At 46.1% G+C, this 71,912-nt stretch overlaps 2 protein-coding genes across 8 annotated transcripts; one reads left to right on the top strand and one right to left on the bottom strand.

Moving 5' to 3' along the window:
• Positions 1-13,046: 13,046 nt before the first annotated feature.
• On the bottom strand, positions 13,047-41,045 carry LOC119465228 (uncharacterized). 4 transcript variants are annotated; one of them, XM_037726030.2, is made up of 6 exons: positions 40,413-41,045; positions 28,554-28,749; positions 27,676-27,804; positions 24,694-24,726; positions 24,351-24,489; positions 13,047-13,272 (listed from the first exon to the last, which is right to left on the bottom strand). In XM_037726030.2, exons 1-5 carry the CDS (start codon positions 40,937-40,939, stop codon positions 24,472-24,474), a joined length of 903 nt encoding a protein of 300 aa, XP_037581958.1. In that variant the 5' UTR covers positions 40,940-41,045; the 3' UTR covers positions 13,047-13,272; positions 24,351-24,471. The 4 variants fall into 4 exon arrangements, with proteins under 4 accessions (XP_037581958.1, XP_037581961.1, XP_037581966.1 ...); XM_037726033.2 differs by having other exon boundaries at positions 27,676-27,795; XM_037726038.2 differs by lacking the exon at positions 24,694-24,726.
• On the top strand, positions 22,456-70,317 carry LOC119465249 (cytochrome b5). 4 transcript variants are annotated; one of them, XM_037726056.2, is made up of 4 exons: positions 22,456-22,724; positions 61,696-61,951; positions 67,459-67,587; positions 70,083-70,317. In XM_037726056.2, the coding sequence occupies exons 1-4, from the start codon at positions 22,678-22,680 to the stop codon at positions 70,143-70,145; spliced, it is 495 nt and encodes a 164-aa protein (XP_037581984.1). In that variant the 5' UTR covers positions 22,456-22,677; the 3' UTR covers positions 70,146-70,317. The 4 variants fall into 4 exon arrangements, with proteins under 4 accessions (XP_037581984.1, XP_049525181.1, XP_049525179.1 ...); XM_049669224.1 differs by lacking the exon at positions 22,456-22,724 and adding an exon at positions 24,455-24,579; XM_049669222.1 differs by lacking the exon at positions 22,456-22,724 and adding an exon at positions 27,752-27,866.
• The last annotated feature ends 1,595 nt before the right edge of the window (positions 70,318-71,912 follow it).

The following is a 71,912-nucleotide window of genomic DNA, read 5'->3' as shown; positions in this document are numbered from 1 at the left end:
CATCGAAAACGTTTAGGGGGCAATGGCATATCCCGCGATGTGTACTCCAGGCTTGTGGTGATAAAACGGTCGAAGAAACGGGCAGCTCTTTTTCTCATCCTTTTTTAGAACTGCCTATTCGAAGACTTCTCGGGAAGACGATCGATGGATGCGATTTCTCTTTGGACTTTTCTTGGAGTAAACATATAGGTTATGTATCTGGTAAAGCCAATGGTGCGTTAAATTTTATTAAACATAATTTCAAATCTGCCCCAAAAAGCCTTAAAGAAGCTCTGTATATCACCAATGGGCGCCGAATATGCCTGTGCAGTATGGGATCCTCATTGCCAAACGTTTATCTATTAGCTTGAATGCAATCAAAACCGTGCTGCATGCTTTGTCAGTTGTAATCTTAACACTAATTATAGTACCACTAACACGATGAGTGAACTACAGGTTGGAAAGCTCTTCAGCAACTAAGAAACTTTTTGCAATTAAAATTTTTCTGTTCCATTTTTAGTGATGAAACTGGTGTTAATAAAAGTTTCTACATGATGAGCCATACAGAAATGATACATGATACAGTAAGTTTCTACATAAGTATAGATCGCATACAGAAATGATAATTCTAAAACGGTTCGAATAATAAGGTGTCGTACGGATGTATATGCGCATTCGTTGTTTTCCTTTTACGATTTGCGAGTGCATAATCAATTGGATGTGAATGTTGTGGATATTCCTGCAAATATGTTTTGCTCATCCTTGCAAGATGCATGCTTCAGTTCAATGTGCAAGTGAGAAATGTGCTTGTTGTTCCCATGTTTTAGTTCTTTTTATTGTTTCGACCTCCCTACAATAGGGATGTGTTAGGTTTCCGCAAGAATAAAAGTAATCGCTTGGCGGCTTCAGCCGTAAAACGCTGGTGGCTTTCTCATATGCATACGCATATACACTGCAGTTAAATTGTGCATGCTTAGATTCGCATTAATGAGGGCACACGAGTAGCTGAGGTGCTAACTGCCACCAGGAAGCCAAGTTGTTCTTTATGTCAAAAGAACATATATAATGAAATTAAATAATAAAGGAGTGCAGATGACATCGCTATCTTGAAAATGCCGGGCTGCTAATACGATTGTTTGATCACAGTTGCGCGTGGTGCCCCTAAGCTTGTACAGCGCCAGTGGTGCCTTTGAGGTGTACTTCAGTTGCAACAATGATAAAGTTACCGCGCTTGCGGGCTTCCATTTTCGTCAACTTTGTGCGCCCGGTGCTTTCATTTCTGTAGTGCTCCCGTGATCAGGGCTCTACTGACAAGATGACAACCCAAGCTGCACTTCATTAAAAAAAAAAAAAAAAAAAAACGCACTCAAGAACAACAGCAATAACAACAGCACCAACAACAAGTAAGTTTTTTCTCTCTCTCTCTCTCTTTTTTCTTTTTCTTTTTTTTTTTTTTTTTTTTACGGACGTCCCGAGGCGCCGAAACAAGCGCTCCGCGTTCATCCTTGTATGTACACGAGCAGCAGTATCTAGTCATTTTCCCTGACCGTCTTGACAAACAGCCATTGTTTGCGGATATAGGGTCATTGGCCAAGCCCTAGACGTGGCAGGCGGAAAATCGGGACCGGGTTTCAGCTTTTATGCTTCGGTGTTCCATTTTCGCGGCGGAAGACTTATCCCTGTCTGAGCTCTGTAAAAGGTGAGTTGAGTACATTATTGAGGTTCCACTTGGCTTGTTCTGTAAATTTCTGTGAATTTACAAACTCAGTTGACTGGGCCACCAGTTATGAACGGCATTATGCATGCATCAACTAATGTAAATAAGCCTTTTTTTTGCCCAATGGACTCCAAGAACTTTCAGTTTTCACGTCATATTTCACCTTTATTTTTTATAAATGAGGAAATATTCGGTATTAGTAATATTTTCTGGAAAGGGATGTAATGTGGTTTGTAACGCAGGCCCAATCCTGAAGGCAATGCAACGTCACAGCGCTCATACGCCTTATAGCAATGACCAGTAGAGCTAACTAATAAGTGTCCCCAGCAGCATATCTCGGCATGTCTACCGGGAAGCCTATATCGCTTTTCTTTGACAGTCGTCGTTCGATGGTTATGCCCATTTATTTATTTATTTATTATTGATTGTATAAACACTTCAGGTGCATTTTGCCGTCGCCGTGATGTTTCGTATAAAGTCCAAGGGCGATAACACCATCGCCGCGCTCCGTATGCTGTATCTGCGAGTGAAAGCGTGCGAGGGGACCGACCCGACGATCGCGGCTCAATCTCGCGCGCGCATGGGATGAAAGCGGGAAGGAATGGCGCCTTGTTCCATCGCGAGCTAGAGGGAGGGGGCGGTGGCGTTGTAATCCCTAAACAACTGCGTATTCCGCGACCACGCGCGCCACATCTTGAGAGTGAGCTGCTTTGAGGGCAGAGTCTGGGCGCTTCGACGTCTCATACCTTTGTGCGTGCTGCGTTCTCGACGCTCAGTTTGCGTTGAAGCAATACACAGCACCAAGGCCACTTAGCTCGCTGCTGCCACCGCGCTTCCTCACGCCAGCGTTTTGACAGCGAGTGTCCGCGCTCGTCGAGTGTGATGTGTTCATGTTTGCCTGTGCGCGCTGACACCATGCTTGTTATTTTCTAGTAAGCGAATGTCTGGAAGTTTATACGGCCGATGAAACTACTATCATTAGCTTGTATATAGCTGTCCAATAATTTGGTATTGCAATTGATGCTTCGCCTTTGTTGCGGAACTGCGACTTTCTTTTTTTTTTGTCTGCTATAGTTTCGTGGATCAAAAGCAGTCGCTGAGCCTTTTCGCCATTTATAACGCTTTTATTTGCGCGTAAAATTTTATCAGTTGGATATCGCATAGGTTATCATAGCTCCAAGCCACCGCCGACCCGCACGACTTGTTTTTGCGGGATTGTCTCGTCCCGAGGTGATGTTAACTTGAAGTTGGAGGGTACTCGGGGAGCTGTTATATTCTTATCGACTTCAATAAGGTCATTGCGCATTACAGGCAATAACTTCTACTTGACATGGAACTACCAAGGCACTCACGCCGATAAAACGCTTCTGTGGAGGCGAAAGGTTCAGTTTGTTGCGAAGCCCTCATATGTACTTTCCATAAAGCGTTAAGCGCTTTGATAGCTCGTGGTATTGGGTAAGTATAAGCAAATAACACCCTCAGAATTGTACTCGTAGTCTTAAGTATTAGCTGAAAAGAAGTAAAGTTATTGTTCTTTATTGACATTTGCGTATAGAGATCGCTTGGGGAAAGAAGGTTCTAGCACAATAAGCACCAATAGATACATTAAACTATTAATATTTAAAGTGATCCAATATTTTTTTGTAAGAGTCCTTGATCTTATTGTTTTGATTGTATTGAATAATTTATTTAAAATACCGTTTAAAATATGCCGGGAATCAAATGCAACTGTCAAGTCGATAGCATTGTGTATATGGCATACCAAGAATAAGATATCGAGTATGTCACAAAATAATTCCGTTTTAGTTCGTTGGAAGCTAAGTTTAAAGCTGAAGGGTTCTAGTGTAGCCAGCAGAAATTTTATAGGTACACATATCTTAGACGCCCACCATAATAGTTTATCCTGAAACTTAAGATTAAGTATCAGTCAAAGGATCACTCACCTTAAGTAGGCGTATGATTAACACCGGGTGTTTGCGCTGACACTTAAATAAGTAGAGATTGTGGGGCGCCTCTCGACGGACACTCAAACTTCGTGACTCTTTGTCTACGTGTTATAATATACCACTTGATATTTGGCAGATGACATCGCTATATATCTTGAAAACACCAGGCTGCTGACATGAATATCCTTTCCGTTGTGCGTGGTGGTGCTTAGCTTGCCCAACTCCAACCGTGCAATTGAGGTGTGCTTCAGTCACCTAACAGTGGTAATCACCACGCTCGGTGGATTAAATTTTCCCAACACTGTGTGCTTACTGCTTTCCTGTCAACATAGCGCCCATAAGACCATGATGTTCCGGACAGAAATACAACACGGAGCTGCGGAAAGCTACGCAACTCGGCGCCAAGCTCATGACTATCTGAAACATCGTTAGGCGTCACTGCAATCACGTAGAGACAGAGGCGTACGAGTGACAGCTGCTGAGCCGGACTGGTGCGGACGTGCTCCTCGCCCCGGTCGACATCGTTATGAATCTCCGGCAAGTGGGTGCATACGGTTCAAGGTCAAGGGTAAAGCGCGTGATAACCACTGAGTATTTACACCGTCCAATGAAGAAATGCTGGAAGAAATACAGCCAGAAGCTGCCATCGCGTTTATCGGCACTGCAGTAAGCCCGAGGATACCAAGGAGGCGCTGCGAGCGCTCTGCAATCGGCTGCCGAATGTGCACTCTCGGGCGGCTTCAATTATTCGTAATCAAGGCGAGGTCAATTTTGTCTCAGAAGACAGCGGCAGCTGCACCCACCTACGCAATGCTGTGCTTGAGGCGAACCGACAGCGAGTGCGCTGCCTCTCTATGAGGATTTCCTGCAATCGGTACCTGGTTGAGACCGGTAAAATGGTTGACGAACTCTGTACGTTCAGGCATCTAGCCTGGTTTGGGCCATGCGGTAACCCGGAAGACCTTGTGCTGTCTTGGATGCAGCACATAGTCGCATCAGCAAGCAGGGTGTTGCGTGAGCCGAGGTACGCGTGGCCGGAAGGAGGTCTGGACCCAACTTCATGCAGAGTCGGAGACGAGAACTTTGTCGCGAAGAATTCTTTATAAAATAGTTGACATGTCGTGGTAGTTACTAGGAGAGCGCGACTTAGCAGCTGCAAGATGCTTAAATAACATCTTTCCATCCTCAGATTCCCCAGATGTCCCTATAGGACGAAACAAGGTTGAGGGAGAGAGGGTCCAGGCAGCCTCCCTAGCCCTAACGCCACTTGCGGTCGGCGCTTCCTGGAACCGCGCTGCGGCGTCGGCGCTGATCTGGCGATCGGTCAGAGTGGTGTGCTAGGCGAGGTTTATGTCAAAATGCAGCATTCCTTTCCCGCAGCGGGAGTCGTCCGTGGTGCGGGCGCCGCCAGACGCAGGGGGGGGGGGGGGGGGGAACTACTAAGTATGTTAGTAGTTCCCTTTTTGCCTGAGACTCGGGCACAAGATATGAACATACCTTTTACCACGGAAGAACTCGAAGCTGCCCTAGTTGCCTCTAAGTGCCCATATCCTCCAGGCCCTCATATAAGAAGGTTGGAAGGTCAAAGACTACCATGTATACCTTCCACGCGCCTTCACTGTCACCGGTGTGCGGTAATGTTGGACGACGGCGAAGTGAGTGGAAGCTGAAGTTTTTTGGTGGTCTGAGTTCCCTGTACAGTATGCGGGCGCTGTTGAGAGTGAATAACTTTATTTGTATGAGAATGCGTACCCAACATAACTACGGGAACTCGTTAACTCAAGGATTAAAGGGGCCCTGCAAACAACGGCTTCTGCGTAATAGAAAGTCTGCGCTCTTAGTTGCCATGACGTCAACCGGGAAGGTGGATGGGAGCATGAAAACATGCCTTGGAAAAAAAATATCGCGCGGAGTATACCCCATTGAAATGCACGGGCTTTCGCTTTTCGGCATGACATCGCAACAACTACGCAGACCATCTGTTATCCGTGAGTATTTGCTAAGACACTTTTTTTCTAAGGAGACATCCTTCGTCAAAGGTACCACTTTAGGCAAACCACTTAATGGTACAGTCATCGTCTTCAGTAATATATTAGCGTGCACCCTGATGGCAATAGCGCATACGGAACACCACGAAGATTACAAAAACAGTAAGGGACGCGTGTATTTAAGCGGTCCCTTTAGGATACGATGACTGGGCAAGCGGGTGAACAGCGGCTGCGAACCGTGCACAGACAGTCTAGCGGTCGGCTGTGTCCAATGCAGCGGGAAGGATGCTGCTGACATGTCGCACAGTCGGCGCGCGTCGAAGTGCATGGGCACGTGACAAGGAGACGCCACAAGGGTGACCTCAAAACAAGCATGGGGGTGATAACATGAACTGGTTGTGTGCCGAGTACACATACAAGCGTGCACGCCAGAAAGCAGAGCGTCAGTTAAGACACCCTTGAAAGGGCTGGTAAATACACGCGTATTCACTCTGTGTGGTTATCGTAATCCTCTTTCCTTTTCTCATTTCCTGTCATTTCCGACTTCTTTTCCGAGTTCAAGCCGGCAGTATCAGCTGACGTAATGCAGTGGGGCCAATCTTCCAAATTTCTTCTCGTAAATAATCCTTCCATTCCATTCTTGACGCAGGCAGAACGAAAAAAGAAAATAAACTTATTACGAGGAGAAAGAAGCCGACAGCGTTGCGTCCGTCTTCCTTTCCCTCGTAAAAGTTCATTTGCGCTGCCTCTCTTGGCACGGAATTTGTGCTTCAAGTGCCGAATACAAATTACACTCACCCGAAGTGTCTTGCTTCTTGCGTATCCGTTTGATCAGCTAAGTTTCACCTTTCACCTCTTTTACTTTTTGTGTGTGCTACATTTCATGCCCTTTCATTAATATGAGCTTCTTGCGTGCCATCTCCCAATCACGATAGTCTCCTGAGTGCCGTTTGTTTTCAATTCTAAATATTGATCGAAAATGAGGCTGTGAACTTATTGCATTACTTCATCGCATCATAAAACATTTGCAAGGGCGTTCTGCACTTGCGTGTGCTACTCCCGCTGCAGTTGTTACTCATGCATAGGATATTTTACGGGCATTATGTTCTGGCCAAAATTTACTTCTCACAAGTTTTGATGGCGCATCTTCGTTAAGTATAATTACCTTCTTAATGTACTATAAAGGGGTTACGAGATTAAGAAATTTAGCATTCTTCTTTTCTCATTTTTATTTTATTTGCACGCCTTTTTCACTTCATCTTATTTACTCACAATTCGAACGCCCACAGGGGATTAGGAGTACATGAAGTGAAGTGAAAAAGGAGCTTTAAAGAAAGACGCCAGGTTGCCATCAGAGGCAATCAATTGACAAAAAGAAGGAAGAGAAGCAGTTGCAGAATACATCATCATCGTCTTGGCCAATCCCCGAGAGTGGGATCTACATCATCGCCTCTGATGTGCAGTACATTCGACATCAGGGCCAGTCCCATGGTCGGGCACCTATACTGTGAAATGGTCCCGTTCTCGCGACAGTCAGGAAGAAATGCAAAGAACGTGGCATTATTTCGCTGGACGCAGAGACTGCGTCACCCCCTCCCAGACCGATGGTCTGCTATAACCATAAACTTTCCATTAGAGTTCAGGCGCGGGGCCAGTTTGACGGGCAGAGTATGTGGGTGTTAATTCATCAATTAATTAATTTCACGATCATCACGACTGCGCTGCCTATGTCGATGAGCCATCATCGCTGTTAAAGTTAATTGTTATTGTAATCTCGATCCTAATGACACTATGAAGGGGAGCAGAACATGCACTTGGATAAATTATACGCCTATTGAGCAGTTTCAGCGCAGAAATGACGCATTGATGTTTATTACAAGTTTGAGTACGAAATGAGTCTAAAACTAGAAACCCCTGAGAAAGTGTCGAAAACGAACCGGAGGAATTGATGGCAGCTGTGTCTGGCAGAAAGGTACCGCGCAGTTGATTTCTGCGGGTGAACCAACAATAGCGTTAGTAATGCGCGTGGGGACGTTCACTTGAAGATATGACTAACTTCAACATTTTGTTTCGCATGAAGAGGGGCGCCATGAGCGATGCAGGGAAATCAGGGCCATGTCGTTTCAGCATTCGAGAGATCGGCTTATCTTTTTTTTTTTCGTTTTTTTTTTTTTTTTGCAAGTAAGTGGCCAAGCATCCGTCGCATGTCCCGTATATATGCTGTGCGAGCATCGGGCAGCAACCGCGGAGAACCACGACTGCTGCACGGTGCTCGCACAGCACTTGCTGTTTTAACCTATAAATTGGCTGTTTGGTTTCAGAATAACATATGCGACGCAGCAGTGAAGGGCTGTGGAATAGATTTGACCACCAGGGGTCCCTAATGCTAATCTTCTCGAAAGTGCAAAGAGAGGCCGGCACGGTGCGGGGTAGGTGACCCAGTCCCGAAAAAAGTTGCTTTGCTACTCTACAATGTCGTTCGAGAACCACTCGCCTACCAGGCGAGGAGTGACGACTATAGAGGCGCCACTGATGGCCACCTAGAGGACGCTTTCGAAAATATGATCGGGAGCAGTAGCAGACGACAACTCTTTGCAGCAACGATGGTTGAAGCTAGCGGCTGCAATTTCTCCTTTGTTCGGATGTCATACTGTTTCTTTCGTGGTGACAGCTGCAGGAAAAGCGGTGGCCTCTTTGGTGACAGCAGACATGTCGAGTATGGGAAAGTCTGGACGTGAATGTCACCGGAGTTTGGGACAACGTAGTCCATATGCGTACCATGTGCGTTCCGCAGACTGGGGCAATGAAAGTAAGTTATACGAAGTGGAGCTCATGTAAAAAGCCGCCTGGTTTTGTTGACTAAAGTGATGTCTCGATCCTATTTTCTTAATGCTACCCTTGCCGTAGTCCTGTTTCTGTACCTTAATAATAGGCACACGTCGCTGGTGCAGAATTATATCTCAGACGACTCCGCACGGCGCGATGCCTGCACACATTGTCGTGATATGTTTGCCGATGAATACATGTGTCGTCGCTTAATAAGGGCCATCAAAATCGTCTGAAGAAGAGTAATTGCGATTTTATTAATGGGTATGGCGTAAGGTGTTGATGGCCTACACTAGTCAACGAAGTCACCACTTGCAAGGGTGTTGTTAGAACGTTTATTAAAATAATCATAAAAAGTTTCCGCCCCCAGGAAGTGAATCAGGGCGGGGGGAGGGGTAAAGGAGGAGGTTCAAATATTGAACATTTTTTACTCTTGTAAAAATTGAAGTAACGACTGGAATATGAGGCGCCGTCTCTCGGGGAACCAGTGGGAAGGCGCCAGGCGTCCAAATCCTGAGGCCTCAGAGTAGGGGGCAGGGTGGCTATCGCTCTTCTCCGGTGCTCGGCGAGATCCGAGCAGCCCCAGAGTATATGATTCTGATCCAGCAGCTGGTTCCCTGGACAGGAGCGGCAAGTGGCTGATTGCCAGGTCTGGAGGCGCATCATGTTGCGGTGGGCTGGTATCACTGCTGTCTCCGTGACGATGCGTCGCAGGCGTGTGGCTTCAGCACGGGTAAACTTCCCCGGCAGGGGCGTAGTATTTTCCGGGAGGATGTTCCGGAGCGCGGCCCTTCGAGCAGCCTTCGCCTCTGCCAGGACTGTGTCCGGGTCGATGGGGTATGGGTCGTCAGGCACTTGTGGACGCGTCTCTGAGAGGCAGGAAAGAAGCTCCCTTGCCAGAGAGTCGGCCATTCGGTTACCAGCGACCCCAGCGTGACCTGGTACCCATGCGAGGCGGAAAGTGTGGCCAGCCTCGTCGGCGGTTCGGATCGCCCGGTGTATTGAGTGAACAGCAACATTGCGCGAGTCCAGCCGGGCGCAGGCCTTTATGGAGGCCTGCGAGTCTGTGTAATGAGTGAAGCTGCGAAAGAGGCTTGAGGACGGCATCGCATGCAGTGGATATCGCAGCCAGTTCCGCCGTTAATGGGTCGTTGCAGGCAGGACGACAGGAGGAGTAGGCCGTTTCAGTGCGTGGGCAATAGTAGGCTATGGCTGAAGCTTCGTCACTGAGGGCGGCGTCGATGTAGACAGCGTGGTGATGGGGAGGAGCGTAGCGAACTTGCCTCATGCCGCCTTGCGTAAGACAACTGCCTCTCTGCGTGATCGGCATTCACGTTTTAGGGAATCGGTGCAAAGTCCCCGGTCAGGGACAGTCCCACGGAGCAGGGAAGGAGGGCAGAGGGGACTGGCAGATGAAGAAGCGAAAGGATGCTGCGACCGGATATCGTGGCTCTTAGTCGGAACTGTTGTGAAAGCTTCGCAGCCTCGGCTATTGCCTCGATCGGATTCATCTGGGCCATTTGGGCAAGGCGGTGCAAGGGTGTGAAACGCGGCAGGCCGGTGACAACCCTCATGGCTTCGTGGTTGAGCGATTCCAGTTTTTTTCGTTGCTTTTGGGTAAGACTGTAGAAGTTATAGCCATATACAGCACTTGAGATTAGTATAGAGCAGTCACTAGAAGACGGAGAGTTCGCTTCTCACTGCCCCAGTTCTTGGACGCGATGCGGCGGATTAGGTGGAGTATCTGATTAGGTGGGTCCGAGTGATGTTGCGAAGCCATGTTGCTGCACCACCATCTGCATCAACGTAGATGCCTAGAACTCAAACACTGTCTTGCTGAGTTATTTGCTCGCCATCAAAGGTGAACGAAAATTGCGAGGCAGAACGGGCTGCCTTCGTGCCTAGTACTACGAAGTTAGTTTTGTCAGAAGAAGGTGTGAGTCCGACCTCCTTCAGAAATGTGGCGATGGTGTCGAGTCCGGCTTGAATGGCATCGGACTGATCGCTGTCGGAACCTCCGTTAGTCCATATTGTGACATCGTCCGCATACACACTGAAGCATGATGGGCGCCGGCGGCAAGGCCGGGTTTAGTCCTTTGCGGCGTAGCCATTGCGCGTCTTCGCCACATAATGTAATAAGAAAGAATTCGATTGAGCACAAAATGAAAACTTAAAAAGGGACTACACCGTGAAACAAACAACGCACTGCCCGTGGTAAGTCTGCTCAGACAGCATTAAGGCGTAAATACTTCCCAAACGTGACGCTACCTTTTCAGCGAAAGCCAAACAGTAATCCTCGCCCTGAGCTACCTCTTTTCTAATACATTTACAAATTAACCACAATATCGAAGATGTCCTCGGGCGAAAAGAATAAAGCTGGCGAAGAAGCACTTGCCTGTAGTTATTCCGCAAAACACACACACACACACACACACACACACACACACACACACACACACACACACACACACACACACACACACACACACACACACACACACACACACACACACACACACGCGCACACACACACACACACACACACACACACACACACACACACACACACACACACACACACACGCACGCACGCACGCACGCACGCACGCACACACACACACACACACACACACACACACACACACACACACACACAAATCAGCGTGATTGAAGGAAGCCCCTATATATAAATGATGTGAAGCGAGAACCTCGCACATAAAAAAAAATATCAACAGTTCCGCAAGGAGCAAACTAGCTACACTTGAACACACGCGACACTATACGAATATAATAGATCCAGAACAAGAACTGCGTGACAGCCGTTGTCACGATTTCGCGCGCCATATAAAACCGATCAAATCAGTCCTTGCAAGCCTCAGTAGTTTTAACACACCACACGATGATACACTCGTGCAGTCGATCGTGCACCTTAGCTAGAGCAACACGGTAAAGAAGCGGCAAACAATAGAAGCGACGAGCGGCATTCAGAACCGAAGCGAAATGCATTTAACGCGCATGCGGACAAACCAAACCTGCGGACAAACCAAACAACGCATTGGTAGGCCGCTATTAACCTTGTCACTTGGACGTACAAACATGTTCGAGGTCCAATAATACCGAGATGGCAAAAGAAAGCACGAGAACAAGAAATTTCCTGCCGAACGGCTTGCTACCGCTCATGCGGCATGGCGGAAATAATTAGAACCGTGTCACCGGCGAGTTTTTTAAGGTATTTGAGCACCCCACCGCGCAACATTCATTCTTCGACATGCCTTGAAGCTTTGGCCACCACACACATACGAAGGACGTTACTTATTTTGCTCCTCGAACGTGAACAGAGAAGCACAAGCAGCGACGTAGAAAACAACGACGGATGGCTGCCTTCTCTCCAAGAGCACTCCGCCTCCGGTGGCGCGTCCGCCAGCGCGCACTACGCGTGCCCCGATTGGCCGAACATGACACAACTTGCACGGACCCTACGAGTGGAGGAAAATGTCCACACCTGAACGGACTCGACGATTGGCAGAAAATGACGTGACCCCGACAGACTGAAGGGGTTAAAAGCGAGAGACAGATCGAGAAGAAGGACGCTCTTCTCGCCACGGGCCGCAGTGTCAGATTTGCTGCCGGCCGTAACGATGACTGTTTGTTTGCTTTGTTCAACTCCTGTACATAATGTAAATAAACCTTCAGTTCATTAAGTCCTTCTCAACGTCGTCCAACTTCCGCACTCAACGACAACATCTAATAATGCGCATTCAAAGCACGTACGATACGCGAACGTTCTTGCGTCCCGCCTCGATCGGAATGCGGCTGCCATGGCCGGGAGAACCCACGACGTCGTGCGCAATACGTGCTGAGCCGCCGCGGTGGGCCACACATAAATTGTGCCCCTCATTTGCTTGGCGGCTGTTCAAATTGAGCCTTTGAAGACGCAATCAGTTTTCTCCCTGACTTTTTGCGTTTCAGCCACATGAGAAATCGCCGCAACGTTCTTTTTCAGGCATTTTAAGAGAAACACGCTTCAGATGAAGACGAAAAGAAAAAAAAAAAAGTTCTGCTGCCATGCCTCCAATTAAAAAAAAAAGAAAAAAAAAACGGCATGGTAGCTTTTGAAACGCCTTGAAACGTCCTGTTTTGTGCTTTACTGATTTGAATAGCACTGGTCGTGTCTATTTGTTGCTTCAATGTTGTATATTTTACTTAAGTCATTTCAGTGCTCTTGCTTTTCTCATCCCCAACTGGTCGGAATGTGGATTGATCGGGCTGTATTAGTTCTCAAAATTTAGATCTACAGAAATAAAAGCGGTGAATTGCTAACAAAAATGTAGTCTATAGCTGCCCATTAAATCTTTCAGGGCAGGGAACTGCACCATGTATTATTTTTATTTCTGTCTATTTCTGCTTATTGAAATCTCAACAAGCACTGATACGTGCCGTGAAAAAAAAAATAAAAAAAGACGAAACGCCCAATTATACCCTTCCATCAAAAAAAAAAGAAAAAAAAAAAGAAAAGAAACCGAAAACAAAATTTCACTGCTGCTCAGAGCCATGTTTTGGGGCCACAAAAACAACAAGCCAGTACACTCGTTGGGTATATGGAAGCTTGAACAGGCACTTTATTGCTACATATGAAGGCAGGCCATTGTGCAATGGTCACCGAATCGTGTGCTTCAAGGCCTTCAGTGATTACACACCCTAGGGTTGTTACAGAAGACGTTAGTGGAAGAAAGTAGAGTTTCAGCTGATGCAACGTTGCGTGAAACGGTTCTTGTGGCATGTCGAAGACTAAGGGGCATTCGATGGGCGGGACAACCTGCACAGAAAAAAGAAGAAAGAGAAAAACCAAACAAAGAATTAAGCACTGTTTTAATTAATTCCGGGCACTTGAATGGGTTTGTGATTGGGGATTGTACGCAGCGTACCTAAATAAACACGAGTGCACAAAAGATCTGCGCAGCCGTGGCAACGATATTGCCCATAAAACCCTGTTTACAGATAGTTCCATTGAAACGAGCAAGAACGTGCATCTTGCGTTGTCACCGGCACTCAATATAAAAGCGAAAACCTTTGTTTCTTGATTGAGAATGCATGCATTCGCCTGTAGACATTTCTCGCACGTTATACTAAATACGAAAATTGAGCGTCACAAAAGAAGCAGCTCTGGTCGGAACGCAACACATACGAATCGAGGCGTGTCTCGAGATCAGCTAAATGCGTTTGAATGACGTGATTATGGTGGTACCGTGGTAGATATACAACATGACGAATTAGGAAGAATTCAATGCCCTCGACTTGGCCCACACGGAGAAAGTGACAGGCCAATACAAATCGTTTCGTGTCTTCAAGCGGTTTCATCCCTGCTTATGAAATTACATGTGTGTAAGAAACTCCTCTAAGGTCTTTTTTTTTTTTTCTGGTCGAGAATGCCCCGAAAGTAGGGAACAAGCTAGGGTGAAATGTACTATACGGCTCGTTTTGAGCATGAGAAATTTATATATAGATAGAATAGGAAAAGCGGTAAATGTACGCGGCTTTCGCCAATTTTTAACGCGACGTCGCAAAAAATCTGGTGTCGGCGCCAGCGAAAATTTCCGTATATATTCTATACGGCACTAAAGTTCTTCTGTCACTAAAGTTGCTCATACCTTGTCTTACATCCTTTACAAAGTCATTCCTCGGAATTTGGAGAATGACAGCCCACAAACAGATGTCATGAAAAAAGAAAAAAAGAACACCGACAGCGCATGCCTTGTAAAATCTTCTCAAATTGAAGCATTAGAAGTGTGAAACAATAACAGAAGATCGGCCCACGCAAGAGACCGCGTTTCTACAAGAAAGCTCGCCTTCGTGCGTAGCTGCTACGTTCGCCGCCAGCGTTTCCCGGTGAACATTACGGTTACATAAGCTGCAGTTGCCGGGAAGCGTGAGAAACAGTCAGGGATCTTTGAATGCTATCGCGTTCCACTCTTAAAGGTGAAGCTTAAGCGTCCTCCAGATTTTCAATTGATTTGTTATCTGCCACGACGAGTACGTCCTCTGGCCGTTCGTGGCTTATTACGGGGCGCTGAATTTCTTTTCGTCTTTCGTCTAAGCTTGCAACAGTTCGATTCAGGATTTAATCGCTCACGCAACTGCCTGCCCGTTAGTACACACCCCGGCAACTCGGCGAGTTGCTGAACTAAATCGACGCGACGGGCGGTTGGGACTGAACGCGGACCGAGCAGGAACTTCTTGCCGCTGATGACGCAAACCGCTTCAAAACATTGCCACCGCTTGCTGACACGGCCCGCTTCAGCGAAGGAGATCAACGGAGCTTTCGCCGCCCGGGCGAGCTCCCTGCCCAGCCGCGCGTAAATAAGGAAAGGCGAGGAGCCACGCACGGGACCGCCTGGCCAGGCTGCTGCTTGGACGGAAGAGCCAGACACTGGGGCGAGGGTTTGTTTCCTCGGTTCCGCTCTCCTGCAGCGCGTGTATATACGTATATATACCAATGGTCACACGTGCCACGGGAGCGCGACCCCAGAACCGGTACGGACCAGAGCCGCGCATGGCGAGGGCTGGGCGCGTGCGTATTGCTCCAGCGCGTGTCCTGCAGACGTGGTCGCGTGGGGGAACGCTGTCAGCGGACCAGACGTCCTTGAGGGGTGTGATTCGAAACGTCGTGGGGGCCGCGATGGAGAGAGGAGGCCCGACCCTCGCTGACTCCGCGCTCTCAGGCACCGCGCCCCCTCCTATAAAACCCGGGTGCGCGCGTGGCGCGCGCGAGAAACGTCGCGTTAGGATTCTCGGCCTACTGGCACGCTGTCCACAGGTACGGGCTTTCTCTTCAGACACCGCCGCTTCTTTCAGAGCGGGTCGTTGTTGACAAGTGCATGCATGGCGTGACGGCTCGTACAATGCAAGAACAAGAATGTAATAGTATAGCATATAGCGAAACAGGATAAAAGAAAAAGACATCTGCCGAATTTACAGTACGCAAAATGAATTTAAAAAATATACTCGAGAGCCTGCCTGCGCTCAATCGTCTCGAGGTCGCGCAGTTGTGCCACAACGTTTATTAAGGCGGCTTCTGTTTTGAATCTTTTTGCCGAGCTTTTAACAACGTCCGGATATGGCAAAAAAAAAAAAAAAAAAAGAAGCTGAATATCGCCCACATACCCGGAAATTGCGAGAGGTGACTTTTGCACTAGAGAAAAAAATCTTGTCCTGTGTGGGTTTTTACATTGTGTGGTATGTGGCTTCTGTACGGTATGCACATCTACACAACTGGCGTTACTTGAACAGAAAGAGTATATTCGCAGTTTATAAAATTATAGAAATTGGGTTATTTGTATATTTTTAAGTGTTTGATGTAGTAAATTATAACATTTGAGATTGAGATTTACTTTATTTCACCATTATGGCACATCAGTACATACCAAAAATATACCTAAATGGTGAGGAAAAATAGAATTTTGTTAGAAAAAGGAGATCTTTCTGGTATTCATGATTAGCTACAGCATGACAGATACATGCAACGTAATGTGAGAAAAATGGCCAACTGCTTGAGCATAAATGAACGTAAAGCAAAATCTATGTTCAGACAGAAAAAAAGATCAAATATCCTAACCTGCAAAGAATGTATTAAACGCACGCGTTGTCAAAACTGTAGATAATTTAAAGAGAGTAGTTGTGGTGTTCGGCACCTATGTGTCCTGGGGCAATCGCGTAAGTTAAATCGAAGTCGAGTGTTTGAAATATCCCCTTTAACCGCAGGAGATGATCGTGATTGACAATTCACTGCTTTACTTACATCTTAAATTCTGGTTGATAGCCTGGACAATTGCGGCGTATTCTAACCACCAAAATTTGACATAAAGCAAAAGCGATACCTTCTGCATGCGTACAACGCAGATTATGAAGCACAAACTGCAAATTCCTTTTATACTACTCGTCTCGTTAGCATCCACCACATAGTTATATAAAAATGTTTCGAAACTGTCTCTGTTCTGACGGAAGTAATTTATATTTATGTGTATTCAAGCACCGTCACCTTCAAAATATTAAGCCTGCAGAGCAAGTACAGCACTTCCAGTGTTACTGCCACCTTCCTAATACTTACTGGAACTGTTCTTTCATGTACGAATCAGGCACCGTCTGCGATTCACGCTTGATTTCAGCAATCGTGTCAAAACGGCGGGCTTCGAGCTGGATTTTCGGTTTTGGGAAGAGAAGGAAATAAGGCGAGACGAAAGCCGGACGAATGACCCGTCTTTCACGCGGAGGATCATCACAAGTGTGGAAACTTAGGTGTACGGGTACGACCTCCAGACGAAGCAACAGTTGTCGCAGTGGAAAAGCCCAACGTCTCCACGACCGAAATAAAGAAAAAAAAAAGGCTAGACATGTCCGCCTCGACAAAGTGCTTTTCGGCATTCGTGGTATTGTGCATGAGGAATTCGTCCCGAATGGCGTGACTATGAACAGCGAGATTTACTGCCAAATTTGGAGACCATTTGGAGAAAGCGGCCCGATCTTGGGCGCACGAAGAGCAGGATTCTGCACGACGAAAATGCACCCATGTCACAGAACACACCGCACACGCGAGTTTCACGCCGGAAACAATGCATGGTTTCTCTTCCGCACTCACCCCACTCGTCAATTTTGGCTCCTGCTTATTTCGCTGTCTTGCCGCAATTAAAAACCCAGCTCGAGGATCGCCGTTTTGACACTGCTAAAATCAAGCGCAAATCGCAGAAGGTGCCTGACTCGCACAGGAAAGAACACTTTTAGCAAATATTTTGAAAGGGGCAGAAATACTGGAAGTCGCTGTATTGTGTATTGCGGCGCAAGGAGATTATTTGGAAGGTGGCAGTGTTTGAATGCACACAAATGAATTTTTTTTTCAGAACAAACCCAGTCTCGAAACTTTCAGATACCACCTCGTTTATACGGTTTCATCTAATTGCTAAACATAAATACGAAATGAAACGAAATATAAATTATCTGTATACAATATCCTGCTGAGAAAAAAAAAAGGAACACTATCACGCGACAAGGAAAAAACGAACTATGGAAATTTCTGCGGACAGCCTGATATATGGAATTCGACGAGTCTTAGATATTACCTTCAATGGAATCATTATGAACGTGTTAACCTTGACGTGTTTCCTTGTAGCTCAAGTGAACTGCGCACGTTGTATGAGAACGGCTCTGATGTATGTAAATTATGTGTTATGCATTACAAGTGTATCATGTGCTTACGGAGTTTCATTTTGATATGACCTTGCTGGTGGTGTTTCCTGTTGTCTTGTGGTGTTGCCTAGTGCTGTTCTCATTTGAGGGCTGTAGGCGCTCTAAAGAGAACAGGCTGTAGGCCCTCCCCCCAAATACTGAACAGCAGATATTTTATGCCACGTCTTCTATCGATGATATCTCACACGCAAGGTAGAAATAACTAAATAATTAAATGTGTCTGAGCATAAGACAAAAGCTGTTGGCTCTTGATCAGTGCGAAGTTCCAAAATCAATGACATTGGACATTGCGGATATATAGGGTATTTTCAATTAAAAAAATGCCTGTGGCAGATAGCACATTTCTAGTCCATGAGCTGCTCTACTCGAAGAGGCGCACATTACTTGCACAAAAGATTAAAACGCGTAATCGACTAAATAACAAAAAAATCACTAATTAAGTTTCCAACTGATTACTTATGGCACATATTGCAATTTACAAATTCTAGCGGGTGAGACTGCAAGGCACATCCACTTGAAAAGAATTGCGTGGATGTCACCATTTACGAGATATGCGCCGTCAAACTTGCGGAAAAAATGCACTGTCGTTCCACTTACTTTCATAACAAAACATCGATTCATGCATTGAAGCAGAAACGTAACTGGAACGCCAATGCATTTCTCCGCAAAGTTCGGAAATTGATATATCGAAACTGGCGTCATCCTGAAAATTCGTTCCAAGCCTTGCGAAGTCCCCGGCTAGAACTTGTAAATTGCGATATGTGCCATGTAATTAGTTAAAACATAATTAGTAAATTTTTGTTAATTAGTCGATTAGGCATTTTAATTTTTTGTGCAAGTAATGTGCACCTCTTCGAATAGACTAGCTCATGGACTAGAATTGTGCTATCTGCGATAGGCAATTAAAAAAAAAATTGGAAAGTGTTCACTGAAACACCCGGTATACTTTGAAACATATGCGCGAATTGCGAAAGACTGATGCATGTTTCCCGAGCCCTACCTAACGCTTACAAACAATCGCTCTTTCAAGATGACAGCTGCGGCGTCTCAGCAACATGCATGCCGGAATACACGCGGTGACGCATATTGAGTGCGTGCGTCAGAGGCACTATTTTCGCATATGATATATGCGTGATAGCGAATGGCAGCGGGAAAAAGGACGACGACGAGCTAGTGGCTTGTGGTGTTGGCACTTGCTGTATTGGTATTGATTTTGCGTCCGTATAGGTGCTGCGCTAAATTTTTGTAAAAATATGCAGAAGCGACTACTCCAACCATTTTCTTTAAGCTTTCACGTAACGTGATACGAGCGCTGCCACATTTGTGACGTAGAGATACATCTTCAAGTAGTTGACAAGTAGCGCACAAGGCCATGTCTTGATATTGTTGTAGCCCTGGCTTCGCGTTATGTACACCGCGTGTTTGGCATATTGGAGAACGTGAAGATACGGCTGCCTTCTTCCTTGGGCAATGTCCGCGCTCATTCTAATTCACGCTCCAGAACGCGCTCATCTTCATGTTGCTTTCGGCAGTAGCAGGTATTCGCAACTAGTCCATATCTGAGGCTTTATGTCGCCGAAAAGACTGCCGTCGGGAAGTTGGTAAACGGAGTTAATTTGGTCATATTCAGCGCACTAGACGAATTGGCATAGATCGTGCTGTATGTGATGTGGGAGTCTGCGGCCGCTCCGGATTGGTGGGAGGGCGTAGTAGCTCTGAGAAATTTTTGAAGCCGAGAATGATACCAATATGACAAATTTATTTGCTGCATTTGACACCCGAGTTAAAGAGCGCAGCTATAAGAATGCAGGATCTCATGACCGCCTAGGCACCTGTTTGTACTTCCTCGCAACGCATCGGAAGCCTGCAGTGAACGTGACCGCGAAAAAAGATATAGATTTACATGCTGTTTTTTAAAGCGAAGTCTTCTTTGCCTCTTCCACCCACGTTGCGGTCGCTGCTGTCTTACCGAGTAAACACAAGCCCATTAATTACTGCCGACTACCAGAGGGAAGAAGTAAAATCGGCAACCTTGAGGTGAAGACGTCGGCAACAAAAATATGTATGAAGCCCCCATAACCAGTTTGGAAGCAGTATTCATTTCCCCCGTCTATGTTATTTTTGGAGGGTAAGTGGCCTCGGTTTCATACTTCGCATGTGGTCTTCGCACGGACTTTGTTTATTCCTTAAATGTTTGCGTCAGGGAAGTACACCTATTTGCGGTGTGCGAGAACAGCTGCAAATCATGGACGATGACATCCTACGAAACAACGCGAAAGATCTCTCCCATCATACAGGGCGTGCTTAGTTTTAGCTGCACCAAACTTTTAAAAATTGCCTGTGGCAGATAGCACAATTCTAACCCTTGATCTAAACTGCTCGATGAGGTGGCCATTAGATTTACGTGAAATCAAAATGATTTATTGAATAATGAACACAATTACACGAATTACCTTTTTAATGAAATATTTTACGGCACATATGTTAATCAACGAATTTTAGCCAGTGAGTTCGCAATGCGATGTATCCACTTGGAACGAATTCTCTGGACTGCACCAGTTTCGAGGTATTAATTTTCAAAGCGTCCGAAGAAATGCATTGGGGTCCAATTATTATTGTGTTTTAATGTATAAAACAGTGTTTCCTTAAAAAAAGTAACTGGAACGCCATTGCTGTGGTGGCCACTGCTCGTATGTCTAGACGCACGCGTTGGTTCTTATCGATTAGAGAAGAGGCGAGGCACGAGTTAGTTCGATGCATCCCTTACAGTCATGACACGACGTCCGTGCTACCGTGTGAAATTGTGCTGTTTGAGCTCGCTTCGGCGATTACGAACACAAGCATTTCTGACGATGCTCAACGTAATGAAAATGTGCGCATTTAATGTGCAGCTGTGTGGCGTTGAAAGGAGGCAGTAGCTGCATGGAAACATTTGCTTCATTATATTACATTTGACTCATCGTTATACATTTGGATAAACATTGCATTGCATTTACTTGATTAGCGTTACATTTGCGAAAAAATATTTAATTTCCATCATTTTATAAAAAAAACATTTGCGTCAACAGCGTTACGTTTCCGTAACATTTGATTTGCAAAACATCGAGGAAAATTAAGCTTCGCTTAACCCTGATTTTCACATCAGCGTGGATCCGCCGGTGTTTTCAGCAGTCAATCTTTCTAGTAGATAAGTGCGAATAGATGTTCATGTTGCAAAACGTTTTTTGTAAATCACGCTAAATAAAGTAGGTTCTTAAGACTGCCAACTATTGTTCATCCACAATGCTCGCTTACGCATTACCTAATGAGCGTACGCGGTCATCTCAGGAACCTTAGTGACTGAGTGACGTTGCTAACGCAGAGTATTTCATTAGATATGAGGTGCACCGTATCATGTATTCGGGCTGTGTCAACAACGTATGTAACCACGACACTAAATTATGAAACACGAGTAATTGATATTGATTGGCATGGAATGCTAAAATGCCAGTGTACTGTGGTTTGTGTACGTATGGAGGAACCACAGGTAGTCAAAGTTAATCGAGAGCCTTACACTGCAGCGCCCTTAGAACCCAGGTGTAGCCTCGCGACGTTAAAAGCAATCATAAGTCATTATGCATTGCGGATGACAGGGATACATTCGATGTGGGTAAAAAACAAAACAAATAAAACAGTACACAGGGTTCCGTCGTGACTATGCGTCATTCGCGAAATTCAGTGGGCCGACAGTTCTTTCATCCTACAGTGCATTGTGCAAAACGCAGCATTGGACGAAGGGCTGCACACCTTCCATGTGTTAGACGCGCTGGAACATGTGACAACGTACACACTTATTGCGCTCATAAACACAAATTGTTTTTGTTGGTGCCTTAATTGCACCTCCATTTGACAAAGCCGCCTATGGTCATTGCTGACAACATCGAGCACGACAACAGTGTGGCGACCCCTTGCGACACACTCGATGAACACCTTCACGCCGAGCACAGCTGAGCTGCCGACGGGGGGACATGAGGTGGGTCTGCCTCTGGTTAGTTTCGATGGCCTCATACCAAGATAACTGCGTGGAACTTTTGGCCTATCGCTTCTCGTGTTCTTGGAAACATTAAAAAAAAAACTTAATTTGAACATTGCTGTTTTGACGGCATGCGCACGGACGCATGCACAGTAATGAATCGTTACAAGCACGTTGTCCTCGTCATGAGTTCATTCGTTTTGTTTCCGTAAATAATGTTGTTAGGATATACAATGCATTTTGCCTTTGCTCTCCATGTTACTTAAACTTTCGCTCTAAATGTGGTTGATTATTTTAATTATTCTTACCTCTTTTATGTTTTCATTATGAGGTGCAATGGTCATGCGAGTAATTTTTTTTGCTTATAATTTTATATGTATAAAAAGAACCCGATAACAATCGTGTTCAAAAACTATGGGGCGATACCTGTTAGTCTTACGTAGCAATATCTGCACCTTTTAGAACTGAGAACCTTTGTATCAGATAGCACCGAGATTTTCGGGTCTCCCTTAGAATGGCATAGCAGATAAGCAGCGTCGGACGACATCTGCGTGAGGCAGTACTTAACGCACTGTAAAATGATTGTACACCGTTCCAGCGTGTCATTACGTTCCCTCCACGCCGACGACAGGATATCCAACTTAAACTTGTTATCACTGAGTTATACTTTCTCTCCCTTTCCGCTGATGTCAGCGAGCCGCGGATACGCACAGCGAAGATAACGCAAAAGGTCGCGTCAAATGTATAGGTGAGGGGCAAGTAGACAGCGTTTTTCGTCTCTAGACGGCGTCTCGTCAGATGACTGCGGCTCTTATCAGAGCTGGATGACGCTAGGCATGCCACATCGGCGCTCAGCTAAGTCCATTCCAGAAGCTAACTCGCGTCTGAAAGGTCTGTAGCTCCTGCGTGGGGAAGAGCTGTCTTCAGACACAAGTGCCGCTTCTCTGACTTCAAGCTAACAGGCAGCGAGCAATGTCTTCTAAGGGCCACAACGTTTCCCCGGAGATAACGTCGCAGAGGTGAGGGCCCATGCACCGAGTGTGATACTCCTCATTTTCTCTGCGTCGTGAAAAAAAAGGGCGATTGGACTCGATTCGAGCAAATGAAAGCGAGACAGCTAGGAGCCCAGCCGGAACGACAAATTCAATGCAAATATTGTGCAACCGGGTTGACAAGCCTAGTACCTCTTTTATCTTCGCATTAAATAACTAAACCGTTATTTTATGCCACCTTCTAAGAAATTCTCTACTTTCTGATTATCAGTTGTGTCTTCTTCCCCTTCTTATGCGTCCCTTATCGAATTAATCTGTCATCCTTTCGCGTGTTCAGTTCATTTTTCGTTCGTGGCCTCTGCCAGACAGCTGCAGATTGTTTAGAGCGGCTCGCAAAAATTTTGATGGACGTCGCTTCTGACTTCGGTGTCAACCGATTTGACTCGCATCGACGTCATAAGCGTGGTTCTAAGGCACTCCGAGCACTCTTCAGGTTCTGAACACTGCAGCAATTCTCTGTCATAGTGCTTACGGAGCTCAAAACTGTCCTTCAACAGATTGTTGTTTCCAATTCATGGTGCTACGGAAGGAGCGGCTCATGTATAGTTAAGTGCGCATATTTTTTAGCTTGCCTTCCTTTAATCGCGTGAACGCGCGCGTTGTCGTTCACACAGTGACACATGCACTGAGAAGGCTGTTGCGAGCCCATACTTATCCGCAATTGTTTTCGCATTGTCACCGCACGCTACACATGTTGTCCAGACGGCTATGGCAGGGCTGTTAGTGGAAGAAATGAAACGCGGATGCTTTGCTCTCTCTCTCTCTCTCTTTTTCGTTTGCCTGATTTTGGGTTATAGATCCAAAACTAAGCTCTCATAGCGGTAGACGCGGCTATAAAAGATGGGAAGAGGCTAAAGCAAGGGAAAGAGCGGGATCTAGATGATATTTTGGTTGCTGCAAGATACGGAAATTAAGAACAAAGTAACAAATGTGTGAACACACGCGAGTATAGGTGCAAGAACCTTCGCAATGTATAGCAAAGTTCAGAGCCCGTACTCCAAAAAAAAAAAAAAAAAAAAGGTCTTACGCTAGAATTGTTCGCAAATGCCATTCAATCCCGATGCTGGACATAATAGTAGCGAAGGTAGCCGGCCAATGGCAATGAACGAACAAGAAACTTTGTGAAGTCGGCCCTTAATGTCCTGGAGAAGCGCAAAAAGCGTTTTAATGATATATGTAATGATACTAGTAAGGATTCGTGGCTGATAAAGAAGAACATGTCCGGAAAAAAGTTGATTAGGTTTATTCGTCTTTACGACTCAGTAAGCTCACCTGTCAACCGTTACAGCGTACCGAGAGCCAGCGAGCGTCTTGCATGGATGTCGTATATTTACCCGTGAAGGTCGGTAGCTTGTGGTTTCAGTTAAACCATGCACGTGTCGATGAAGTGCGATAATCTGGCAGTCTTAACGCACAATAAAAGAAATATTTTAATGCTTCAGTCTACAGAACTATAAGAGGCCTCCATCAGGATGTGCTCTTGATAGTCAGGCGGTAAACTTTAGTCAGTCAGACGGTAGTCAGTCAATAGTTAACCAGACGGTAAAAGTTTTTTTTTTTTTGCGTAAACGCTGACAAGTGGTGGCCACTTACTTTTTCTGAGCTAGCGTCGCTACTTGCTCCGTGTGCCCTAAGGGTCATGTTTGCTGTGTTGTCGCTGCTGGCTTGTCGTTCTTCTGAGGACCCTTCGCCGCAGGCAGCCCGGCCCGTGCGGCTAGATGTGGCGCATTCCCTGCACACATAGCATACTCTGGAGGGAAGGGAAGAATGCCGGAAGCGACGCCAGGAGCTATGACGAGCGCTAAGCATCAAGCAATGCCCAGTCAGAAATAAATAAAGGGTGGTGCGCCAAAAGCAGAAAGCTGCGGAGCGAAGCGCGGTGCAACGGCAGAGCATGATGCCGCACCGTAGCATGCCAATCGCTGTCTCGACTTACGTACAAACTGGCGTATCGGCTCATGCCCAGCCCCTGCGATAAGAACAGTACGCACATGGTTTTACAAGCTTCGGGTACTCTGCTGTCTCTAAGATGCGAGCAAATGGAAGCTCGCTCGCTTTTCGATCAGCATTGACAACGCCATCAAACCCATGCGCAGTGTCGCGGCCGCTCAACACAAATTACCTATTAGGATCAATCAGCAATGCTACTTTTCTAACTCTCGGGTTAACAATGACGTTCCAAAATATGAGCGTAACTAACCAGCAAAAGGAACGTAAGAGTGCGAACGCATCTACGACTGAAGTATAGAGACCAAATTCAGTGTGAACATGGGGAACTAGGCGAGCGCGGTCACACAATGCAGCTGCTGGGACTCAATTCCGATGACCGTGCACATTCTGTGTCAGCAGCTCGTGGTAACCGGGTGGTCCGTGCATTGTAGACGACACGCCGGTGCGTCGGTGGCAGGGCCTTACACATATAATCTCCGTAGGGCCGGTTTAGAATTAGGATATAGCCCCCAGAGTTAAGACATTTCTGTTTAAAGTGAGTGGACTTCTGTGTTTTAACTGTGTACACGCAAAACTTCGTCATGTCGTTGGACGATGTTTCTGTGGCCCTAACAAAGTAACTGGGCCCGAATTCACAAAAACTTCATACGTTAGAATTTTTCGGAGAAAGAATTTAAGCCAATCCGGATGCCAGGCATCTCATTAGCAAAGGCGGCCAGCCAATGGCAGAGCGAACTTACGAGAGATAAAACTTTGTGATTCTGGCTCCTGCTTCGCATTTTCCTGGTAGCAGTAATCGAAAGCTTAACGCAACAGTGATTCGTAAATGCGAGATGAAACCGTCAAGACTAAACTTTTGCGTAACATACACTGTCCTGTGTGAACTTCCTGGTAGTGGACGTACATGCACCGTTTTGGATAGAGTAAAGTAAAAAGGGAGAAAGACTTGTTCTGCCACTATAGGAGTATTGTTGAAAAGAAAGTGGAAAAACGGCATAATCCAATCGCTATGATGAGTTTGCATTTGGGGAGTTTACTTATGTACCGACACTTGATACACTGTCTGCCATAACTGGCCCACTGAGAACTGTTGTATATGACATGACAAAGAAGTAGAATAGAATACAGCCTGAAACGAGCAACAGAAATTTACTCTGTAGAGGACAGGAAGTGTCTTTCATCAAATGCAAATAGAAAATTATTTTATTGCTTGCATTGCAATATCAAAAATATTTCTGTTGAAGCTTATAATTTTGATACACCATCGGGCAAAGAGAACACCTCTGCTGGCCTTTCATTCCTGGCAGAGAAAGACAATGAAGTAAAAAAAAATGCACTAGAACAATTTCGGTAAAAAAAGTTTAGAAAAGAGCATTCGCTGAGAGAGGCGTCATGGGGTAAAGTTTAGCAACGATGCACTATAGCTGGCACTGCTTGAACGCCTGACACCCGCCGTGGTTGCTCAGTGGCTATGGTGTTGGGCTGCTGAGCACGAGGTCGCGGGATCGAATCCCGGCCACGGCGGCCGCATTTCGATGGGGGCGAAATGCGAAAACACCCGTGTACTTAGATTTAGGTGCACGTTAAAGAACCCCAGGTGGTCCAAATTTCCGGAGTCCCCCACTACGGCGTGCCTCATAATCAGAACTGGTTTTGGCACGTAAAACCCCATAATTTAATTTTTTGAACGCCTGACGTCACGAAGCTTTGAAATTAGAATAGTTTACTGTGCAGGTGGACTTCGCATAATGAAAACGCGAGTGCGCGAACTATAGAGCAACGAGACGCAAGTACGTTTGTTCCTCGTGCCCATCTTGCACCTTCCTATAGGTTCACGCGGTCCATTATTCATCCGAGGTGTCAGGCACACAGCGCATTATATACGATATCATCCATAGAAAACTAGTTAAATTGATGTTAGAAACCTTGTGCATGCTTATGCGTGTGCTAACGGTCTTTTCCTGTTGCTGTGCTGTTGCTTAGCATTAGTCTTACACCATCAGCCTGAGCTGTCCTTCTGGGCGCCGCTTTAAAACCGGGGTGTAAAAACTGCGGGTATATATGATCCACTTGCTCACATTAAAAGTTAGCGAGGGCTGAACGGCTTCTACGACAACTACGGCAAAAAAAAAAAAAAATAAAAAGAAAGGCTTTGGGTGGCTCGCTGTTTTCTATCTTATCTTGCTGTGACTGCAGACGGGTTGCGCAAGCATCAGCGTTGATGGTTATTGTTCGCACACAGAGATAAATGATCATCTCGGCTGTTCGGAAGCGCACTTTATGTCTGTCTGTTGTGGCGCGTCGAGGTAAGATACTTGCGAAATAAAATTTGCGTCCGTCACAGGACACACGGGGTTTCTGTCTCGCCTACGCAGATACAGGGCTCCACAAAACTAAGGGTAGGCTGCTTCGCCCAACAACATGACTCAATATTCACCGTATAGCAGCCAGTGAAATTTAACAGGAATTGGTATTTGCCCATCTTAATTCTTTTTAACCAAATAACGGCCAAGGATTATTAGTGCGTCGTCTTCCAAGCAGAAAAAAAAGCACCGCTGCTTTGCAAGCGACCTCTGCACAGACTTGCATGGCTAGCCTACCGAAAGACACAGCTTGCGTGGCTCACTGACCACGCTAAGTCTACCCCTTCGTTTGATATTGAAGAAGAACACTGTTTTCTATGTGTCCTGTCATGCTGTAAAACAGTATGTTCAGGCTGTCTTCTAAATAAAGCAGCTTCATTCCAGACTACGTCCTGAAGTGCAGAAAAAAAAAAAAAAACATGCGAAAAGTTGCTAGTTTTTGTAGGAACATACAAACTTTGAGACGGAGAAAATGTTAAAAAATACGCACGATAGAGATTTTTTTTTTTACAGCTGCATAAATGCTTTTCGAGTAACGTTTCATTTGTCATTTGCTTGAGGTGATGTGCGTTTCGATTCATTGCCATTCGTTAGAGCACACTTACAGACTCGAGGTTGGACCGCAAGCTGTCCACCTCGTTCTGGAGGTCCAGGCAACGCTTGTTGGCCGTTGACAGGTCATCCACAGCGCCCTGCAGGTGGCGCTGCATCTCGTCGCAGTACGCCTGCAGGTCCTTCGCCAACGCGCGGCGGCCGGAGGGGCAAAAGCAGCGAGAAAGACAGAACCGACGTCGACGTGAGCTCATGAAAAACTCCTGATTCTCGCATTAATTCGTGTACGCCATACGAAATAAACATTGTGTGGTAGTCGCCTGGGAACAGGACTGAGGTTTGTGTGACAGAATTATTCTAAACAAGGCAGGGGTTAACAAAATATTCAGACTTGAAGTGATGAACAGGGATCGAGCAGAAAATGTCGCTGAAGCCAACGTTACGACAAGGGGAGTTGTCTTCGTCAGGTTTAAGAGAAGTCGTCTTGCAGAAACGCTGTCTCTAGAGACTTCCCTAGGAATGATTCATGTGTCACGGCAGTCTTTTTAACACGAAGCCGACTAGTTCGAAAGAAGCTATATCTATTAGTGTGTACTTAGCACTGAAATGCCGCTGTATGTTGGCCTGAAACCAACTACGAATGACCAACCATGAGTAAATATGGGAAATAAAACCACTGCAAAACTTCCTAGCGGTGTCAACAATATTCGTTCTTTGAGCTTACCTGTTAAGAGTATGTGAAAAATCAAGTGCAAATATAGAGCACCCAGCTGTGCAAAAGAATAACTGCGGCAGAGAACTTGCGATAGGCGTATAAATCACTCTCGGTAACACTTCCAACTTACGAGGGCAATTTTCCAATCAAGAGGCGGCAAGAAATTTGGCTCTTACTGAAGAGTGAGAGAGAGATAGAGAGAGATCTGCCGCCCACCATGAGCTGCTTGGCCTGCCGCTTGACGGCCTTCTGGAGCTCGTTGTTCTGCGACGTGGTGTCCTCGAGCTGGACGCTGAGATCGGCGATCTCGGTCTGCACCTTGTTGCGCAGCGTGCCAGCCTCGCTGCGGGCGCGTGCTTCTGCGTCCAGCACTCGGCCGTGTAGCGCTTCCAGCTCGTTCTTCAGTTCCCGGCTGCGCAGAGGCACAAAACAGCTGAGACCGAGTATCTGCGCTCTAGGCACCAGAGCAGGATCCCGTATTCACAAAACTTTTCTTTCGCAAGTGATCTTTGCCGGCCGCCTTTTCTGATATTGTGTCCAGCATCAGGAGTGGCTGGAATTTGCTTTTATCGAACAATTATAGCGTAAGAGCTTTTCGTCAATACGGGTCGTATTCACGATTGAAAAGCTTCGTGAATTTGGCCCCAGATGATTTAGCTTGTAGTGCAGGCTGCTAGAGCCACTAGACACTTAAGTTACTGCGGCTCGGTTTTCCTACATATTTTGTCAATGTTGATGTGCGCCTCACGTTTGCTGTTGACAACAACAAAAAAAGCAACTTCAGCCGGCAGTGGTGCTCCTGGCAGAAGGAATGTGAGGCCCGCTCTCACACATATATACAATTGCGGGGGCAGCGCGCGCGAGTGCTAATTGCAGAGGGTGGCAGCCATGAACGTCGCGTTTGCAATGTGGCGATAGATAGCAAAATAAATACTTCTTACAGGGACGTCGAAAATAGGACAAGCTCGACCAGACGATCCATGTGAAAGTAAAACGCTTGCAGTCAATCTGTTTTATCTTTTAGGAGACTTCCATTAACCAGGCACTAAGGCAAATAGAACGAGATCGGGCACAAGCCGCTTGCTGTTTGGAATTTCCGCACTTTTGACAGAAGCAAGAATTGACAGGAGTATTTAAATAAACATATAAGAAAGTGTTAGTGCTTATTGCCAACGTACCGCGCGTACTCTTTCGAGCTGTGTTTTTAGACGAACGCAGTCATCGACTGGGGGCGCCGCTACACACTAAAGTGAAATGTACTATATGTAAGATGTATAGTATGGCGCTCAATATAAGTTGCAACAGCGTACCCATGGTGCAAGGGTCTCCAAGACTGCATGGAGGCTCCGGTATACGAAAAGTTAACTAAATACGAAGAATTAGAACGGTGCTTAGTTCGCCAATATTTCGTATCGCGGCGCCGCGGTGCTGTCCTCCAAGCCCTTCGGACCACGGGCAACCTTTTGCCACTCATATTGAGAGCTATAGTACAGTATGCGCGCCGTATACAAAAACATCGGAATTCCTCAAGTAAGAAAAAAAAAGTGTGTGTGTGGGGGGGTTAGACTCAATTGAGTTAGACTCAATTGTTTAGCATAATTGCGACGACTCGAGTGTCCAGCACAGAATTGTTTGCGGCGATACAAGCATCGACCATTCTTTCCAGCCCCGCAGTACAGTATACAAGCCAACAATTTCGACACAAATTTCAAGATTGCAGGTTCAAAGCGGGATTGGCGCTTTGTTGTCGAACTGAGCTCCTCACCGGCGATAAGAATGCGAATCTAAGCATCTATCTTCAATACATGTTTTGCATTGATCACGCTGCTTTATTTTTGTCACGCTGGCTGACTCTCCTTTGTTATTGAATACAAAACCGGATGTTTGGTACGAACAAGCCAGCCTGCCTTCACTTTTTCTTTAATGTGTCTCTACTATCTACGCAGAAAGGGTTGAGAATTCGACCGGGCGCCATGGCGCTGAGCTATGCATACCTTCGAGGTCACCTTGAACTCAAACTATACAAACGTTTTGCAAGCGAATGACGAAAACATTGTACGTAGAGGAGCGGAAACAGACATCCTTGATTTCAAAAGCACACTTGTGTCACCATGGAAAAACCAAGTCGAAAACACTTTTATCATATGTGGCAGCTTTCATAATGCCGAGAGCGAACGGGACTACGATCCGACTAGCTCTTAACAGAAAACATGTTTTCATTTTAAAGAAAATGACTTTTTTGACGAGTTACCCTACTTTTGCGTGGTGCCGGTAGTATCGGTACTGGTGGTATTCGGTACCGGTGGTAGAAGTTCTAAGGAGAAAGTTCTCGCATTCTTTCTTCGTGACAGCTAGCGTTTTGAGACACTGTCGTTGAGGCGCTGCAAACCTCTCAGAATTAGGGAGCCTACATGCAACGCCGTTTAAACGGCGTTGCATGTAGGCTCCCTACTCAGAATGAATCATGGGCTTCATACACCTCATTTGAATCCTCAATTAGCTGATGAGGACGTTGTCTTTCATGAACCTCAACTAGAAGTTGGAGAGAATAGAGTAGCCGGCACCATTTCTAACAGGCACCAACAACTCCTTGCATACAGTTAAAAAAAATAAAAAAAATAAAAAAAAAAAAAAAATTGCCCTCCAAATTGCTTTCTTTTTTTGCGCATTCGTTAGCTGCGGCACCACATGGTTTATAAAACAGGCTTAGATATGGCGCTCTTATTCATCTTTCCGGCCAAATACATAGCGCTAGATTAAATGGCGCAAAGATGACTGACGACAACACGACCGGCTTTCCTTTTTAGTAAGCCTGTGGGGAATTATTTCAGTATGAACCTCTCATAGTTCATGCGACACAGACGGCGAAGACTTCGTGGTAATTATATCTTCATGTTCTGCTTGCGTTCCGAAAGCATTTAAGAGCCACTTGCTTTATGCAGGCTTCACGTTCGGCCGATTGGTCCATAATAAACTGCGCAATGACACTTGAAATACCGTTTTTTTTCACATCGGCGACAAACGAAGACCATGTAAATGGTTGTACAGGAATATGCTTCGTGGCCTCCTCTTCGCTGTTTGGCGACGTTTCTTTAATGGGCGGAGTACTTTCACAATAGTAAGCGAACATCGCGGTAAACGAAACAATAAAAGAGGAGGCACAGCACAAGGCGCTCTTTTTTTTTGCGCTGTTTGGTCTAAATTATTAGGCACCAACCAGCTCATGTAGCAGCGTTACTACAATTATCAAGTTTTTTTATTTGTCTTTCAAATACTGTGCTGTTGGTTGTCGAATGGCTGTGTCGTATTATTTCAGGAGTGTATCGACCGTCAGTACTGGTCATATGGCATCCCCCCCAGAATTACGTAGTAGTATTACGCTTGGTACCTCAGGCAGCAGCAGTATTGTCTTAAATAGTGATATGAGTAAGTTGTTAGTGCCGAAGTGGGACTAGCCATGCAGGGGGGATGCCGACATTGTTTGACTCGCATTGGTGATGTAATTTGTATATATAAGATATCATTGAAAAGGACCACAGTTACATTGATTTCCTAGACAGAAAGTTAAGTAACAAACGTGTAACCTTTTTCCTGTACGCTCTGGTGTGTGCGAACAAAAAATATGATCTGCACATTGTCGCATCGAAGCCATCGCTGCCGTCATATTCAGCAATATTCCGGCGCTTCAATTCGTCAGTGAAAACTGCCTGCCTCTGATAGCCAATCTATAGAAAACATATTTTGCAGAAAGCATCTGTACATGTAACCGCTAGCAAAAAGAAAAAAAAAACATCGTTTTGTGAGCAATAATGCTACTGAAGATTAAATTTCTATGACTGTACGCGTGTCATGTACCAGTCAGACGGGCAAATTTAGTGACACGTGCAGCGAGTGCACTTTGCTTCGCTGAGTGTCACTTTGGCGACGTGGTGCTAGATCCTTGCGTTTGCTGTTTTCCGCTATACTAAAACTCCCTAAAGGCTGGCTAGAGGGCATTGCGAATGCGCAGCGTATCCTACAAGATGCGATTCCCCCGCTAGCTAGGCTGTGTGATCTGCGCTGCTGTCGCTAAAAAAAGCTTGAGCGTCCGGCGCCTACACAGGCTGCGCTAAGCTCGTTCTAGGCTGCGCCCTTGACCCCTCTGCAAAACTTAAAGTACTGAGCAGCACTGTGCGGTTTCATTTAGCCCGGCAATGACCCATACTCCATCGCACGCTTTAAAAGCATTCATGAGCTGCAATCCGAGCGTATTTAGAGCGGCGATTGTGCGCGGGCTGCACTATTGTATTTATTGATTTGTTTGAACGGCGAAGTCGTCGTTTTCTTATCGGGCGAAGACACGCGCATTCATCGGCACACACATTTTCATCGGAGTGATGCAGATGATAGCGCTTCCAACCGAGGTTAGAATAAACAGAGGCACAGCCCTGGATGCCGCGGGTCGTCGCTGGTTCTCGCCTGAGCGGGCTTCTTGTTTGTTGGTATCGCACCAACGGTATTCGACGAAGATAGAGGACAGTGCGTGCTCAGGGCCGCGCAATCGGTGTCCCACTTTGGGATCACTTTCACTGTATAAGAACGCCTCTAGGACGCAAGATAATCTCTCACTGCGGTCGGCGGCTACAGCCAGCGCTAAAAACGCTCTTAAGCAAATTGCACCTACATGTAAGCGGACGCCGTTCGAAGGAGCTGTCGAGGGTTGGAAAGAGCTTTGTACGCCGGATGGCGTTGTACTGCGCAGGGGCGGAATTCACTTAGCGAACTTACGAACAAATTCTGGAGTAAGAAAATCTTACGATAAAAGCTTATTTCCAAAGCTAAAACTGTTCGTAAGATCAGTAAGCTTGCGATGCCCACCGATGCGAAGACGAGCGCATGTAGTCGAAAGAAGGTGTGTATGTAGGGGCAGCACAGGTACTTGCGCCAATTGTAAACGTAAGTCGATCCACAAAACTGTAACAGCTGTCGCAGCTGCTGACGTAAGAAAAAAATTCTACGATAGGGGGGTAGCAGTCTTAGGAACATAATTATGTCTACCTGCGCTGTTCGAGCTGATGCGTGTAGGCGTTGGAACGCACTGTTTGGGCCAATTTGCGAGAGGCCACAACTGATAGCCGAGGATGGCGCGTGCCCTGTGGTGCGCTCTGATTTGTTATCTTAAAGTGCATTGAGCCGTATTATTGCATAATTGTATTAGGCGTGCGCTGCTCTGGAAGGACATTAATGCTGGGCTGCGAACTTCTGCTTAATGCCTGATAGGCTGTTGTGACTTTATGCACGCAAGAGCCTGACTTTTCATACTCGTCATGACACTCCATTGATTGGTAGCAAATAGAAGTTTAATGTCCGTCCTTGACAACTCTCAAGTTTGTCATTGATGTGTTTTGAGGACTTCTGTCGTTTTCTTTTTAGTTTGAGCTTTCTCTCACTGATATAGGGATGCGGATGATTATTTTTCCTGACTCTTTTGAAGCTGTAATTAATTCTCCGTGCGAAATGAAACAACAAAAAAGCGCCGAAACATTTCTAATTATCAAAACATGTTGCTGTTGTACAATTAGCTGTCGTCCTCCATGCTGTTAGCCTCGGCCTTTTATTGCTCATAGTTTCAATTCAGTGCTAAGTCGAGGCGACGTAGTGTCTGTGCCCAAGTTATTGCTCAACCTGTGACCTACGGTGTGATCGAACGTATGCGTACGACGGACGGTAATCCTGTCTACGATATGAAGCGGAACGTCAATACGATGGCATATAAAAACATACAAATGAATAAAATCACCTACCGCCACGGATACGAAAATCACGTGGACTGCTCGAACAAGAGTGGTGCTGTGAAATAAAATACACCTCACGAACGGAACCAATAATCGTCGATGAGTCCACGCACGCACGCACGCACGCACGCACGCACGCACACATTTATATATATAGCCACACTGGTGTGTATCACTGCAGTCACTTCATTTTTGGTGAAACACGCAGCATAACGCTCATAAAGACGCCTCTACGTCTTTGTTTTGCACGCGCAAAGTCAGTAACAGGCCACAGGCCATGGGAAGTACAGACCTCAAAGAAAAGCGGCAGCAGACGACAGCCATCGTTGTCTTCTGATTGGCTGAAGATGCTTATTCTATACCCCGGACTGACATCAGTGCTGGGCGAATTGACGTCACTCACTTCTTTCAGTCGCTTCGTGCTTTGTCCTCTCTATCTTTTCCCCCTCTCACTTAAGAAACCCTTCATAGCCCCCCACCCCATTTGTGAATTCCAGCGCAAGAATTTTCTTGCAGCCGGCGACGGTCTGATGGTGCTCCGCGCCTGCTGCGCAGTAGTCAGGTCAACATGACGGCGTGAAAAAGTCGGCCACAGTGGCCTGGTGTCGCGAACTGAACAATCTGAAGCGCGCACAATGCTAAGCGCCCTCTCTAAAACGCATCGTATGAGCCAAGATCAGCGTTTGCACTGCTCAAATTATGCTGTCTTGTGTGCTCTCCCGGCGGCGCACAGTTCGATCACTTCATTCAGTGCGTTTGAACGTACGCCATTTTTGTGTAAATAGCACCACTGTAAGTACACATATCGTACGAATTGTACTGAACGAAGTTCACATCAAGGCCTAGGTGCTTGCAGCATACGGCTGACAACTCAAAATTTATTTATGTGTAACTTCGATATCCACGTTCAGCCACAGCCGCACGCATCCGCAACTCCTCAGGCTTCGACTCTGCCTCAGTGATAGTTCCTGCTTCACACGTTTTAATTACCCGCGAGAAAAGTGGAAAAGTAATTATCGACAAAGCGGTCAGGCAAGGTGGCACGTTCTCTCCAATGATATTCACTGCTTAGAAGAAATATTCAAGCTGTTAGACTGGGAAGGATTAGGAGCAATGATCAACGGCGAATATCTCAACAGCAAGTACACGCTTCTCAAAGTGCTTCTGTGTAACAACGCGGCTGTGATACTGTCATCTTGAATGATGAATTTTTAGAAAGTTCATCACTCAGATATTCGTTACATAAGCAGCCTGCGCATGCTGCAGCTGTACTGTATATCGCGTACGGCGGTCTGGCGCTGTCATTTTCTGTCGCAGTCTCGACGCGGCATTTGACATTCTTTTGCAATTTACGCTTTCTTGCCCTTTCAGCAATAAATGCGGCAACGAGGTGACAAGGGCTCACACGCGTCGAAACGCGTCTTGTGCCAACCGGGCAGAAGTGCCAGCAAACGGAATGCTCAAGAACTGAGGCCTTACCTTCTGCCAACCTTGAAACACAGCCAGCATTTTTCAGTTTAAAAGTTCAGTGTTTGCAAAGGCGCTGGGTTAAAAACGGACTGACGGAGCTAAGCGCGAAATGCAGTGACGAGAGAAAACGGAAGGTCATGAACGCAGGAAACGCGCCACGCAGAAAAAGAGACAGAAACGATGTTCTTCTCGCAAAAAATATGGCGGGGGAAATATCGTGCTGGAATGGGTTCAAGCGCAGTTTTCCTTGAGCTGAGGTGCTTCCGCAACGAGATAAAGGATTGGGCAGCCCTTCAACGCTTAATTGACATGTTTTTGTGGTCGCCGTTGTAACAACATGTTAACGTAGCTGCAGTTGCAACCCCTTCTTGCGCATCTGGCGTGACTTGAAGGCTTTATTGCTTCAAGTGGCCGTGAATTGCATTACTACGGCCCTCAACGAGAGAGAGAAAGAAGTAGTAAGTGGAGTGATCTTACATCACTCCTGAAGACAAACATAGCGACGGTTCGAAACTGCAACGGCTATAGGATAGGATAGTATAACCGTGTTACGTGCTATTCAGTTCTACCTGCACTAGCGTGGAAAAGCCCTTTCGTTGAAATTGTTTTTTTTTTTCTGGGGGGGTGGGGGGTTGATATGCTGTTAAGAACTCTTTGTGACAACGTCAATGATGAGACATCGTCTGGTTGAGGATCTAATTTGAAATCTGTAAGCAAGCGTTTCTGACCATTTTAGTTGCATAAGATACACTAGTATAATTGGTAGGAGCGTAAGATGTCTAAATGCCGTGAATTTATGCTTGACTGCCCAACGCATACGGCGACCTGAAGTCACGAACCGAATTCTGACAGCCCACTCGGTGAAATTGTGAGCTCGATGAGCGAATGCTTACACTTCTTCACTAGTCAACCTAAATTTATTAGAGTACTAATGTTACTGTGCTGCCTTTATAACGATATTTCACAGTATACTGTGAAATATACAGTTGGTGTACCGACACCAACGTAGTTGAACTACTGATCTTGAAGCATCCGCAAAGACCCATGCGACCTGTCCTCTGTTTGTGGAGAAACGTCTTACTTGACGCCCTTTATGTGTACACGAATAAGTAGCAAATAAAAGGAATTTAATCACAGCCATTAATAAAACAAAAAGTTCTGCCGAAAATCCCAGCATGGACCCAATCCTCAAGCCCTGTGCTGCCTCCAGGCTTACAAATGAATAACTACTGTTCATAATTTTTCGTGCCGCACTAGGAGTACGCGCGCAGTTTCTCGAATCATGCTGATTATGTACTCTAATAAATAAATTAATGATGATAATAAAAACAGAACAGGAGTGTGATTATCACTGGAAGCGGTACGCACGAGAATTGGGAGGAAAGCGCCAGGTAAACGTTAGGCTTACTTCGTCGAAATTAGTCAAGCAATGTTCTTGCAGAAAATTTACTTTACCATACAGTGATGAAAATGACGGAGGTGATGTTTATCCGTCTACTTCGAATTAACGGAACTCGACCTCGAAACTGCAAAAGCCGGAAAAAGCATGGAGCTAGCGCTGCGCGCAACCGTTAACGGCGTTTCGAGACGTTTTCCCCACTTGATGACAACAATCTGAGACGACGACACCACCTTCATTCCTTCATCGCCAATGTGCCCTGTGTTATCTTCGTGCCAGCCGGTCAACTCCACGCTTGCTCATGCTTCCTTTTATCGCGCGACTTCACCGAGCGTGGTGTTAACCATCAACACGAAGCTTCACGGGTGGTCCTGCGTACGCCTGACCAGCGACGGTCCGCATATTTTAAGCTCTAAACCTTTTCTAGATAAACGGAATATGCTGGGTTCTTCCAGCGGCTGCGAGTAAAAGCGTCTATACGCAAATGGAACCGCTGGCGAAACGAAGACGTTTATATTGCAAGGACAATAACTGAGGACGAAACTGGCCGCATTCATTCGCGGAACGTACGGTGACCGCAACGGCAGCTGTGGTGACGTGTGACAGGTCTGTCGCGCGCCCTGATCGACCCGTTGTCCCAAACTTTCCTTTTTCACAGTGAAACGATTTTTTTCTAATTTTTCGGAAGTTGTTCTTTCTTTCTTTTCTTTTGATCGCTGTCACTTTTAAACTGAGTAAATTATGAAGTGGCCATCCGTCTTACGTAATTTATAAAGTTGAAATGTGATTGGCACCGCTGTCACTGGTGCATTTGGTCTGCCAAACTCAGTTGGGAAATAAATGGGAGTCCTTAACTGCATTTCCAAGCGTCATTTTATCATTTTTTATAATACTGTACATGTTTATTTACAGTGCCTTCAATGTTACAATGCCACTTAGTGAATGTAGAATAGGCTTGCCATAACAGTCGTGACGTTAATAAGGATGCACGTTTTCAAAATGCTGATGGCTAGTCAAGAACGCGTCACTGCAGATTCTATTTTGCCGATGACTGCATCATGCCTATACCACCTATTAAGAGCAATGTTCACTGTTAATAAATAATTTCGTATAATTATCCACGAGGTGGACGGATATATGCTTTGTAAGCGGAAGCCATCCCGAAATTAAGCATAACGTACCTATGCCTATGTCACCGAAATGCCATGCTCATTTTTACTCGAATTACAAGCCGTATATGACACCACCAAGACTGTCAGCGTATTAACAAATGTTACGGAAGTTCACGTCTGCACTGACTCACTTGGTGCAGTGAATAAACTGAAGACAGTAACAAAGACACTACAAATATGTGAACAGATACATAGGCTACAGAAGTCGTCACACCTCAGCGTTTTACTTCATTGGATTCAGGGTCATAGTCAGAGACCATTCAACAACTTGGCCGACCAAATTTCTCGCTCACCATGCTTATCTGACAAACCACTAGCTTCGCACTCTTCTGATCTTCGAAATCACCCCCGAGTCTAGACGTCTCACCTGAGCATGTTTATATTCATGTACTTTCTATACTTTCGACTCTAGACGGCAATTGTGCAGAAACATACTTTACATAATTTTGAGGTCCAGTGGCTGTAATGCGTACAATGTAGGAATACGTGCCCACACGCAAAAAAAGCAACCACACTGCTTCACCAATGTAAAGGCAAAACTTGGCACGATTCTTAATCCGTAATTTTTTGGAATGTTTTCAGGGGAGATAGCGGCTTCGGCTTGTGATGACACCTCGTATTAACATAGTCCACGGTAATGTAATACACAGGATTAAATCGTAGAATGCATTCGCTAGATAACAGGCTCGATAATTTTTCAAATAATGTCTTGGATGAAGCTTTCTTTGGAACAATAATATCCGTGCTATTATAAAACTGCTTTCGTTCATGAACTGTACATAGCTGCAGCTAGTTACGAACTCAAACAAAAGGCTTGTATATTATAGTCTTCGAAGGAAAGTGCAGCCATTCGGCTTTACGTTGAAGCTTTAGCTATACAAGTGTGCAGAAATTAAATCGTGTATTATTATCACAGAAAATTCTTACCCGCTTCAACTAGACTGCTCGATGTATTCTTTCTTAGGGCGGTTTATAGTTTATTAGGCAGCTATAACTTACTCCTTTGCAGAATAGCTGACAAAGGGCTAGGGGCGTGAAAAATTTGAACTGCCTCAGAGCCTGTAGCCGCTCTCTAGAATTCATGCACATTAGGATGGTCTTTTCAAAGCGACTCGGCAGCGTTACAAACATCGTGTAAGACAGCAACTGAGCTTTAGTGCGAGCAAAAGCAGAGTCCAATGGCGCTAACGAAGCCAGATTATCGCTACCAGCTCATTATAGAAATAGAGCTTTAAAGCTATTTAACAATTCTTGTAGCACTGTGAGAGCGCTCTAAAAGGATCAGCCGAATGCGTCATCAGTGGTGCAGGCCAGTGGTCGCGCACACGCCGTTGCAAAGTGCATTTCTCAATTCCAGACTGCGTATCTAGGCTACGGGGATATTCAGCAGTTTTCACCGCTGGCGTATTTCATGGCCCTACTTGACTCCCGTGTGGAACGTTGAACCTTAAGTGTTTGAGGAAGTACCTGAGAAAAAGAAAAAAGAAAAAAGCGCAGGGAACCGATAGTTGCCTGCTTTCGTAGTGCGATTTACTTTAATGCTCGTTACCATTTGACCTACTTAGAACCAAACCATCTAAATGACTGTTTCTGCAGGGTATCATCGCTTGCTCATATGAAAACAAACAGCGCTATCACATGGAACGAGACAAGGAGAAGCACACAGACACGGCGCTGATTAATAAACAGTTGTTAGCCAAAGCGTGCCTGTGTGCTACTTTGTCTCGTCCCATGTGGTAACGCTGTTTTCATCTGGTCACGAACCAACTAGCCCGATAGTCAATCCTATGTGACGTCTCAGTTGGGACGGCATTTATTAGGCCCGGGAGCTCGTCAGCAAACCAGCGCAACACATAGGCGATGATGATGATCATATAAGCAGGAGAAGAGGAGGATAGGTAAAATTGCTGAGGATGATGATGATAACATACAGATGAGGAAGATGTGCGTAATAAACGCCCACACCTAGCTGATATCATCGCTTGCGCTTTAGTAGGTACTGCTGTGTTTTTTCCAATGCAGGAAACAGAGAGCCGCTGAGAGGGTCAGAAGACCAAAGAAGAGCCACATTAGACATGCTCACGTATTACTGGTCTGCGAGAGTTCTGCATTAATGGTAACTGCTAGTATTCCCGTACGCAGAAACACAGACAGATTCATGCCAGCAGACTTGGGCCCCAGCTCATGTTTGCTGGCATCGCGCACCGCTGCGTACGTGCCGCACAACCGTGGGAGGTAATGCAACGATGACTGCGCTCACCATTTGTCGTAGTAGTAGTCTATGTTCTCGCCGGCGGTCACAGTCGGGGAGCTCAAGAGGAAGTCGCTCCTGTCCTGCTTCCTACGGCGTCGCCTGCGCGTGTAGCTCTGGTCGTCCATGAGCGCCTCCTCGTCACTCCACGAGTTGGGCCGCAGGGCGCTGCTGCGCAGCCGGCCGAAGTCGCCCTGCGAGCGCGCCTTGCGCAGGTCGTGTTCGGCGTCCAGCATAGATCGCACGGGTGACCGCGACGGCGCCGAGAAAGAAGGCGAGAGGAGCGCATGGTCGGACTCGTTCGTAGCGGTGGTGGCCGGCCGTCCCGCGGAGGGCTCCGGCGCTGAACCGATGTTGGAGCTGGAGAAGGTGCTCAGTCCGAGGTCGCCACGGTCAGCCCTAAAGGTCGTCCTGGACAGGGAGGCCTGGTAGCGCTTTTCGATGTCGTCCAGCGCGCCCGAATACAGGCTGTTGCCGTACTTGTAGTTGTCGTTGTAGATGAGCGTCAGCGGCCGCTTCCAGTTTCGGGGCGCCATCGTCGTAACGTCTCTGGTCGGGAGTCGAGCGCTGCTCCAGAGACCTCGGGGCACGCGGAGCACGGGCTGGGTTCGGTCTGTCTGTGCAACTCGTTTGTTTTCGCGTCCCGGCCTGTTCTAAGTTTAAACCTGCCCACCGGATGCGGCGCGCCGCCTGGAGGAAGGCCGAAGGACGATCAGGGCGAAGTCGGTGGCTGCCAGCATGCCTCCCGATCCTCCAGTATACCGCCCTCCGTGCGCTGGGAATCGCACTTCGCACGCTTGAAATCGGCGACGCCTCAACGCCTGCTGGAGTTCGTTGCTCACAGGCAAAAATGTTCGGTCTGAAATCTGTATTGTTGGTGGCAAGAAATGTCGGCGGAATAAGATGGTGCCATCTAGTTCATATTATAAATAAAATAAACGAGGAAGGTTCTCGCTCCTATATATTGTGATGATGCAGGATAACGGATGAGAGAATGCGAGAGACGTTTAATGTTACCTGAAGATGTCAGCCCCGCTGCTACTTCAAATGGTGGTGACTGAGGTATGAAAGAAGCGCAGACAAAGCAGGAAATCCTGACTGGCGGAAGTAAGGAATCAAGGTCTTTGCCTCTCGGTTGTCGTCGCCGTTATTGTTCCAAGGCATGAAATATGCTTGCCTCGATTTGACATTACGACCACATTGATGGTACGACAATTAAAAGCTGATTAGAGGAACAGATGAGGCATTTCACATCAGGAATAACTGAAGCACCTAGCTGCATTAGTCCTCCTTCGGTCGCACTTTCTGAAAAATAAGAACATTTGTCGAGTCTGGATAATGCATGATCATCTTGAGGATTATATTTTATTTGCTTGCTTTCATTTCGCTTGTGACTCTGTTTCATTGCTTGCACACGTGTACGACTTCACGGTAGTGTGAAGTTGTAGACGCATTGTATGTATGTGCACGCATTGTACACGCAGTTGTATGTAGTGTAACCCATGGTCAGCGTGATTGTCTATATTGAGCGCTTTTCAATAAGCATTCGCAGTTGCGAGTGAGCGCTTGGCCCGTCCCCGTGGCCCGTCCCTTGTTTTTCTGTTCTTGTTCTAGTGTCACGCCGTATTCAAGTATTAACGATGAATCTACACCAATGAGCCGAAATGTCTGTTTTATTGGCCTATAGGAAATTATTTAGCGGCTTGTTTTTGCGTATATTGATCGAAGGTGTTGGCTGCCTATCGCGCGGCTCTAAAAGCACCCGCAATGACACTGCATATAGGATGATACAACAGCTACTTTATAAAGTACACAATACGCTCGACGTGAGTAAGCATTTGAGCGGCGATGATTGCATCGTCCATCAGCTCAGGCATCCACAATCATCCTTATCTCAACACGCTGGAATAAATATAGAGCAAAACAACGCTTCAAACTATAACACTTTCTTATACATATATTATATGAAGGAAGTAGTTGATTGGATCCGATGTGTATATGTTTTGAAAGAAGTACAGGCGCACGGTAACATGTTTTAATTGTTAATTTTTGCTTTTTAACGGGGGCCTGCACTTTTTTTCAAACATGCGGGTTATAGCTATAGCGTACGTCTTCATTGTTCACTTGGTGTACAAGCAGTCAACCGGAGTTTTTCGAGTGTCTTCATGTAGCATGTATGACCCAACACTATCGGTAGCTATGGTTTTATTATTTAAGTATACGTTTAAGTACTACACGCTGCCCTTTTGTACGAATCTTGTGGCCTTTGGATCAGGCGTGCGTCGAAGGCCACATGGTCACCGGTTTAGCACTTCATGTTGTTTGTATGTGGGAAGACATGATGTGACTGCGCTATGACATTCGGGAAATTTCATGGGAAAGCATACGGCTGTTGATTATGTCTTTGCAAGGGCTGTAGAGGCTTTATACGTCAAGCACTATGTTTCATGATTCTCTGTGCATACTCCCGTAAACTTGCCATTCTACCATGCAACGCGGTACCAATAGCGTCTCGGTATTGAGAGTGTGATGGAAGCCGCGTCCACCGACTCCCACAGTACGTGGGATCAACATACTTTTTTTCATTCGTAACCTTTGTAATGTGTTCAGTATGAATTTCCCCCCGTCCTATTTAAGGTGGAGCAGGTATTTTTTCTTTCTTTTTTTATGTATGTGTTGTCAATTTACAGATTAGACTAAGTTGCTTTTAGAGGCCGATTGACAGGAGTTTTGTGATCCTGTTTAACATGTCGATAAATCTATAGGCTCCCTTTACACCCTTATAGAACCAAGTTAAGAAATATTTTATACAACTCTCTTCATCCTAACAATAGACTTTTTTTGATTGTAATACTAATAATTGACGTAGCTATAATACTACATGGTATATTACTACAATTTTTATTGTATTGTAAACTTGCATTGCTTGTTTATTACAGAAGTTTCCTTTGCCATTTTTTGTCTTTCTAAACAGCCTTATATTCTTGTTTTTCGCACTATTCCTTATTGTTTTCAAATTGTTTGTAAAATCACCATAACCAATGCTTGATCTATATCTCGTTTTCTTCATTTTGTTTATGTATGGGAGTCCCCCTGACAGTTTCTAACTGTAGGACTCCCTGTGAATGTACTAATTGTGTATGCACTTCTCTGTAAAACTGACATCGTTGATGAATAAACTTGAACTTGAACCTATTTAACATTACTAACACATTGTATTATGAACACAAATCTAGCACAGTTCCGGCGGTGCGTGTCTCTAAATTCATTTGATGGTTAGAAAATTGCACCCAATGCTCTTTCTGCTAAGCAGTCTCTCCTTTACGATTCGACATCAGGATATCACGATAGGTCGCCACCCTACTGTATGATTCGCGAGCAAATTTTCCTCGACTCTCAATTTTTTCTCGTGAAAGCAGCCATGCTTGCGGGCAGCGACACCTATGCTGAGCCATGCATTCGCATGCCCCGGCGAAAGTGGTAGCCGAGGCGGCGGCAAGAGCCGGCCATCGCAGGGTGGTGACGCAGTTGGGTCATCCGGCGGCGCCCCTCTCGTTTCGCGCGGGCCAGCGAGCGTGACGCGCAGCGCCCCGCGAACAGGCTGAGAGCAGCGGTTTCGAGTGGGCGCGCCGAGAGAAGCGCTAAATGCGGACGGCTACAGCAGCCCTGCGGTTGTCTCCGCCGCCTCCGATGCACGCAGCGCGTGGCCACCGCTCTGGCGTCGGCATCGAGATCCAGCGACGAGGAGGAGACTGCGGTGCTGATTAGAGCAGCCATCAGAAATAGCGCGCCACGCACGAAGGCAAGAAGAAGAAGCGCTCAAGTCAAATAATGCTTCACTGGAGCACAAAGAACAACGGATGGTCGTTATGCGTGCGCGCATCAGACAGCGGCATTTTTAGGCGCACGGACCACTGGATATAACCGGGAGACCTGCGGGCTTTTTAGCGTCGCAAAATGATTGTAGAAATGCAGTATATAATACTTAGTGTTGAATCGGTGGCGCAGCGAGGATTTTCTTTCGGGGCTATTACTTTTTTCTTTCTGGGGTTTTGCGTGCCAAAACCAGTTCTGATTATGAGGCACGCCGTAGTGGAGGGCTCCGGATTAATTTTGACCACCTGGGGTTCTTTAACGTGCACTACAACGCAAGTACACGGGCGTTTTTGCATTTCGCCTCCATCGAAATGCGGCTGCCGCGGCCGGGATTCGATCCCGCAATCTCGTGCTCAGCAGCGCAACGCCTTAGCTGACTGAGCCACCCCGGCGGGTGGGCTATTACTTCTTAAAGCAAAGCGGGAGAGCGAAGTTCGCTGTTTCGCTACTGCCGAAAGGTGACTTTTTCCTTGTGGCCATTTTTCTCGTTAGGCGTTGGCATGAAATAATTATGTATGTGCCTACATTTCCGCAGTAGTATAGTTGGTTACATTTTTCCCGGTTGTTAATTTCTGTGTTGTGTTGCCTGTGTTCAGTGAATGCAATACTGAGCTATTTGGCAAGACAGCAGCAGCCACGGTCACCAAAGACCGAAGGGGTTCGCAAACAAACCTGCTCTTTAAATAAATTCGCCGGCTCTCTGTGCGCATTGCTCCGAATGACGTCTAAGTGCGTATATAAGCGTGGTGGTGCTATGTCAGTACTCGGCATATAGACGTCAGTTGTGGCCTCACATAAATACCAAGTAGTATATTTGGGTTATGTACTGCAGACGGCCGCATTCTCAGTCACACGCATGACAAATTTATTTTCCTGAACGCATGACTGGAGCTTTAAAACAAGATCAATTTATCGCGCATTTTTGTAGGTGTTGTAATGCTGCACTCTCTCATTCGAAAAACATGTCAAGAACGTTACGACATTCTTGACTGGGCAGACACATAGCGTTTAACGCGGCTAATGCTCTTTGGGTTTCCTCTGCAGGAGTACTAGAATGTCACACGTTAGCTGCCGCCTGTATAGTTTCTACAAGCATCTTTTCCTGATCGGAATAATGCGTGGAGGGCAGCCAAAGAAGGGCTTAAGATATTAATTTTATTAATATTATTAATAGTCTCCATAATTTTAACGTGCAGCTACGTATGCAGGATAGCGAAGGTCACAGCAGGACATACCACTACAGCACCAGGCGAAGTGCAGACATGAAGTTTACATTTAATTCCTGAGCATGACACAATACACACAGGTAGTCTGTGCACTGTGCATTTATAGACAGGGTGTCCCAGCTATCACGCAGCACGATTAAAAAAAAAAAAAAAGAGGAACGGCGTTACGCGAAGCAAACCTATAGTGTGCATTGTTTCCAGTACAGTGGAGTAGCCGCCAGTAATTTTTCGTTACTGAGGTTTAATTAGGTAATTGTAATTAATTATCTAACTCGAGAAGTACTGTCCTAATTATCAAGGTGTCAATGAGAAAATTGTAGAGCAACATGAAAAACTCCCGATACAGCTTTCTGTTGCTCAATACGGGCTACATAAAAGTGTTTTTCCGAGCATGAGAGATGCCTGCGAATACACGTAGAATTGCCGCGCGACTGGCCGCTCGAGGCACTTTGCGTGTATTCGCGGGCTTCTTTCACGCTCGGAAAAACATTTTATGTAGCCTGTATTGAGCAACAGAAAGCTGTATCGGGAGTTTTTCATGTTTCTCTACAATTTTCTCATTGACACCTTGATAATTAGGACAGTACTTCTCGAGTTAGATAATTAATTACAATGACCTAATTAAACCTCAGTAACGAAAAAATTACTGGCGGCTATACTCCGCTGTACTGGAAACAAAAAGCCCTTGGTTTTCTTCGTCTAACACCGTTCCTCTTTTTAAAAATCGTGCTGCGTGATAACTGGGACACCCTGTTTATACAAATATATATATATATATATATATATATATATATATATATATATATATATATATATATATATGAAGGAAGTAGTTCTTCGGATCCGGTGTTTAATAAATTGAAGGAAGTGCAGGCGCACGTAAATCTTCCTCATTTAATAGCATATCATGACAGCATCCTGGTCCTTCGAAGGCTACAGGAACTGAGATGAGCTGGTATGATGACTAAATGGTCAAGCTCCGGTGAAATTTGTCAAGTAGGCAACAAAGCTGGCATATCTTATTCATGGTGATTGTAAAACAGCGCTTAAGAAAGACGGGACAAAGAAAAGGCAGGGTATTTTTTTTTTGTTTTACAATCACCATGCAACTTTAACAACCCACCCAACTTGCCGCACTTGTCATATTTCCATGCCTAATTCCAGGTTGACAAAGTTCAAGTCTTTACCGACAGGCCGGTAAAGTTCAAAAACTGTACTTACCAACTCAGTTCTGATTTGATGCAAGGCCTTCATCTAATCAGAACATCTAATCAAAGCAGGTTTGAAGGGGGCGGGGGTCATAGTGCACATGCATGCTGTAGTTTGGGACGTACCATTTTTGAATATGCTAGGGATTTAACAGATGGTTAGGAAAGATGCACATTCTAATTTTGGTCTTACGAAAATGGAATAGCTTGACAGAGAGAGAAGATGACATTAGGGGACGCCTAAGAATGCCAAGGGTGTGGTTGGCATCATTAGTGATGTTTAATGTGTGAAGTGACCAGTTTAAACCGTGGCTTTAATAAATACCTAGCAATTACTAGGTATTTATTAGTCACTAATGAAAATAAGTTTCATTAAAGGACCATTGATAGCCAAAATCTTGTTTCTGACATTTATGTTTTAATGAGTGAGTGTGTCTAATAATCGCAGAATGAAACCATAAATGCTGGAACATGACGTATAATTATTGGACGTCATGTCACACGCTGAGCTCTCGCGAATCTATCTAATCTTATAACTGGTTAAAGGCCTTCCCGCCCACTGCGAGCTAGTGCGCATTGTTGACAAAATATAATTATCCTGTACATACATCCAAACACGCGATCTCCCTGTTTTGCTGTGACGTCTCAGGCAAGCGTGATAAACGCAATGCGTGCTTGCTGGCAGTCAGGGCGCAAGTTAAATAGAAAGATCGGCTCGATACTTCATTTACAGAGCTTAGTGGAATAAAATGCTTATGCCGCAGCCTGCCGTATGGATTGCTTGTATTTGCATTTGTGCAGATATACCTGCAAGGATTTACTTGCTTTGCTATCAAGATTTAACTGTATGGGCAGTGTACTGGGATGCTGCATGCCACCAGGGGGATGGACGTCATTTAAACACTTTTCCCGTTCAATTATGGCATTCCCCTATCTAAATGTTTCCACACGTACTACAGTCACATATTTCAATTACTTTTGCGTAATATTCATTACGAAATGATTCGGTGCGACATTGGCGAAAACATGCTGACGACGCTGCAATGAAGTTTATTGCGACAGCGAGTAATATATGTGAAATGAAATGTCATGCGATCGCAGCCCAAACAGGCGATATCAAAAACGGCGTCGAAATCGGGTATGTAAAGGAGATAACTATAAAAAGGCGGGTTCTGACATTTGTTGTCTTAGTTTTCTTCCCCTCTAATGTGTATGGTACCTTCATTGCTTGCATGCCCAGTTTTGATCACTCTTTGGCGATATGGATCCTTTTTTATGTCCTGGTACCAACCTTATCTTCCAGTTCTGAGCACGCCGAAATGCTCCAACGAGAATTGTTTGTCCACAGTGTAATGCCATGTTGAGTTAAAAGCTGTAATGCGTCGAACTGAACTGAGCTGCATTTCGCGCTGTCGTCTTATAATCAGAAGGCGACGCTCGGGCGAGGCAGTTGCCGGCATCATTTGCAAGACGAAGTGCATCTACAGGCAACAGCCTTCTACCTTTTTTGTGTTGTACAACTTGTAGCGGTGACTCAGTGTTCATCCTGTTCCTGTCCTCGGCGCCGCATTTCGACGCGCGCGGAGTGTAAGAACTCTTATGTGACTGGTAAATTGAAGTTCAAGATAGGGAATCAGGCGTTCAAAATTATTCCGGGACCCTGCACTAAGGCGTCTCCCATAGACCAAGCGTAGTGACTTTGCTATTGCGATGGTTCGTACATCGGATTTAGAGTGAAAACGGTGTACACTTAGTCTCGTTAGTGCGCGCTATTTTCGTTCTATATACGAAGCATTGGTTTGAGACGTTGAACACCATAAATAATTCAACTTCGTCACGTAGATTCGGCTCTTAATAAGGCACGCAGTTGCTAGACTTTGCTTGATGGACACGTAATTATTTTGTGCGCTACCGGGCCGCTGGCTTGCAGCTCAGTCTTCTGCCTGGACTACGACGGTGTGACCTTGTTGCTGACAACTATCTCTCAAGAGGCTTGAAAGGGGACACTTGGATAAGTGCAAATGTGTCAGAACAATGGAAGGGCATTGTAGCTCGGCGCAGCACAAGTATGAACGATGTAAGACTAGAAAATGACGCAGACCTTGGGTTTAAAGAATGGGTCGTTAGCACTGCGAAGCAATCCTAAAATATAGTCTATTGCCCAGATTACTTCAGGCTTCATGCCCACAGCCACCTTTGTTGGCCATGACGAATTTCGATGTAGCATTTATAAGTTGTGAGACGGGATTTTTTCTACGCACATTTGTTATTTAGTTAGTCTTTTCTAGCATACTACCAGCAAACTTGTTTTAATGCTTCGTTTATTCTTGTGAATTCGCTTTATTTGTTTAAAATAATAGCAAGACCTCAGCGAGCATGCTAGAAGTAAAACATCGTGCACAAACCATCCACAATGATCATCATTGTAAACGAATAGTCCGAACGAAGAACCGAGCGAAAGCGCTTGCTTGCTTTCGAAAGCCCGAAAGGATTGTGATTTTAATATACGAGAAACACAATTCTGTTACGCGGAAACTCAAATACAAACCCCTTTTCCTGCATTTTCTACCATTAATACAGCGGCACACCCCGGTCAGTGTACTATGCCAAAACGACGTCCAGATGGCGCTCGCCTCCTCGGAAGCGGCGCGTTGAGGCGAAGGTGCAGAAAAAAGAAAGCTGCAGTTGCCGGGAAGCCTGACAAACAGTCAGGGATATTTGAATGCCATCGCGTTCCACTCTTAAACGCGAAGCTTAAGCGTCCTCCAAATTTTTAGTCCTACCTTTCGCTCAACAAGGCTGAAGCCACGGCTGGTTGCTGTGATATGCTTCTGGATTACTGCGGCGGTTGCTTACTCGGGACACACCAATAAATGAGGGCACGGCCTCCGCGTGTGCATGGGCCTATTTGTTCTGAGATTATATTGTGTGTCATGTAATCAAGCAGCGCAGTAATCCAGAACTGAGTTCTACACACCACGATGTACCTGCAGGATTACAATGAAAAGCAATGCATTCTAAAAAAATGCTAAGAAACTGAAAGGCACACGTATCTTCATTGAGAATGATTATTACCGTCGCACTCTGCGCAGGCGCAGGCTTCTGTATGAGAGTGCAAGGGGAGATAGGGCAAATGAAAAAAAAAAGTCTATCTTGTCAATGACAAACTACGGATTGACCACGACACGTTTGTGTGGGACGAGGACAAAAACGCCCGTGTTAGGCTCCCTGCTAGACGCGTCAACGCGGATAGCAATTGACAACCACGTGTTTCTCGGCCACAGCATTTGCGCCTCTTAAACGTAAACGTACGAAGCATAATTAACAAAACTGCAGAACTAGAAACTATACTCCTTTGCCAGGACCCTGATATAGTAGTATTAACCGAAACATGGCTCCATGAAGAAATTAAAGACGAGGACTTGGTTCCTGGATCCTACAAAATATACAGAAGGGATCGAACTTCCCGGGGCGGTGGTGTGGCCATTATTGTGAGCAAGAACACGACTGTCTCGTTAGTAGAACAAATTGATAACCATGAAAGTTTGTTTCTACAGATCAACTTGTACGGGTTCTTGTTTAACCTTGTAGCAGTGTACCGTCCGGCATGTGCCACGTCGGATTTCTTAACCAAGCTTCATGAACATATTGTTAAATATTGCAGAAAGACCGTAATAGTGGCTGGCGATTTTAACCTTTCCAGGATTAATTGGAAGAAACTTTCATCACCTACTCTAGCAGACCAAATAATCTTCGATACAATGTTAGCTTGCGATCTCGACCAAGCAGTTCACGTTCCAACACGGGTGCAGGGATATGCTTCCTCTATTCTTGATCTGGTTTTTCACAGCAGATCTCTTCGAGACGTTGAAATAACCGTTGAAGAAGGCATCTCAGATCATCGGCTTGTGTGCTTCACATGTAGAACAGATAGTTCGGACAATAACACGCTTAAAGAATGCAAATCTGTCAAAAATTATGCTAAAGCAAATGACGAGTCCGTTATCGATTACCTTGAACTAGCACTGGATGACTTCTTTGGCGATGACGTTGACTATCTATGGCTAAAGCTGAAATCTATTTGCCACTTCTGCATTGATAACTTTATCCCTAGCAAAATGAAGAAGGTTCACCGAAAAAATCCTTGGATCAATCGAGATATAATCCACCTCTTTCGAAAAGTAAAAAGATTCCGAAGGCAAAAAAAAAATTTGGCCGAGTATTCGAAGAGTTAAAACAAACACTCACTAAAAAAATTAGAGAAGGTAAGCAGTTTTATTGCTCCCACACTCTCACCCAATTTCTTAAGACTGACCCTGAAAATTTTGGCGACATTTGAACTCTAAGAAGAGACAAGCTCTTGACGGTCTTGATGGCCAGAAAATTCAAGATAAGCAACAACAGGCATCCAAATTTAATCATTACTTCCATTCTAACTTCTCTGAGTCTAATCAGTGCTCTCCGGTCATTGGTGAAGATGTGGAAAACGTAAATTCTGATTTTATAACATACGAGGGTGTATTTTCTATGCTTTTAAATCTAAACACAAAAAGACATGTGGTCCTGACGGTATTTCAAATGCTTTCCTTCGTCGCTATGCCGAGTGGCTTTCACATTTTCTTCTTGTAGTTTTCCGCTCGTCATATCTTGTGGCATCGTTCCATCAGACTGGCGGGTCACTCGTGTTGTGCCTGTACTTAAGAAAGGTGACCCTGCATTACTATCAAACTATCGCCCTATGTCACTGACGGTTACATCTTGCAAGCTTCTAGAGCATATTATATCTCAAATTACATGACAGAATTTCTTGAAAAACGTGGTATTCTGTCCCCGTGCCAACACGGCTTTCGCAAGGGGCTCTCTACCACTACTCAGCTTCTCTCCACCGTTAACGCTTTTGCCTCCGTTCTTGATAAAGCCGGCCAGGTTGATGTTATATTCCTCGATTTCAGCAAAGCCTTCGATAGGGTCTCTTATTTTGGCTTGATAACAAAACTAAGCAACTATGGGTTTCCACCTAACATTGTAAATTGGATCTGTGCATATTTGAGCATGCGCAGACAATTCGTCGATGTAGAGGGCCATTACTCTGGATGTCTCCCCGTAAACTCCAGAGTTCCGCAGGGAAGTGCGCTCGTACCGCTACTTTTCCTGGTATACATTAATGACATAACAACATGCATAGACGATAGTGTGAGTATTAAATTGTTCGCGGATGACTGCTTACATTACAAAGAAATAAAAAATTACAATGACCAGGTGATCCTGAGCAATAGTCTTACTGCGATTTCTGACTGGTGCGACACCTGGGAAATGAAACTTAATGAAGAAAAAACCGTTTTATGCGCATCACGAACAAAAACACCCTCTAGCATATCAATACACTATTAATCAATCCGCGGTCACCGAAACAGACTCCTTTAAATATTTAGGTGTAACCATTAACAATCGCCTTACCTGGTCGCAACACATTGATAATGTTTGTGCGTCTGCTCGACGTAAACTCGGCCTACTAAGACACAAGCTGAAACATTCTCCTCCATCCGTGAAACAATTAGCATTCAACACACTGGTAAGGTCGCGATTAGAATATGCTTGCGTCGTCTGGGACCCATACACGAAAAAAAATAAAAAAATAAACAAACTGGAAAACATAAACAGGCTTGCCATCTGCTACGTAATAATTGTTGTGAACGGTATGACTCCCCATCTCAATTAATTAATGAAAATAATATTGCCTCCCTAGAATCCCGTAGGAAGGTAGCACGCCTAACATTGCTTTTCCGCCTTTGTAAAGGGGAACTACAACTTGATCATTCACCATGTCTCCAGCCGCTATCAGCTAGACCTACCAGAAATCATCACCCCGACAAGATAACCCCTATTTTCGCGCGCACAAATTGCTTTAAGTATTCCTTTTTTCCTAGAACAATAAATGATTGGAACTCTGTGCCGGCCGATGTATTCCTGTCCAATAACATACCACATGCCATTAAAAAACTGAATTTCAAACAAACGTAGGAGCGCGTGAGTACTCTCATGCGTGTTAGCCGGCGCATGAGAGAGATCACTTGTCTATCTTCGCTGCATTAGGCCTGAAAAAAAAAAAGAACTGTATAAACTGGTACGAAAAAAAATTTCTTACCTTTCAATTCAATCCCTTGCTTTGTATGCTTGTAGAATGTGTTTTTTAATGTATTTAATATCATCCTTCAATGTATCTCATATGCTTCAATGTATTTCATGTTTCGCATGTATTCTTTTCTTTGAACGTATTTAATTTCATTTCTGTATGAACGAATTCCCTCCAGCCTGGGCCACATGTTGGCCTGCAGTATTCTGTAAATAAAATAAAGTAAAATAAATAAAAATTCCTGCAGTGAAAGGGATCCCTTCACTTCACTGTAAAACACTCTTCAAAGAATGGAAACGAGAAGTATTAATCGGACGAATGAAACAGACTGTGATAAGAGACGCAACATTTTTAACTGTTTGTTTAATTTGTAATTGCGCGAAATTCTTGGCTACAATTTATCTCAGCTCCAGTGTGTTTGTCTTTAGTTTCTGATTGCGGTGATCCCGAAACACTGATGGTATCGCATCTTTCACAGCATTTAAAGCGGGCGCTGCTGATATAACCAGTTGAAGGTCGCGCTAATTTATATTCTATTCTCGAGGCCGCCCTGTCGGGCGCATTTCATACTTTCGTTTTCCTCGTTCCCCCTTCGGTTTCTTTTTTTTTCTTTTTTTTTTGAAAACGTGGTATGAAAAGGTGTGGGGTTACTGAGGCGATTGCGTAATACACTGATTCGGTATCGTGGCACCGAGTGCGCGACCTTGAAGGCAGCAGATCAGCGGTCAAGGTGCAGTAGGCGCAGTGCACTTGATAAACACAAAATGCGTCTCCGTGCCAAGTCTTTTCGGGGCTGTCGTTTCGGATTGCCCTGCAGTGAGCGCGAAGAAACCTGCGGCACAAAAGTGTGAATGCAACCGCAGCGCCTACAGTCTCTCTGAAAAGAGAGAGGTGAAAGAAAAAGAATGTGCCGCTAATAAAACAGCAATTACAGCGGCCCTGCACAGCTGTCTGCCTTGAGCAGGCGCTCAGTCTTTGGGGGGTTGCACACTCGCAGCTCTATCATTTTGATTCTAAGGGAACTCGTTCTTGAGAGACCGCCAGAACGGGGCGCGACAGTTTCTGAAGGACACCGAATCTCGCTGGGCCTGTCGGACTGCTATAAATAAATAGTGGGTCGCTTGTTCCCGCCGCGCTCTCCTGTTCTTGTCTGTGCCAGGACAGCGACTCCCCGCGCGATGCCCAATAGATTTGTCATTATATTTCTGAGCTCGCCCTAGCATTACGCAACACTGTTGCGAAGGGGGCAAAGGAGCTCCCCGAATCAAAGTGCCGGGTGCACGAGTGGTTCTCCATTCTCTGTCTTTCATTTTTACTTGCCAGGCCACAGTGATGGTCGTCGCCACAGTTGCGCGTATAGTATTGTGATGTACCCTATAAGGGGCGCATCTGTTGACATCTTGTGTACGCCGCGCTGCTCGTACTTGTGACGCGGCAGTAGTGGACGTCAGACACGCCAAAAATGCGACACGACCCCATGCGCGTCTCAGGTTCACAGGTCATTCGTGCAAGCGTGCTTCATGTGAGCGACTCTTGATGCGACGCAGCAGGCGATGTCAGACACACCGTATAGCCCACTTGGCAGCGGCTCAACGACTCGCAGAACGAAAGAAAATCGCGGCCAGGCCCAGGCCAACGAGAGAATGAGCCCGCTCACCACCTGCACCGCGCGGGTTTCTGCATAAAAATTAACGAGCGAGCTGACAGATGACGGGCAGTGTGACCTCAGACAAAGGTCTCCGTTCGTATCGTGGCCTGGCACAGAAAAAACAGCGCGCGCCAGCGAATATAACTTTGAAAAGAGAGCAAACTGGGCTCACCCACTTTCGTACAACCCGTAATATAAGAACTACGCGGCCATCGGGTGCGAGGATCGGGAGTGGTGGTGAGATTATGCGCGGAGTTGGGCAAATCTCCAGCAGTGTCCCTTTGCTTGCGAGATTATAGCCGGGCCGCATTCCGTGGCACTACGCGCGCCTCACGGACGCGGCAGCGTGTGGGGAGAGGAGCTCATGCCGCACCACAATGCACACGCTGCTTGATTCAGCGGAGTCTAATGCAGGTCACAGACAGTGGGGCGGCAGCGAGCCACCGTGCGCGTGAGAACGGCAGAACGTGGGAGCCTGTTCGAAAGCACTTCTGGTCTCCACCCAAGCACAGTTTAAAGTAACATGCCTGATCCGATTGGAATGAGCGATATGGTCCCTCTTGTCCACACGTACTCTAAAAGGTCGGCTTCTAGCAAGGGGGTATGGGTTCCGAATACGGGTGGTAGGCTGGCAAAATGAAGGTCATTAATGCACCGCCATAAACAAATCGGGTCCTTTAGGCATCGAGTGTCGAAACCTTTGAATCACTGAGATACGACTCCGTTTATCGCCGAGCTGCTTATTTGAAGATCGCTACTTTAATTATCAACCGGACCGTGTTGATTACACTCTTTTCGGACGTATACAAGTATCTGCTTCATATTTTAGTGTCTATTTACATGTTAGGAAATGCGTAGCATGAGTAACTTAAATTAGCACTTGCATTTTCATTTTCATGTTTATCAAAATCATGCTTGAGTATTGAATGTGATCAGGGCTATTCGCAACGGTGAATTTCACCGTGAAGTCATGAAAAATAGCGAGAACGGTGTGTGCCACTAGCAGCAGGGAGAAAGAAAATGTCCTTAAAAAAGCAGGATGTAAACACTCATCCGCGGCCCTGAAACAATGTGCTTTACCTCCTAAGCTCTATTTAAATACTTACGATCTAAGAAATCACTTGGCTCGGCATACACTGCACCGATTTTGATGAGGTGTGTTGTATTTAAAAGAAAAGTTAAAATCTAGTGACTGTAGGCAACAGACATATTTATTTAGGCCGTAAATGCTTTATAAAAAGTGTTGGAATTTGCAAAATTACAAAAAAAAAAACAAATAATACGAAGTTTGCAACTCTGTTGCAAATAACAATATCACAATTATGTAAACTTCACTTATTAAGACATTTATATGCGGACCAAATTAATGCATTATACAGCGCTCTTGAATATACGACATATTTTTAGTAGCTCTTGTGCAACACTTTGGTAAGCATTGTAAGAATCCACGTAAGCTGTATATTCATATACTAAATTAGGCCGCTTTAGACGCTTTAATGGATCACAGAAATGCGCTATGTGTTTTTGGTGCAGAATCACGGATTTGTAAACTTCGTGCTTCAACTTTTTTAATCTTGCAGATTTCTGGCGAGCATTGTAAAAAGTACGAGTCTTAAATCAAGACCCAGCTCTTTACAATTGCTAGAATTAAACTTTTTCTCTTAAATGCAGCAAATTTCATTATCGAATTCCATTCGGTCCAGGGGTTGTCTAATGAGAGTGTTTATGCTTTTTACATGTAGTTGAATATGGATATCGGAGTTGTCCCGAGCTAGAGCTTCCTCTAATTGTCATGCGTATTCATTGCAGAACACATTAAGTGCAACAGCTTGCGTGAAAGCATGCACGATGGCTGTGTTCACCAACACAGAGGATCTTTGTTGTGCTTGATACCATATCGAGGCATTTTAGGCACATTTCTGATAAACTCACGGGCCCAGAGCAGCCAACGAAAGTTTGCCCCGATGAGATCTCTCGGTCGCGAAAACAAATGCGCGGGAGCGGCATCTAGCGCGAAAGAGCCACTGAACGGACCATGCTTTGTCCTCAAAAACACTCTTTACTCTTGGAATAGAGAAGTTATAGTAGACCGTTTTAGCTGAGCGCCGCTTACATTCCGCTCCGCTCAGATTTCACACGGTGAGGCACTGCAGGGAACTACGTAGATTTCGCAAATGATAAGCACGTCTTGCCGAAACGCGAGCGATGCGCTATCAGCTTTGTAAGCTGAGCGAGGGAAGCGATCTTCGTACTGCTGCCGGCATGAGCGTTGTTTGCAAGCGCACTAGCGTTCCCGCTAAGCGGTTGTGTGGAAATTGTTAGCATACGCCGGTCTGAGCGTAGCGGACCGTGAACTTTCAGCTAATGCGCCCTAGTATGTTATTAGACAGTTTTAGCAGAGCGCCGCTCCGCTCAGATTTCATGCTCTGAGATATTAGACAGTTTTAGCAGAGCGTTCACAGCCCGCTCCGCTCAGACCGCCGTGTCCTAACGATTCGCGCAGAGCTGCTCAGCGGAACGCAAGCGGGAACGCTAATGCGCATGCTCACAACGCTCATATCGGCAGCGGAACGAAAAACGCTGCCCACGGTCCGCTACGAAGCCATTTGAGCGGAGCGTTAGGGTGCGTCTACTGGTTGATTTGTCGTTTTACAGCCACGCTGAGCGCGCGTGGCCGGCGTCTCTGAAAGACGCGCTTGTCAAACAAGCCAAATCAACGCAGTTCATGCAGCCAGCGGTGTGCGTGAAATGTTAGCGGAGCGGAGTGTAAGCAACGCTCTGCTAAAACTGCCTATTGCAGGGAACTGCGTAGACTTCGCATTTCATAAGCGCGTCTTGCCGAGACGCGAGCGACGCGCTATCAACTCGGCTGCAAAACGACGAAGAGGCCAAGTAGACACACTGTCACGCTCCGCTCAGTCAGCTTTGTAGCGAAGCGAGCGATGCGATTTTCGTTCCGCTGACGGTATAAGCGTTGTGCGTAAGCGCACTAGCGTTCCCGCTAAGCGGTTGTGTGGCATTAGACAGTTTTAGCAGAGCGCCGCTTACGCTCCGCTGCACTCAGATTTCACGTTATGAGATACTGCAGGGAACTGCGTAGATTTCGCATTTGATACGCGCGTCTTGCCTAAAGCCCCTATATATAAAAAGTAGCGCCATCCACTTCCCTCCTCCTCCGTTCCACTATCGCGCTCGGCGCGATCAGCGCGATCGAGGCGCGATATCGGCAGTGGCGCCGCCTGCGTCGGGCCTGCCGTGGCAGATGACAGCTAACGCGCTACCAGATGAAATCCAAGGAAAACTTCGATCGCGCCCTGCGGAGAAGTTTTTGAGGCGCGATTTTGCTTCGTCAGTCAGTAACTGGTCTTAATAATGCCGTTTTGGAAGTAGCAACGCGACGATGCGAGACGGCGCAAATATCAAGTGCGCAGCAAGCGTTTGCGCACGCCGGATGGTAAACAAAAAACACCGACTATTACTAACTGAATGAACAAGCGTGGTGTGAGCGCGCACAAACAAACATGAAGAGATCACACTGAATGACTGCAGACAACGACTGTCAAAACGCTGGCAGCAAGCATACGCCGCTGCGGGCGAAGGTACGTGCGGTCTATCGCTTCAACAGAAACTCAGCCGCGAATGCACGCGGCGCATAGAGGTCAGAGCCGTGTGGAGATAAGAGACGGTGCGGCGAGCGACGAGCGCGGTTGTTGGCAGAAGAAAAGTGCGCCCCCCCCCCCCCCCCCCCCCCCCCGCTTCCTCCGGCGCTGGCTTCCCGCTTCCTTGCTTGCGCGTGGGAGAGATAAGAGACCGTGCGGTCGAGCGACGAGCGCGGTTGTTGGCACAGTAGAAGTGCCCCCCCCCCCCCCCCCCCCGCTCCCTCCGGCGCTGGCTTCCCGCTTCGTTGCTTGCGCGTGGGGGATTGAGTGCGTTCGCTCTCCGTGATAGCGCGCGTCCCAGCACGCTTGCGAAAGCCTTTTTGCCCTCGCCTTGTCGGTTGCGGCAATTTAAGGCGCAGCAGCATGCTATCACAACGAAGTTCTTGTCCCTAACACGTTTGATCCGTTTGTGCGTACAGCACTTTCGTCGCACAGGCCCGAGAATGGCAGTCGGAGCGCGCTGGAAAGAAAGAAATATACAAAAGCGCAACGCTTGCTTCCACGTGACACGGATTGGCCAATGGGGGAGCGGAGGGGGCTGGGGCGACATGCGGCGGCAAGGAGGAAACGCCGGGGTGAGCGCGGTGGCGGCAAGATCTAAGAATGGCGCTACTTTTTATATATAGGGACTTTAGTCTTGCCGAGACGCGAGCGACGCGCTATCAACTCAGCTGCAAAACGACGAAGAGGCCAAGTAGACACGCTGTCGCGCTCCGCTCAGTCGGCTTTGTAGCCGAGCGAGGGATGCGGTCTTCGTTCCGCTGACGGTATGAGCGTTGTGCGCAAGCGCAATAGCATTCCCGCTAAGCGTTTGTGTGGCATTTGCTAGCATATGCCGGTCTGAGCGGAGCGGACAGCAAGCGCTCAGCTAAAACGCTCTATTTGCTAGCATATGCCGGTCTGAGCGGAACGGACAGCAAGCGCTCAGCTAAAGCTCTCTATTAGACAGTTTTAGCAGAGCGCCGCTTACGCTCCGCTCCGCTCAGATTTCACGCTCTGAGATACTGCACGGAACTGCGTAGATTTCGCATTTGATAAGCACGTCTTGCCGAGACGCGAGCGACGCGCTATCAACTCGGCTGCAAAACGACGAAGGGGCCAAGAAGACACGCTGTCACGCTCCGCTCAGTCGGCTTTGCAGCGGAGCGAGGGATGCGGTCTTGGTTCCGCTGCCGGTATGAGCGTCGTGCGCAAGCGCAATAGCGTTCCCGCTAAGCGGTTGTGTGGCATTTGCTAGCATATGCCGGTCTGAGCGGGGCTGACAGTTAGCGCTCAGCTAAAACACTCTATTGTTTAGCGTGTACGTACAGTCCGCTCTGCTCAGAGCGGTGTCAGCAGGAACGCTATATAGTGCGCGTGCACTGTAAAATAATTTACACCCTTAAAAATGAAAAAGGGTGTAAATGTGTTTATAACTCACACCCTTAGGGTGTTACTTATATAAATCACACCCTAAGGGTGTGAGTTATAGGCACGTTTGCACCCTTTTTCACTTTTAAGGGTGTGAATTATTTTACAGTGTGTTTTCATGACGGGGCAGCGTAAGCGCGGAAGTACGTGACGCTGCACCCACTTGGCGTCTGTCGATTCTAGCGAAGCTGACTTCGCATCGCTCGCATCTCTGGGAGGCGCGCTTGTCTGCAGTGCCTGAGTGCCGTGAAACGTGAGCGGAACGGACAGTAAGCGACGCTCTGGTACCACCACCCATGCTCTCATCAGGCTACTGGTCTTAAACCAGCTGTTGTCGGTAGATGTTGCTCGCGCAGTCCCGAGCCTGCGCAGGTCGCGCGTTCATGGCAGGTGTCTTGCTCTCTGTACATGGCTTGTCCAGCGGAAAAATGGGTGTGAAACAGAACATGCCGGTGCGTGCACTGACGTTGTATTGCACTTCTTTAGATCCTCTAGTCTTTAACTACATGATAACTTTAGTCTTTGTGTATATTAAATATAAATACTGGCAAATGATTACTTTCGCTATATTTTGCATTCAGTGTTCCAGTGTATCTCCCGTCTGCAAAAGCTAAGCGAAGCTGGCGTGCTGTCACGTAGGTGACGGTATGTCACGTGACGCGCAGGCCTGGAAAGCTATCCGCATAGAGTTTCATACAATAATTACTTGAGGCAAACCTGGCGCTAATGTCTACGGGAGCTGCAAGCGGGGCGGTTCAGCCAGCACGGGAATGCTGGGTAAGTACATGGATCTTCCTCCTAGACGTCGTCCTTCTGGCTTCGAACGGCTTCGTAAACTCGTCATTTTCAACAAGGTACTGTGTAACAAATAATTACATAAACATTATTAAAATTGTCCGAGGGCAGTATAAAAACACAGGACCTCTAGCTTTCTTTTTTTCTTTAAATTACGCCACGGACGCATGCATCGACAAGTGGCATCGAACGCCCTTATGAATTTTTTGAGGGCGAGCAAGCGCGTTGGGACGCTTGTCGCGTTTCCATTTGGCCACCTCGACAGGCCGAGCCGCTGTAATTAGTAGCGATTGTGCGTATTCGCAAAGTCTGCTGCGCTCAGAAAACCATAGATTGTTCTGAAATTTAGGTCAATGAAGGAAGATGAAGAGTAATAAACAAAGACACAAAAACGTCTGAATCCACAAGCACGAAGATCAATGAAATTTTCGTACTACCTATCATTCCTATGGCGGCTGAACGATTGCAGCACCAGAGTTCCATCTAGTAATCATTCTAGGAAACTCTACGGCTATCCAGCGGTCATACTTTCTAACAATCCGTTTACCTTTTCATTGATCACGCGTCGCGCTGAGTGGATAATGCCGGCAGTGACCGCGAACCGGTGGCGTACGAGTCAATCACGAAAGGCGAAAAAAAAAAAAGAGTAAAAGAAATGAATGGTTAGAAATGATGGCTCCAGGAAGAGCGTTGGAAGAACGCGGCGCGCTCAGAAGTTCTGCTTTAGTCAGTGCTTCGATGACTTAGCAAGAAAGATCAATTCACTGCGGGGCGAATTGATTCGACATGACTATTTGAAAAGGCGAACCCGCTCTGTATCGACCTGTCGAGAAGAAATTGTTCCGATTGAATCGAAGAATTCACCTTGAGTTTGCACCTTCGGTCATTCTGCAGTGCACGTCACGTGCGTTCTCTCAATCTTTTTTCTTATCTTCCTGATCGGAGCTGTTTTGCGCAAAATTGTGCGGCGCTCCTTTCCATTGTGCAGCAGTAAATTGGCTCTCCAATAGGCTTTGCGTAGCCATTTTATATCCCCGTGCCGACGCACTCGACGCGCATTACCAAATGGCCGAAAGCCGGCTCCCACGTGCGCTCGCATAGCATCGGCTTCCACGGCCGCGAAACTTAATCTGCCGGCGCGATTGCGTCAGCACTAACGGAAGTACGCCCATTATTCGACGGCACCGCTCGCTTTCAGCAGCCGCTCTCTCGTCCGCAATTCCTTTCCCCCTGCGTGCCTTTCCTACGCGCGCCCATCTCTTCAAGTGGGCTTCAATGAGAGAAAGAGCGACGGGGTGCCCGAAACCGAACGCATTCGCTTTTGCTTTCGTGCGCAGCCGATTCAGCATGCTGGACGCTCTCAGCTCTCTCGTGGCCGTCGCCAGCACGGGCCTCCAGCAGCTGGGCAACGCGGCGGCGTCCATGGTGACCGCCTCTTCCGACTCGGCGCCGGCCGCAAGCGACAACGCCGGTGATGGCAACCGCAAGCTGCCCCGGTACACGCTGCAGGATGTGTACCAGCACTGCCACCAAAATGATCTCTGGATCGTGATTCACAACAGGGTGTACGACGTCACGAACTTCCTCGACAAGGTACGTTCGTCGCTCGAGACGCTCGCACGCGTGTCCCCAGACCAACGGAAGAGGCAAGCCGTCCGGTTAGCAAGGACGCGATTGAAGCTATATGAATGCGTTTATCACAACGAGATTGGGAGATCCCTTTCAGCCGCGTTCCGTTGTCGCACCGCCCGCAGTCAAGCCGGCTTAAACGGAGCGCGCGTGCCGATTGCTGGGTGGTCCCTTTTGACAATCTTTGTATTTACGTTTTCTTCATAAGCTGGGAGATTCGGTACTGCAAAAAATTATATATATATATAGACCTTTTCATAGGGCGAGGAGGAAAGGTCGCGCGGCGAGCCTTTCCTCCTCCCTGACTTGGGCCAGCCGGCGCTGCGCTGCTTGAAGGTGTTGCCGTCGCGTGCTGCGGAATGATTTGAAGATGCTTTAGCTCGTTCTTTGTGAAACTTACGTGATGTCAGTTCATACGAGGTCGTTGAAGAACCACTGTGTAGCCTTTCGGTGCAGCGGCAACTGCAGTATGCGGAAATTTCTCTTGGCTGCGCAAACATGCGACGCGCATCATCAGCCGCGGTGCGTGTATGTGTTGTGAAATATTTTGGCCGTATCGGTTTTCACTCGACGAAGAGCAGCGGGGTCTTGAGGTTGTGAATAGTAAAAACTTCTCACTATCTGATCGGTTGGCGTAAGAACTAAAATATAATAGTGCTCGAGTACGGCCAACTATAATGCAACCACGAAACATGAAAGCGCCAGTCATAAAATATTTGCGTCAGCTACCGCCATAGTTCTCACGCGTTTAAAGACTATAGTATAGACATGAAATCACTATGCTGTCTGGGTTAGCCTCCCGCATGAGGCCGAACAAGACCGAAAAAAAATTTCATTCTCTGCTCACACACAAAAACAAAAAAGAAAAACGGACACTGGCTAACACCTCAGTAGGCCTAGCATGGTCATGCCGCATGCTCGGAACATGCGCTATATCGAAAAGATCTATAACAAAGCACCTACCACTGCTTCGGATGCGCGCGCAGTCCACATCCGGTCGCGCTCGACCACTGGACAAGCGTGACTGTGCGGTATGTTATTACTAACCAAAACTATTTTATTCGTGAGCGGAAACCTCGTCCAACAAACGAGGTAGCCGAGCAATGTATCTACATATAACCATTTCAACGCTTGTCAAAGTAAACAGCACCACCTATCCCCCAGCAGAGCCGTACCCATGCTGTTAGGATCATCATATGTTTAGTAACTACACATTGCTGCTAAACCACAGCTTGGAATTACAGTGAGAATGCTGCAGTAAGGTTACGTTCTTGTAAAGTATTTTCACAAATACTCAAATGATCTCCGAGGCCGATTATAGGCTCAAACACGCGCACACACATCGCGCTGAATGCTGCGTCCGCCTAAAAGTCAGCAGAAACTCCGGCCATGCCGACTTAAATCACTTCAGTACATCTCCGCTTCTCACTCAGAAGACGGCACTTCATTCTACGAATAAACTGACCGCGCAAGCGCGAAATAACTCTCAGAAACTCTCGCCGAGCACATACCTGGCATACAACGCGGAGTGCTCGTCCAAGCCAGCACGCCGACTGCCCATAGGAGGCATCACTGCCTATGCAATTTGGCGGCGGCCATGAAAGAAAGGTATCTATATATAAGGTATGTCAACGATCATACACCCGCCGTGGTTGCTTAGTGGCTATGGTGTTGGGCTGCTAAGCACGAGGCCGCGGGATCAAATCACGGCCTTGTGGCGGCCACATTTCGATGGCGGCGCAATGCGAAAACACCCGTGTACTTAGATTTAGGTGCACGTTAAAGAACCCCAGGTGGTCCAAGTTATTCCAGAGTCCCCCACTACGGCGTGCCTCAAAATCAGATCGTGCTATTGGCACGTAAAACCCCATATTTTTTTTTCAGCAATCATGCATCACGATTTCAAAATATGCAAATGCCAGGTAGCTGCACAGAACTAAGGTAATGTTGTTTGCCGTGGCTTGGAGATACTCGGATTAATTTTTGCATTCCGCTTACTTACATAATTAATCTTAATTCATCAACTTCTCAAATATTATAATTAGATGAAAAGTGTCAATGATAAAATTGTAGAGCAACATGAAAAATCCCCGATACAGCTGTCTGTTGCTGAATACGTGCTACATAAAAGGGCTTCTCCGAGCGTGAAAGAAGCCCGCAAATACACGCAAAGTGCTTCGAGCGGCCATTCGCGCTGCAATGTAAGTACCACATTCAGTGTGAAGGGCTTTCATATGCAATAAATCTCTGGGAATTCAGCGTTTTCAAAGATCTAGCTGGATAAAAATTACTGTCTAAAAAACTACTAAGCTTTAATTACAATGTAGCCAATCGATACGGCATCAGTATGTAATGTCCATGAACAGTCTAATGCAAAAGTAGAATGAACGTGAATAACGCATCGGCTACTTGATATTTACGAAAGATCTGTTAGTAGGATGTCCTTTAGATGTTATGACAAGACGTGGACGAATGGATGGTATGTGGATGGTGGCGAAATGCAAGAACACCCTTGTACTGTGCATAGAGTGCACTTTAAAAAAATCCTAGGTGGTCAAAATTCATCCGGAGTTCCCACTACAGCGTGCCTCATACTCATATCGTTGTTTTGGCACGTAAGGCCCCAGAATTTAAAAAGAAATGGTCTGTTCTCGGTTACAAACGTGGCGGTTCTCTTTACCAAGCAGTTCACCGCTGAAGTCGGTGCCCTCAGAATTCATGACGTATGGCTGAATCATTACTGTTTGCATCGCTTGCCTGCTGCTAGAAACACTTGGAAAATCGCTCGAGCTGTTCTCTTGTCAAGAGTTATTCATAGTTCTTTCCCAGTTCATGTGCATTGCTTTATTCGAGCTCCTGCCAAGATTCACGTCAGTTGCAAGTCCTCATTTTTGCTATCGTGTTGTAGTTAAAGGAAAAATGCGAGTCAGCAGTCGCTCACACCGAAGAAAAACAAGGGCTTCCGGGGTGGCATTAGTGTACCATGGGGTTTGTTCCATGTTTTTCCATGCTTGTTATTCGGGAGGAAAGAGAAACTTCTCCAGAAGACCTTGTCTTTCTTTGTTCGATGTAAACCGCCGTTGAGTCGCGCAACTTTACCTATACCACCTTACCCTGCTTTCATCATCATCAGCCTATATTTTATGTACACTGCATGCAGGACGAAGGCCTGTCCCTGTACTCCAATTACCCCTGTCTTGCGCTAGCGTATTCCAACTTGCGCCTGCAAATTTCCTAACTTCATCAGTCCATCTGGTTTTCTGCCGACATCGACTGCACTTCCCTTCTCTTGGTATCCATTCTGTAACCCTAATGGTCCACCGGTTATCCATTCTACGCATTACATGGCCCGGCCAGCCAACTCTTCCGCTTAATGTCAACTAGAATATCGGCTATCCCCGTTTGTTCTCTGATCCACACCGCTCTCTTCCTGTCTCTTAACGTTAGTCCTAAGATTTTTCGTTCCATCGCTCTTTATGCGGTCCTTAACTTGTTCTCGAGCATCTTTGTTAACCTCCAAGTTTCTGCCCCATATGTTACCGCCGGTAGAATGCAATGATTGTACACTTTTCTTTTCAGTGACAGTGGTAAGCTCCCAGTCAGGATTTGGCAATTCCTGCCGTATGCACTCCAACCCAATTTTATTCTTTAGTACCATCTTACTCAGAGCCCTTTACACAACCTGCATCTCTCTTTGCTTTACTTTCTACCTTTCTTTAGTTTAATTTTAGCCCTACCTTCGCGATCTGTCCACATTGTTAGAGTGCACTAGTTCAGGGATTGACCCAAATTTTCAATTGAGTAAAGCCGCACTTCTTGTTCCGGTTTTAGGCGCACGCAGTTTGGACGAGCGCATCTGGGTTCAATTTTGGGCCTTTTTCGCTAATTACGCATTATTACTGCTCCTTACATAGCTCTACGCTAACTCCATGCATATTTTTCCTTCCAAGCTTCATTTTGACGCCTTTTTTGTTGTCCTACGTGCACTAGAAGACCTAAATTTGTATAATTTACGAGACGAAAATGGTTAGATGCCCAGATCCTATGAACCCCAATTCGATTTGAAGTCGCCAAAGAATATCTTCAAAAAAGGTCTTCAAAAAGGACTTTGTGGATTAAGCGACGTGTTTTCGTTCGAGTATCTTGGCTATGCTGAATTCCCTTTACGTTGATGCCATCGATGTGATATAAGCGGATAAAACGGGGCATAGAATAAGTAGGGAAGCAGAATAAGTGCTATTACCCGGCTATCCTTTGAGTTCATGCGCTTTACTTACGTCACATTTCTCCGCACAGCGCAGTTCTCCATGCATTGTGAACTGCACGGCTATTCGAGAGTGCAATGCTCGTGAAAGCGACTCTCTACCGTTCAAGGCGCCTTTGCGGAATGATATAGTGGCCCTTATAAAACGTCAGGCGGGCACACAACCTCAAGAAAAAGAGGATCCGCTTAGGAGTGGTTTCAGTGCGCCACAAATGGCCTTGGCGCTCTCGCTCGGTATATCTGATCGCAATAGATTTCGTTTTCTGCGGCAGTAGTAATAACAAAAGAAGCCGGCGGCGCGTGGCTTCAAGAAGGCCGAGTTGTCTGCATTCAAGGTCACTCGAACTATTTCGCAGATTGCTAGTGGCGCTCCGCCATTCCGAAGTGCACGTCCGGATATGTGCAGTACGGTCGTGTCTGGCGTTACTTATACAAGTACGGGCCAGTAAACTAGACACTTTTTATTCGTAGGCTGTTATGGCTAACAACCCTCATTAGTCGCTTGAAATATCGGAAGAAATATATTAGAACAAAAGGCACAGTATGTATAGAAATTGAGTAGGCCTGGTGATTTCAAAGGACAAAAAAAAAAAAAAAAAAGAGTTGATGGCATTATACGTTAGTATTACGCTCCGAGTATTATTCTTACGATGAAATGTCCATACGAAATGAAAAGTGCCCCATGCATTACTGGATATATGCGAAGCCAGTTGATTTTGGTTGTTAAATACTTCTATACATCGGCATAGCAGAAGTGAAAAATGAGGACACTGACTATAGACGAAAGGAAACTTGTTCACGATATTTAATAATAATAATAATAATAATAATAATAATAATAATAATAATAATAATAATAATAATAATAATAATAATAATAATAATAATAATAATAATAATAATAATAAGCAGAGAACAACAAGAGTACCGGGAGTAGAAAATTGAAAGCAGTTCCGGTGCTCGCACTTCTGTGCGTGCAGCTGTACAACCAGCCTTTCATCTTTCTGTCGTATCTGGGTCGTATCTGGATGGCTAGCTGGAAAAGTACTTGAAGCGTTATGCCAGTTAGTGCAACGAGTCATTAGAACTGTGTGCTAAATTTAACGGAAATGATAACAGGTCAAGAACGGAAATGAGAACACATCAAGCTGCCGCGGCTCTCTATGGCACCTTGGCAGCCTAAAGCAAAGAGTCGTTATTTTCGCAGCATCCAGGCGGCCAGGAGATCCTGTGGGAGCATGCAGGCAGGGACGCCACGTTCGCATTCATGGGCACCGGCCACACCAGCGAAGCGGTCAGCCTGCTGCAGCAGTACTGCATCGGCATTCTAGCCGAGGTATACTGCCCGCTCTTTCGATTAATCAACCACGGTGGCTCAATCGTTGTGGAGCTCTTTTGCTGGGCGTGAGGTGGCAGGTTCGATTCGCGGCAATGAGTACACGAAGTGCAGAAGTATCGATGTACTAATAATTTTTGTGCCCACAAACTTATAAGGAACAGGCAGAGAGAAGGCTCGCTTCAACTGGAAGTCAGCGCTCTTCCACTCTGCCGGGCCCTTATTTCCGTAAGCCTGTGGGCACGGCAAACACCATCGAAATGAACCGTTACGGACTCCCCCAAGTTTTCACGCTTGCTCTTGTGTTTTAGGTGCTCGTTAAAGTACCGTAGGTGGTCACAATCATCTGGAGCCCTACACTACACGGAAGGTTAAGCCCATAAACCCAATTTATCCGCTTTTCTTTAGGGATCTCTTTGTGAGACTTGCGGGTAAATTCCATGTCCAGCGAATATAATAAAGGAGTGACCGTTTTTCTAAATTTCGGGAGTGGTTATGATTTGTGTCGTTGAGCATTAATATGCTCACTGGTGCACTTATCAGCAGCTTCACAAAATTTTACATCGAAAGCTGCGCAGTCAAGGATCAAACTAATGGAAGATATGTTTTAGTCAAGCAGTGGGAATAATGCGCCCCAACTATTGCCTTTTGTGCTTAAGCGATTTTTGTTTTGTTGCAAGAAAGTTAGAAATACGCGCACACAAGAACGGATGTTCTGGCAGTGCCACTCGTCAACAGATTACGAGATATCGAGACTAAAGTAATAAGTTAGCTGAAAATAAATGCTAAGCGGCAATCGTTTCTAGCTGCCTTGACAGTTACAGATGTTGCAAAGCTGTAGATGCAAGGTCGTGCCAGAGTGCCGCAGAAGTGCACATGCATGACTAGAGAAAACAGGATCAAAAGCGCAGCTCAGAATTTGCGTGTAGCTACTGGGAAGAGCAACATCCTGCACGGAACGGGCAGATTTGCCTGCGACTCCTGTGCGGAAGGTCGCTCGCTCTTAAGAGCAGAAGATAAAGCCATAAAGCAGCGAGATCAGTGAATGATAGCAAATGCCGTATTAAGGTCGCGAAGGGCAACGTAACAGCGACACCGTTGCGTGCTTATTTGATATATCGACTGTGCTCAGGCCTCTGGCTTTAGTTTGCTGCAGTAAAAGCGATAGGAAAGCGGCCCGCTTTCTAAACATTGCATTTGCAAGTGAATTCAATCTGTGATTTATACCTTGCTGTTTAAAACTAAAGTTTGTAGAGACAGGGAACGACTTTCCTGAGGCCTTCCGTTGCTTACGAATGAGACGCCTCATGCCGTCCTGCCTCGCAATCGGAAAGTGTCCTACACGATGTCTTGTATCCACTAGGCCTTTCTAAACGCTTGCGTTGCATAATTTCGACAGGAGAATAAAGTGACGTTCTGTCAAGATATTTCCTTAAAGGAAACGTCGAAAACCCGGCGGGAGATTTTCACGCAGACTGTCCTCATAAGTACGGAGCTCGCTCTGTTGAAAGCTGTTGCCGGAACAACTCAAAGCAACGTATAATTTCATTCGAGGTTGCTGAGCTGTAATCACTCTAATAGAATGGATACTGCGCTATATACCAGATACTGCGCTGTAGATCAAGCGATAGCTTAGCGAAAAGTAAAATAACCTTTATATACGGTTTCTTTCATTTCTTTTCCACCAATGAATGTCGCGCAACGCAGTGATATTTCTGTAGCTATTTACAACGATAGCTCTTATCGGCTGTTCATATCTTCCAGTCACGTTCGCGCGGAGTCGGAGATGTAATGGTCCGATAACTCTGTGATCGCCACTGTGCTACGACGTGTATACTGGCGTTGTAATAAAAAATTTAGACAAAAGAAGAAACCTTAGCCAGCTATGAACCGTGTCTTCGAATGTTTGCGAAGTATGAGCGCTAAGAGGAAAATGCCTCGAAAAGTAGTCGATGCCGCGTGCGTTGGGACTACTTATTTGTGAGAATCTCATATAGCAAGCGGCCATTCTGACAGCTTGACGTCACGCGCGGCGCAAATTTAAGTGAGGTGGTGGCGTGCTTCATCAGCAGTTGTAACACGAAATTCGCTTTTCGTACACATTACTTAATGACGCTTACGCGGGCTTAGCTCTGTTTTGTAATGTTCAGAGCGCATGGAACTGGGCCTTGGTTCTTCTGAAATCTCCAGCATCTGAGGTACCTTTGCTCTAAAGGCATGATTGTTTGATGACCGTTTCGACAACAGCAGGCAGTGATGTGCACCTAGTCTTATGGGCTGTTGTTTTTCACTCAGTTTTGAAATCTCATTCAGACTGAAAAAAAAAATGTTTATTCGGCTACTTAAGGATTAGTTTCGAAACAGGGTGTCACGGCGCCCGCGTGCGTGGCTGTCACAGCGCCTGCAGTGCGCCATTGTCTGGTGCAGTCAGGGGCATCAATAAGACTAAATGCGTGCTCTTTCTTTCTTTTTTTTTTATGGTTGAAATTTTGCAGGAGGAACAGCTGAATATATTCAACGACGTATCCTTGCAAATGGCCGTCACCGCGCAGTCCTAAGAGGCTCAGCGACGACAAGTGAAATGGACGTTGCCCCCGACCTCAACTTCATGGACATGTGTGATCTCCATCATCATCGTTTACTTCCCACCATCGTGCTTCTGCGTGTGCTGCAGCGTATATTTATTGTCGTATTCGTTCTAAATAAAGCGCTTGCTGCGTGCCAAACGTCTTCCGGTAGGCACCGTTGCCTCTTATCCGCAGTTGCTCACAGCATGCCTGTTTCTGAATGCGCGGGAAGCGAAGCCGCTAAGGGTATTCAGACGAGGTGCCTTCTAGTGCAGCCGTGGCTTGCGAGTGTGACGACAGGCGCCGGTGCTGTCAATTCGATTCCTGCTCCGGTATCCGCATTTCGATGGCAGCGGAATGATAGACGTACGTGTACCAAGGTGTGTGCCTTTTCGCTCATGTAAACCACAGGTGGTCATAATTAATCGGCAGTTACATTACGGCGTCTCCAATAGCCCTAGTGTTGCTTTGAGACGTCTAACTCCATCGGCTACGATGATGGTGACGAGGGTGACGAGTATCGCTGTGTTTTTTTTTCTTTCTTTCTGCACTGCATCCTGCTTGAAGAATGACATACTGTCTTTTCAGGTTCGCCCCAAATTCTCTAAACTGAAACGATTGAGAAAACGCGTACACCAATGTTTTATTTGCATTGAAACTACCCATCCTTCCATACTGCGATCATGACCATGCAAATAAAATTGATGTATTTATATTTGAGAAAGTGAAACCTGACAAAACAGCATTCATGTTGACCTTGGCTATACTTTCGATTATTCGTACCACAGCCCAACCAGAAGGACGGTATATTACGTACTTTCGATGAGGACACTGCGCGGCAAACGCAGCCTCAACGTACGTGTGCTGGCTGGTTCAACCCAGGCGCGATGTCGCGGCAGACTTGAAGCAGAACAAAATAATCAAGCAGACTTCAAACAGAACAAAATAATAAAAAAAAAATAAAGAAAAATAAAGCGAGATGTAGATGTTAGTGGAGGCCTGCGCAATTTTCAGCAGCTTGCTCGTGATAGACAGTGAACAGCTGTTAAGCCGCATAGTAGCAGCGGCATCACTGAGCATAACCACTGTATGGTATCGGCCAAGAATCGGGCTGATCTAGAAGTCAGGATGGCGCTGTCGATTTAACGATGTCGTGGCGCTTTTGGCTGGAGCTCAGTGTCTTTTCTGTGCTCTTTTAAATTAAGCAAAGTTTCTTTGTCTGGTAGCCTAGGTGTTCGGCATGGGTTTGTTGGTATGTATGTGAGGCAGACGAATTGGCTTATATATCCACCTTCCTGGCCCTATAGAAACGTTCCGATGAATCTCTTCTCTACGAATGAAAAAGATTCGACCAGCACTCATTTACGATGACTATCCAAGTATGCGAATATCGTTGTTTTGATACGAAAATGAATATGGGGAAATTTTATAGTACTATTTTTTTTCTCATTGAAGAGCGCCGTGGAGGAGGTTAGGCACACATTGCTAGACTTATCTACCTTCGGGATCGGCGCACAATTTTAGGCTGAGCTGTCTTCGCGATGAGCCCCCGAAAAATGTTCAGATAGATAGCCAGAACGAAAACTGGTCTGACAAGGCTAAGAATATTTTTCGCATTCACAACAGTACCGAGATATCCTCAGTGCAATAAATATCTGCCTTGAAGTGAATAATTATTTTATTAAAGTTTTCCTTGCCTTCTTTCTCGGGATTTGGCGTGGCTACTCTGTCGATTTATCGCAGAGTAAACTATGCCGA

Source organism: Dermacentor silvarum, chromosome 1 (genome assembly GCF_013339745.2).
Source record: "Dermacentor silvarum isolate Dsil-2018 chromosome 1, BIME_Dsil_1.4, whole genome shotgun sequence".
Taxonomy (NCBI): domain Eukaryota; kingdom Metazoa; phylum Arthropoda; class Arachnida; order Ixodida; family Ixodidae; genus Dermacentor; species Dermacentor silvarum.
Note: the sequence above shows the minus strand (reverse complement) of the source record. Positions and strands in the feature narration are given on the sequence as shown.

Coding starts and splice junctions, on each gene's coding strand:
- LOC119465249 (XM_037726065.2), top strand. CDS start 61,634: ATGAGAGAAAGAGCGACGGGGTGCCCGAAACCGAACGCATTCGCTTTT. Junction 61,952..67,458: donor TCACGAACTTCCTCGACAAG/GTACGTTCGTCG, acceptor TTATTTTCGCAG/CATCCAGGCGGCCAGGAGAT. Junction 67,588..70,082: donor GCATCGGCATTCTAGCCGAG/GTATACTGCCCG, acceptor GAAATTTTGCAG/GAGGAACAGCTGAATATATT.
- LOC119465228 (XM_037726030.2), bottom strand. CDS start 40,939: ATGGCGCCCCGAAACTGGAAGCGGCCGCTGACGCTCATCTACAACGAC. Junction 28,750..40,412: donor GACTACTACTACGACAAATG/GTGAGCGCAGTC, acceptor GCCTCTGCGCAG/CCGGGAACTGAAGAACGAGC. Junction 27,805..28,553: donor GGCAGGCCAAGCAGCTCATG/GTGGGCGGCAGA, acceptor GCGTTGGCGAAG/GACCTGCAGGCGTACTGCGA.